Source organism: Pinus tabuliformis, chromosome 4_2, assembly GCF_031772625.1.
Source record: "Pinus tabuliformis cultivar Carrire ecotype Pingquan chromosome 4_2, CPIR1, whole genome shotgun sequence".
NCBI lineage: Eukaryota > Viridiplantae > Streptophyta > Pinopsida > Pinales > Pinaceae > Pinus > Pinus tabuliformis.
Window position 1 is genome coordinate 1,089,162,503 of NC_142304.1, and position 72,089 is coordinate 1,089,234,591.

Below are 72,089 nucleotides of genomic sequence, written 5' to 3' on the forward strand. Positions count from 1 at the left end.
GCGACCCATTTCTACACAGAAAACACATTTGTGTGGATTGAACCGAATTCGATAATGCCTACATCTCATAAAGATAGCTCGTAAATGAGTGATATGATCAGCTCTACGCGATGAATGGGCAGGTAAATCATCGAGATAAGGTTGCACAATGTTCTTGATGTCATGAAATGCGTATGAAATAGCCCTTTGAAAAGTTTCTCCAGCGTTCTTCAATCCAAAGGGTAATTTTCAATAAGCAAATGTCCCCCATGGGCAAATGAAAGCTGTTTTAGGTTGATCAGTAGGGAGTATGTTGATTTGATTGTAACCGGAAAAACCATCCGTAAAGGAGAACATTTCACTGCCGGCACAATCATCAATAATTTGATCAATATAGGGGGTTGGATAATTGTCTTTAGGACAAGCTCGATTAATATGCCTATAGTTGATACATACTCTTATCGTTCCTTGTTTTTTGTTGACAGGAACAATATTTGATACCCAATCGGTTAAAGGAATTGAATAAATGAAACCTGTGCGAAGTAATTTCTCAACTTCGTCTTTGATAGTAGTGACTTTTCTCGAATGTATCTGATGTAAGTGTTGCTGGACAGGTTTAGCATCCGAGTAAGTTTTAATTTCATGGACAACAATTGATGGATCGATTCCTGGCATTTCTTCATATGACCAGGAAAAAACTTCACAGAATTCTTGAAATAGGGCTTTATAAGTTTGGATTTCATCGTCCATACAAGAAGCACCTATATGAATGTTTTCAATAATTCCTGGCTTAACTAAAATGTCAATAGGAACCGTTCGAGAGATATTTTCCAAATTTAACTCAGAATCAGAATGTTGCAATGGATTCTGTGGTTCTTTGACATAGTCAGTAGTAAAAATAGAAGAAAAATAATTTTCAAAATGATCAATATTAGGTAAAAATGAAGATCGGTGATGAAGATCTTCCCATGGTAAATCATCAACAGACAAAAGTTCACGAATCTGCTCATCAGTATGAACAAGATTAGAAAGTGTTGTTGGAGCTGAGGTTGATATCAAAAGTGATTCCCCATGGACCACATTCATTGGATCAGTTTCAGTTGAATAGGAATCAAAAAATGACTGTACAGCCTGATATGCAATTTCAAAGGGACTCAAAGGCATCACGCCATCAAATGAATCCACCTCAGGATCGGAAGGTACGATCCAAGGATCATTAAAAGTAACAGTATTCGATGAAAACATGTGAATATTTGCAATAAAAGGTGAGACGTTAAGGGGAGGGAAGGAAAAAGCTCCCAGTAAACCAGAATCTTTAATCAAACCTACGCCAACATCCTTGTAAGGGATAGTCGTTTTACCGATGTGCTGAATACTATCTGTAGAGGCCGGGTCGGATGAAAAATAAGTCAGCTGGTCTATTGTAACGATCTTTCCGTTATGAGGAAACTTGATAGGCCAAAAGACCGATGAAACAATAACAGTCATAGCATAAGACCAACTGCGACCGAGGATAAGCTTGTAATCTAGAGGGGCATCAACCACTTCCACATCTAGATTTATGGTTTTTCCTTCGATCCCTATAGGTAAATACTGCAAAATACCAAAAGAATGGAACCCTCGGCCATCAAAAGCCTTTAGAATTATCGGAGACTGATTGAGTGTGGGAGAACCAGGTGATTTCCAACATTGGATCAACATAATACACGTAGGATCCCCTTCATCAATCACATTCTGAAAGCAAGGTCTGTTTTTGACTAAAACTGGAATCTGGAAACCCATTTGATGAGGTAGGCAGGGTGCAATATTCTCTAAATCGAAGATTATTAGGTTCGAATCTTGAATATCAACAACTCCTATAGCAGACAATAGTAATTTACGTTGTGTTGGGCACGATTGCAGCACTTCCAAAGCTGACATTGCTGAAGGGGAAATAGCTAAGTCTTCAACAATGTTGTAATTCTGAGCAGCTCGCACATGTGGATTGAAAGCTGATTTACGAAGTACACCTTTAGCAGGCGGTTTGATTACTAATTTAGGGCGGGGTTTCTCGACCTGTAGTGGATCAAAACGAAGAGGAGGTGTAGTTGATTTGTTTGAATTAGAAGATTCTGCTTCTTTACCACCAACAGGATTTTTACTACCATAATATTGCGATCGCATCACAATCCTAACATGAGACATCATCATAATGGGTTCTTCTGAGGCATTCGAGGAAGAACCAATCATCTTACTATCTTGAGTAGGAAAAGGATCCTTCAAGACAACAGGCGTTTGAGAACCTTTAATGAATTTCGAAACCTCTGCTCAATGTGGGCATTCTTTGGTAAAATGATCCTCGTTGCAAATGAAACAAGGATAGCGAGGTTTCCGTTTTTCATCAGTAGATTCATTTTTATCCGTTTTATCTTTTGAATTTTGTTTTTTTTTCTTCTTCCCCTTATTTTTATTACCGGATTTTGATTTGGTCGTAGATGATTCTATGACATGGATGTTGGCAGAAATTTCAGCGGAAGAATCTCCTTTCGGGGAATCAGGTAAAGTTATTATAGGAGAAGAATTCTTTGAAGATTTCTTCTTACTTTTAGTACTAACTGAACCAATCATACCATCAGCGGCATGAGACCCTGAAGGAGCTGCAGTTATTTGACTGTGTTTTGGAAGATCAGGGATTTTTTCATGTAAAGTACCTGACTGCATATAAACGAGGTCAAGGTACTGAGCCTGAGCAATGAATTGCTCTTCAGTGACAATTCCTCCCATAGCTACATCTTCAATGATTTTGGGTAAAAATTATTTAATGAACCATTCCACTAAAATTTGATCTGGAATGAAAACTTTCACTAAACGCCTTCTACATCGCCATTCATGAATGTGATCAGAAATATATGTGGATGTGGATTGTTTCAGTGAAGTTAACAGTTCTGTGCCATTTTCGTATCTGACAGGCAACTGAAAATGAGTTAAGAAAGCAGTGGCTAACTGATTGAAATTATTAAAAGAGCCTCGTGGTAACTCAATGTACCATTTGGCGGCAAGACCAATAAGAGTTCGTTGAAAAATACGCAATCAAATTGAATCATCAATTATTGAATTAGATGCACACCAGAGGTGATAAGTCATAATGTGATTTGACAAATCTTCTCCTGACTTACCCTCAAATTTCAGGATAACACTGGGCAACTTACTAGGCATTGGTGGCCAATACGGAAGATAGTAAATCAGATTATTTGTAAGGCGTGACAAATCAGGTAAATCCAAAGTTGCAATAAATGGTAACTGATGGTTAGGGTCGCGAAAGCCTTGAGTATTGAGAACAGTTCCAGGAGGAGGATATCCAGGATAACCTGGAATCGGATTTGCATTAGGAATGTTATAACCTCCTAGAAAACCAGGATTAACCGGACCAAACCAGGGTTGTTGAGGCGGTTGATAAGTATAGGTAGGATACGGTTGATACTGATAAACTGGGTTTTGTATAGTAGGACCAAATTGATACTATCCCTGGTACGGTTGATAGATGAATTGCGGTTGACTTGTGGCAATCGTACATGTACCAGCTTGTCCTGCAGGCATCTGTACCGAAGTCTGAACTGTAGGTCCTAATTGTGGCACAGAGACTTGAGGAATTTGCACTGATGCAGGGATAGTAGAAACCAGAGCTACAAATACTCCAAAAACAAGTGTCATAGGTTGAACAAAAGTTGCAGTAGTTGCAACAGTTTGAGGTGGGGTGCGAGGTGTGCTAGGTCCAGGTTGTTGAACTAAACTAGGTGTAGGGATTTGTACAGTAGGTTGGACAGGTTGTTGGGTTTGACTAAAAACCAAAGGCTGTCCAAGTTGGTTAGGTAACTGCACATTAGGTTGCATAGTTTTTTGAGTTTGAGACGGATTCCACACCATGTTCATTCTGGAGTATGGACCCATAAAAGGTTGTGCATATGGAGGACCATAACCTGGCTGAATGTAGGGCTGATAATTAAGCGGTACATCTCCATCTCCTTGTAAAAATGATTGATCAGAAGGCGGTTGGAAACCTTGAGTTGGGTACTGACCTTGAGGTTGATAACCCTGAGGCACGTACTGAAACTGGGGTTGACATTGGGGTATGTACTGAGTCTGGGGTTGACCTTGGGGTATGTATTGAGTCTGGGGTTGACCTTGGGGTATGTACTATCTTGAAGGTTGAAAACCTTGAGGTAGCCCTCTAGGTGGTAACTGACTACCTTGAGGTTGCTCCCCAGGTGGTAACTGACTACCTTGGGGTTGCCCCCCAGGCGGTAACTGACTACCCTGGGGTTGCCCCCCAGGTGGTAACTAACTACCTTAGGGTTTCCCCCCAGGTGGTAATTGACTACCTTGAGGTTGAGGATTTGGAATACTACCAGACATCATAAGGATTTTCTCTGCGTTTAATGTTTGAGTTCCATGACTACCAGATGATAACTCTTGTTCAGTCAGTCAAGGAGTTGCTCTTGACAAAGTACCAGAGAGTGACTGGTACCCCAAAGGAACAGAAAAAACCGCCGGATAAAAATGTTTCTGGTGATTGGGAAAACATAGATGACTGTCTTGACATGATCGATGAAGGATAATAACCTCTTGGTGTAGGATGGAAAGGAATTCGAGGTGGTGAAAAATTAAGACCTGGGTTTTCTAAAAAAATTGTCAATGATAAATACCAAGCATCACTCCTAAAAGGACTATAGAATATTGATTCACGCTCCCTAATATTTAAAGTCTGTTGGTTTTTGGGAAGAGTTACGTCTTCGTCTGGACTAACAAGTTCTTCAATATAAATGAGGTCGGAAGGAAGATTTTGAGTAATGATATTTCTTACCCCAGGTGAACCAGGATCACTAGAGGTTGGAGTAACAAGTCCTGAAGATGATTCCAAAATAGCAAGTTCAGTGTCAGGCTCAGAAATTTCAGGTTCTTCAGCTAATTCACTGGAAGGAGAAATACTACCAGTAACTTCAGAAAATGAAATTGGCACTTGAATATACTCTCCTGCTTGTAATTGATAATCAAGATGAAGAATTAAAGATGACTCTCCGGCTTCTGGTGATCCAACTCTACTGTCACTGGGTGATACGAGAGCTCACAGCCCTTCAAGTTGGCTTGGTGTATACTCAGGAGGTTTCCCTTGAAGTCTACAAGATTGTCTCAGTAATTCAGCCACGATTAAATATTAATTAATCACACGCAAACAAAGAAAATTTCAATAAAAACACCTAAAGTCTCTAAAGAAACAAATAGCTGAATCACACACCTAAAAAATATAAGAGTTCAAACCACACACAAACACTTCCTGTACTAAAAACACTAGTTGGTGATGAAATCCAACTTAGTAGAAGTTTAATACAGAAAGGGCGGTTGTAACAGTTACCCTGACAACTTGCTTAATGAAACAGACTGGCACAAGTTTCTTCACAAAACCATCTTGAGTGAAGAGAACCCCCTTGTTACAGGGAAAAGTGTCTATGCAGAGCTGCTAATCCCACTAAGGCTGGTAGCTACCTTAGAAACAAACAAAGTAAAACTACTTTCATTTTCCTTTATGAGAGATAGATGAGAGAAGAATAAAGGAGACCAACCTCTGTCTTGCGCTTGGTTCCCTTCTCGATTCCTCTCTCTTTCGATAGTTCTTTGCTACTTGCTTTCTTGTATACCCAGCTTCACAGAGTACCTGTAGAATCAAAGTAGCATAACACTATACGAGAACATGGATCTATTATCATAAACAATCTAGGATCAGATGTAAATTGACCATACAAATGCATAAAACATAAATCACACAAGAGTATGGAGGAAAACTTGAATAGCTTTATTGATAATTAAGAAAGAGCCAAGAGAGTTACAACCAATTGTTCTGACCCAACATCCTCCTCTCAGCAAGTAAGCCCTTCTTCACCTCATGAAAAGCTTAGATCACCCAACACTATGATGTTGCCTCAAGAAACCAACAACAATTCTTTACAAGATGCAAAATTCCAGCCTCTGGATCTCTAGGATGAGGGATCCATATATAGATGTCTGCAAGGGAGATGAGTCAGCTTGTGATTTTATTAGTGTCTTCCCTCTGATAGTTCTTGATTCCACTTGGAGATTGATGATCTCTTACTCATCCCTGGTCGAACTCAGATAGGCAAGTGTCACAGGAGAAGTTTCTGGAAGATTCCATGCTTCTCCACCTTGCGGATTGACCCTGCCATTTGTCCCTTCTCGCCCATCACACCCCATAGAAGGGATTTCTGAAATGCAACGCACCTACTGTGTGTATTTAGGTGGGATGCAACGCACTTTGCCTATGGAGCAGGTGAAATGGTCCAGTTTTGACCAGTTCTGAGTAGTTTTTCATGGATAACTTCTGGGAGATGCTGTAATCAGTTGACCTTATTCTTTTAGGGGTTGGAACAACACCTTTAGGGACTTAGGAGCCCTTGGTTTATGGACATTTTATGCTTGGGGTTGCAGTGCCCAAAAATGTCTATAACAGTTGCCCCCTAAAGCATGAGGTCGTTAATCTTTTGATGTCGGGTGAAATGCTTTATCATGAGGATCTGAAGTTCTTTCAAGCTGGAAGGAGACCTGTAATAAGATACAATACAATACATTATCTTCATAATTTTTTCATGATCTAGCTGAGGCGGGCATTCCCATGCTCAGCTTTATAGATTCATTTTTCATGTACATGAGATAGACAATCATCTAAGTGTAGACTGATGATTCTAGTAGAGCCATCATCCCTTAGATTGGATGATTATCTGTGCAGCAATGATGTACATTTGATGTCTTTATTTTCCTGAATATATATCGCAACCCGGATGGATGAAACTAGATTCAGGTTCTTCAATATCGTTCAGTCTTCACTTCAAAGTACAAGTCGATCCATGTGAGAGAAGTTCTGGAGTCGAACATGGAAAGACATCGTCTGATTACCAACCAATGATGTAAGTTGTTAACAGGCGCGAGAGGAATCACCGATAATGATAATGATCCTCAAGGTACTGCAGTACAATTCACGTGGTGTGAATAATGGACTTGCCGTCAAACACCACGTAAAATATTTCGGTCGAAGGCCATTGATGTAAACCTGTCGCCGGAAGTGAGAAACTTGCCATTGAGGCATGCAAGCTTCAAAGTACTGAAAGGGTTGTTCCTAGACCACCTTCTTGGATAATGAGCTGATGTCAACAAGAAGCGATCCGTCATAGGAGGGCATTAATGAATCCCACATCAATGACACGGAACGGAGCAAATGATTTTAATGGATGTGAAAACAATCTGGTGATATATGGTTCAGGGTGGCGGTCATGAAAGAATGGAGCGTAAATGTATTGCAGTGGGTGAGACACAGGTGAATTCTCTGAATGAATTCTCTTGAACATATTGGCAACACTGACATGATGGATCGGTAGCATTAACCCCAAATGTGGATGGTGTGATGGAACCATGTTGATGTGACCAGTGAATGAAACAACCCAACCCGACTTGGATGCGGAGTGAAAGTGTCATGTTCAAGAGCGACTTGCTACCAACAAAGCTTTTCAAGTTTTCTTCCCAATTTTTCCCCAGTCATTGTTGACCAGTACCTCTTTATTTTTGTCAAGCTTGAGGAGGATAACATATGCTTTTTCTATAATTTTCCCTTCGGGCAAACCCATCGCTATGTTTTAACGAGCCTAGCGATAGTGAAACTCGTTCTTGTCTGTTATGGACAAGTTTGCCACTATTAGGTTTTAATGAGTTTAATGAAAAAGATAACTCGGTCCTTTTTAATTTTAGAGAGTTTGAAAAGGGACGTAAAGGAAACTCCAAAAATCCTTTTTCATCATCTAATCCCTTAGGTCCGAAAAAGTATAAAACAATACAGAAGGGATGAATTTTCGGTACTTTTAACGAGGCGAACAAAACAAGCGCTCGATCTTTTTGTGTAATAATCCCTCAGGTCCAAAAAGATTAAAATCTAAAGGAGGGATAGCACTTCCAGTCACTTTAACGAGCTGGAGAGGCCAACGGCTCGGCAATCTTTTCATATTTTACGAGTCAGTTGAAAAGAGCTTAAAGGAGACTCGTTTTTGAGGAACGAGTGATAAATTCGGGTAGCAGCTGATTCTAGGTAAGGTTTGGAATTTTCCAATCACGGTAGTGTTACAAGGATGGCTAATAGGATCACTCTTCGCAGCTGTTCCTCAAAAGGGGTAAACAATCAAGTGGAGGTGAATGATTGGCCAATACAGAGTGGAGGTGATGATGAGAACACGACCAAGGCTTCAAAGGCTGAAGTACTACATTCACAATGGTTATTTACCGGAAATTGGTTCATTTTTTAATGAGCTTAAATGCTGGGGGAAACATTTGCTCATTTCTTATGTTTATTTTTTAACGAGCATGAAGTCCGCGTTAAAACTACTCAATCCAGTCATATAATAAGAATGTCTCATCTAAAAACGGCATTATTTCAAAGCTTTTCCCCGCATCATTTCTTTATGCAAGTTAGGAAACGACCAATCCTACGAGTTTAAAGGGTTAGAGGACCTACAAATTTAAAAAATAAATGGTCTCTCTTCACTTGCATGCCCCCAGGTATAAAATAGAGTTTCGAGATTACCCCTCAATTTGCAGACAAAACATTTGTTTTATCAGGAAAGGCTTACCTCTTTCAGGTTACCAAAGATTGTTCTATCCGTGTCACAAACAAAACACTTCTTCGGCGATGTCTACCGAAATAGACAAAGGCGAGTGGCGCAGACGCCTCCACCCACATAACTTTGATGAGGGAATCTTATTCCAGTCTAACCCCCTTTTCCAATTACGAGCGGGAGTGTCAGACTAGTCATATATCTCTCGCAGAAACCTACCCTATACCTGAAGTTTTCCTGCCGAAGCAGACTAGGGTGCATGCCCCCTGGGTTTCAGTCATGTCCACGAATCACTTGCACTCATCAAGAGGATGGACTGGGGATTGATGAGACATTCCTTGCGTGAAAAGACCATTGAGGGCGGGTGTATGACTATTTGCTATGTGTGAACCGGGAAATGAAAGCTGGTCTACGAGCTTGACCACTCTTCCTTCGTGTGGAAAACACATTACTCTAAAGAGTGATGAGACAATGGCTCCCATGCAATAAATATAGTCTCGTCCAAGGAGTAGACTATAATCCAGGAGTCCTTGGACTACCATTACGTTCAGGTGAACGATTTTCCCTCTCAATGTTATGGGCACATCGGGAAGGATCCCTGACGGTCGACTGGTTCCTTTGTCAAAGCCTGTTATATTTCTCATCTCAGGCAAAAGCGATGGCAAACCAAGCGCTTTCGAAGCAGTCGAGGAAAGGATACTCATAGAAGCCCCTTCATATATTATGGTACCGGCCATGACCATTCTATATATTTGAGTAATGATTCGAAATGGTACACTAGCTGGTAAACGGGGTCTGCCTAGTTGATTCCAGTTGAAGGAAATAACCAGGTTGCTTGGAGGTGGGACCGAATAGACGGCCGGATATGACTCTGATGAACTTCCTTCCTGCGGTAAAGGAACGGGTAGACTGCCCCCATGTTCTTCGGAGTCTATGATTACGAAAAGAATTTGGACGGTGTCATCCTTGTTCTCTTCGATGAGTGTATCATCTGAAGATGGAACCTCTAAAGGAAAGACCGGGTCAACTGCCACCTCGACCTTTTGACTTTCATCTGGCATGGATTCAGATGGTTTTTCTTCAGTGATAGTTACTTCGGCCGACCACAAGGGCGTGTCAGCCGGATTTTCAACTAGTGATGGACTTGGCAAGAGTTTCTTATATCCAGGAGGGAGCCGTAATGGTGAAACCGGACGGTCGTCCAAAACTCTTTTAGCCTCGTCTAAGAAGGGACAACGGTGGACGACGTGATCGCCTTCACACAGTTTACAAGGAAATTTGCATTTTTCTTTTTGTCCAGGGGCTTCACTTTCACTAGTTGACGATGTATTTTCAACATGATCATCAGAGGTTGATGACACCGAGTTGTGCAAACGAGGAGACCAGTCCCTTAAGATCCGAGGGATGCAAGGACAATCTCTATGATAGTGGTCTCCTTTGCAAATGACACATGGTGATTTAGGCCTGGTCAGTGCAGTGTGTAGATTTTCGCTAGACGACGCTTGGTTGCCCCTTTTCGTCTTTGGCTCTTTCTTCTTCTTCTCTCTCTTCTTCTTTTCCTTCTTTTTCTCAGGTACTTGATTTTTGGCTTTACCAGCATCATCAAGCGAAGAGGAAGGAGGAGAGGAAGAATTGGACGAAGTAGAGGGTTGGGGGGTAACTCTGGAATCGTTTAGTTGCTGACTCGATTGTTCAGGAATCGCAGTGTTCTGAATGACGGAGGTTGAGAAAAGCCATACAGGCAAGCCTATTGTCAATGCTGGAAGTGACAATGTGGCCATATGGGGTGCACTAACATCTCCCCAGGAGGAGAAGGGACTAGGATTTCCTCCAAGGGGAACTCCTTGGTTGGTGGACTCCATTTTTCTTCAACCTAAGACCAACATAGGAAAGGTGATAATTATTCCGTTTAAAATAAATTTTAGACGCTTTGACACAACTTGTTTTTTCAATTTTTAAGAGTCGAGAAAAAACAAAAGATGACTCTAGTCGCCTTCGATTTTTAATGAGCTGAAGTGACAAGTGCTCAGATGGACCTTTTCCGTTAAGGAGTCTGAAAAGGAATGAAAGGGACTGCTCTAGAAATCTAGGCAGAGGGATTACCAAACCAATTCCAAAACTGCAGAATACTTTTTACGGTACGGCAGTCAATCTTCCTGAATGTTGTGTTCAGTGCATTGCGATCGATAGGGCGGCAGACACGGCTTCCTATGGATAAAGGATTAAGCCTATTATGGTCTCCCAAAATATACTCGACGGTACGTGGGAGCACAAGTCCGTACTGGCACTTATCGTCTCAAAGTGGAGGAATCACCCAACCAACAGTGAAAACAACAGTTACCAGGCTTTACGACGCCAGAATATGTCTCTAGCCTAGACTTCTAGATGTTGTGCGTTAGGTTCCAAAGCGTTGTTAGATTCATTAAATTTATTTTATAGTTGATCTTGCTTAAGAAATTTTCCTTTCAGGTTCACCGCGTGATGTAGAGGTACAATTCCTAAAATGCAATCTAAGATGATAAACAGTCGTTTTATCTTCTTTGTGCAATGAAAATCATAGCTACTAAGGAAAGAGAGATGGCGTTCTTTCAACAAAGAGCAAAGAGCACACACTATATGCACTGTCCTAAATCAAACCAACAAACAGTATAAATGCAAATGCACATGCATGTATTTGTTTTCAGCCTTCTTAATGTGTAAATGATAAAAAGAAAGCTAATGCGCAAATCCGAATTATTTTCAAAGTGACAATTACTAACAAGTTTCTTTTCAAAACAAAATGAGGACAATGACAACACTTTGTGATTTGGAATTGAAAACTTGCTTTCGACACTAGAAAAACTATAATTCAGATCAAATACAATAGTAACAGGGTAATCGACTATCAAGAGAAATAAGACTCTCTCCTATGACTGAAAACGACAGTTGTGACACTCTCAAATCAAGAAACGGCAGTACAATTACATTAATTCTTTGTAAAGGAGAACTGAAAATGACTCAAAAAATATATAAAAAAATTTACAGTTCTTTGCATAATGGAGGCGGAATAACATCAAGGAAAGGGTTTCAAACAGAGGTGTACTGACTATAGGTAGAAAAACTCTTGAATAGATCTGAAAAGAGTGAACACAGAAACCAAAATTTAGGAACAATGCCTAGTCTGATCAGTGCACCTGTAACACAGTGAAACTAAAATGCAACGCACCTACTACACTCGGGAAGTGCGCTGAATTTGAGATTCACAGAACAGACAGTGCGCTGGACCAGGGACGAGACTTTGATTGGGTTCCGGGTCACAGTTTGCAGTTCAGTTCAGGGATTTTGGCCGAGCAAGTGGTAATCAGTAAATCAATCACAGGGGTAAATCTAATGAGGTTACTAGAGCCACCATAAGGGCAATTAGAGAGCTTGTAAATCAGTTGTTTAAATCATAAACAAAACCCAGAGATTGACTGAAGCAGCGTTGATCTACTTTACACTTGCATAGAAAATGCAGTTCAAAGGCTAGCTGGCTTGAATTTAGGCTCCGTCTGTAAGTTTATAAAGTAAACAAATGTAGATGAACAAACAATCTACTCGCTCCCCAGCGGAGTCGCCATTTTGTTACAAGGAAAAGTGTCTATGCAGAGCTGCTAATCCCACTAAGGTTGGTAGCTACCTTAGAAACAAACAAAGTAAAACTACTTTCGTTTTCCTTTATGAGAGATAGATGAGAGAAGAATAAAGGAGACCAACCTCTGTCTTGCGCTTGGTTCCTTGCTCGATTCCTCTCTCTTCCGATAGTCCTTTGCTACTTGCTTTCTTGTATACCCAGCTTCACAGAGTACCTGTAGAATCAAAGCAGCATAACACTATACGAGAACATGGATCTATTATCATAAACAATCTAGGATCAGATGTAAATTGACCATACAAATGCATAAAACATAAATCACACAAGAGTATGGAGGAAAACTTGAATAGCTTTATTGATAATCAAGAAAGAGCCAAGAGAGTTACAACCAATTGTTCTGACCCAGCATCATCCTCTCAGCAAGTAAGCCCTTCTTCACCTCATGAAAATCTTAGATCACCCAACACTATGATGTTGCCTCAAGAAACCAACAACAATTCTTCACAAGATGCAAAATTCCAGCCTCTGGATATTTGGGATGAGGGATCCATATATAGATGTCTGCAAGGGAGATGAGTCAGCTTGTGATTTGATTAGTGTCTTCCCTCTGATATTTCTTGATTCCACTTGGAGATTGATGATCTCTTACTCATCCCTGGTCAAACTCAGATAGATAAGTGTCACAGGAGAAGTTTCTGGAAGATTCCATGCTTCTCCACCTTGTGGATTGACCCTGCCATTTGTCCCTTCTCGCCCATCGCACCCCATAGAAGGGATTTTTGAAATGAAACGCACCTACTGTGTGTATTTAGGTGGGATGCAACGCACTTTTCCTATGGAGTAGGTGAAATGGTCCAGTTTTGACCAGTTCTGAGTAGTTTTTCATGGAGAACTTCTGGGAGATGCTGTAATCAGTTGACCTTGTTCTTTTAGGGGTTGGAACAACACCTTTAGGGACTTAGGAGCCCTTGGTTTATGGACATTTTATGCTTGGGGTTGCAGTGCCCAAAAATGTCTATAACACCCCTAGAGATTCTAAGTGACTCTAGTTGACGTTTCCTCCAGGTACAGTGAGATATTTCCTTCACCATCGCCTTAGGAAATAATCTTAAGTTTATGGAAACTAAGGTTACCAACAATAAAAAATACAACTAGGGGGACAGTCTACGATCCGATCTACGCGCAAGGGCAGAGTAACAAAGCTCAATCCCCTTGAAGGCTCCTTGACATGGTCAATCCGAGGTTTACCAACAAGTGACCCCAGTCTCCTCGACAATGGTTAATCCGAGGTTTACCATTTATAATACGCGCAAATATTCTATATTTCCCAATGAAATAGAATTGATTGTCTCAAAGGTTCAGACATGATCTCGTGATTAACTCCTTTAAGAGAAGCTTCCCAGAATATATGAATTACAATTGGATTTATTTCCTACCGCAATATGTATCTACTTGTTTGTTTTAACTATCTTGGAGAGTTAATTACTCCCTACTCCAAGATACTAGCCTAAGCTATATTGGTGATAAGAGCCCTAGAAATAGAAAAGATTACTAGATCAATTTTAATTAAGCATTGCTTTTATGGGTTGTTCTTTAAGTCGATAGGTATGGAAATGAAACTTTTATGGTGTGAAGACTCGACTCCAAACACACTAAAAAAATGCACCTAAAATGATAAGCAATTCGTTTTTCTTTTAATGAAATTCTAGCTAAATAAAGAGTTCAAGAATGCAATTCTTTAAGAAACAATTCTTTCTTTCAACATGTAAATGGAAAGAAAATCTTTTTGTTTTTTTAATAAGAACTCAAAATGAGACAAATAATTAATGCTCACAATAAATCCCTTTCCCTTTTTCAAAACTGGAAACTACAAAAAAAAAAATATTGCTTCAAAAGAGATCTACAAGTTCTAGAAAAACACTCAAAACTACAAAACTAATTTTGAGATCTGAAAACTTTAAAAATCTAATTGAATAAAAGCTTCAATTATTTTTTAGGACTTTTACTTAGTTGTTCAGTAAACTAAGGATTCATTTTCACAGAATAACAAACCAATCAAAAACATCCAGATATGTTTTCTTTCGTAAAAATGAAATTCAAAAATTATAACAAAGTTTGTTCAAAGATTTGCAACGAGAAAACTAAATCTATTTCTCACAAAGGATAGATTTCACAACCAAGTCAGACTCATCAAGAAGACGAAAAGACACCAGGGTGATCTAAGGTTTCTCAAGCTTCTGGTCTTTGAGTCACTACAGAGACAAAGTGAAAACCACTCCAAGCATGCAAAACTTCTAGAAAATCATTCAAAACAAAAATACTATCGGAACTCACTCACAAGAGATTTTTGACAGGAAAAATACAGATCTGGGTAGACACTAAAAATCCTAAATCAAACCTAAACTTAACTGGAAGAAGATATCTTAAGTTTTTCAAAAAAAATTTACAGGGTCCGCAGGCTCTAGAAGCAACAGGTGCGGTCCCACACTGTTTACTGAAGGAAAATGCGGAGATGTCTGCACATCCTATAAAGAGAAAGTGCGATCCCCAGAAAAAACTTCGAAAAAAACAAAAACCGCACCATTTACTGAAGGAAGATGTGGAGATGTCCGCACTTCCTGTAAATAGAAAGTGCAATCCCCAGAAAAACTTTGAAAAAAAAAATGCTTCTAGATTTTGAAAGCTACCCAAGCCAGTATACATCAATCAAAAACCAGAAAACAAAACAATTTTCTAAAGTCAAAACAAAGGAAAACCAAAAATCAAATACCCTTCCCAGTGAAGTCACCAATTTGTTGGCTGGATAAATTGATATTGTGGACAAGACCGATCTCCCTAGAATCAGAAGATAGTCTAGCAACAAACAGACAAACAAACCTATCTTTCTCTAGACATATGCGATTTATAAATAAATACTACAAAGTTGTTAAGATCCTACCTTAGATCCAGTGCTTTTTCGTAGTAGTCATCCTCTAGTCGTTCGAAAGAGTTACCTTTGAAGCCCTGCAATCACAAACAAGCAAACATTAAATAGCACCTGCGTAGAAAATATTATAAATCATGTTTATTATGGTGATCAAGGAATCCATAAAATAAACCATGAATCAACAGCTTATTGAGAAAAACAAATATATTTTTATTAACTTGGAATAGTAGAAGAACCTTACAAACTTTTCAGTGTTGATGTTGAACAAGCTCTTCCTGGAGTCCAAAATAGGAATTTCCTTTACTTTGACAAGTCTTGCACTCTTCCAAATGAGATACATAGAGGTATGTAATCTCTGTAGAAATTTTGAATAATAAACACATATTCAATAGAGATTATCTCGATTATACACTATTTCGGAATACATGCATAATAAATAAGCTCCTCTACGTTGATCAACAATTTAGCAGCATCAAAAACAATGAAACATCAATAGCATGCACACATTAACACAGTATGTAACCCGGGGAAAGCTTTCAGCTGAAAACCCCACACTATCTGTATATTAATTATTGAGAACATGTAACAATACATAGTACAATACTCCTCACAAGTATCTAACACTATCTCCACCTGTTACACACAAAACTAGCTCAGATCCGAACAAGTCACAGGTTCAAATCTCCTCCGCTACTTTGCCTGCCTCTATTGCACAATACCTGCTGAGAATCACTCACACTGGAAATCACGTGAGCACAGGCTATTCTACTGGGCATATACTATGCAATTCTCATTGGCATACTCAATACATTGCTTGTGCAAAGTCTCATGCACAACTATAGTCACAACTGATAGCAATCTCAACCTCTAACACCTGTCTCCACTGAGTTGTACATGCACTGAGTTAACTAATGTATTCTTCAGTTGCATTATGAGTTAATAATTAGTGAATTAATTTAATCAATTAATTCACATCACTCATCACTAGTCTATTTGCAGTTAGACTAATTACAAGTAGTTTAACAAAGTCAAACTGAACACAACTCCATCAACTCCACATCCAACTCCACAGAACTCACATGCATGAATTCTAACTGATGTCATGCATGCAATAGCTCAACTGAATCATAAAGAAAGCGTATTTCCTTCTGACAGCTGCATGTGCCACATCTGTAGCTCAAACTGAAGTGCTCCAAGAGGATAAGATAAAGTTTATAGTCTAAATATTATTATGAGACAATAATATTTGACTTTTCTATTTTTAACCTCGCAGTCTAAAAATAGACTTTGATCACTCCTGCTGTGAACTAGAAATAGAAGTCCATCTATTTTTCCCAACATGACCAATCATCCATAAATAGCATCCTGCAACTCATAGACCATGATCCATATGTCTAAAAATAGACATAGTCTAAAAATAGACTTTGCGCCATAATTTGCCTGCGGGCCCACTTAGTGAAGGTGACTCTTTTCCACTAAGCTCCATCATCTTGTTGCATTCTCAACACTCCCTCTCAACAAGATATGGATTATCAGCAACCCCTATCCTGCCTCAGTGGTATTCAAATTTGCTCCTGGTGAGCGCCTTCGTCAAGATATCAGCATCCTGATCCTCCGTTGGAATGTATGAAAGTAGCATGATTCTCTACTGCACACAATCTCTGATATGATGGTACTTGATGTCAATATGATTAGATATATCATGAAATACAGGATTATCTGAGAGTTTAATGCAACTCTGGTTATCACAGTAAATCACAGTAGGATCCAAGTGAGAACCGAACAAACCAACCAGAATCTTCCTCATCCATATAGCCTCGCATGCAACCAAAGTTGCTGCCATATACTCGGCCTCTGCTGAACTGAGTGCCACGAATCTCTGCTTCCTGCTGTACCAAGAAACTGCTGTCGACCCGATACTGAAGACCCCTCCTGATGTGCTCTTTCTGTCTGTTGGGCTCCCTGCCCAATCTACATCCATGAAGCCACATAGCTTCACCTCATCCTCCTGTCTGTACCACAATCCATATCCCGATGTGCCTCTCAAATAATGCAATACATGCTTGCCCGCTTTCCAGAAGAGCTTGGTAGGCTTAACCATAGCTTGTGAAAGATGGTTAACAACATAGCATATATCGGGTCGTGTATTGACCAGATACATAAGCGACCCCACCAACTGTCGATAAACAGTGGCATCCACTTCTTCTGCCGAAGTGGCATCCTCCTTCCTCCAACCTCCAGGAAGATGAGTATCAATAGGCTTGCAGCCATGCATGTTGAACTTCTCCAGTATCTCCCGAGCATACTTACCCTGAGAAACAAATAGTCCATCACTGCGCTGCCAAATTTCCAATCCCAGGAAATATTGAAGGAGGCCCAAGTCCTTCATCTCAAACTCCTTAGCAAGATCATCCTTGCGTGAAAGTATCAATAGCTCATCACCCATTAGAATCAAATCATCTACATAAAGTACAATGAGAAGCAACTTACCCTCCACCACAATCTGGTATAGGTTAGGATCCACCTCACTCTTGGAGAATCCAAGTTTGGTGAAATAAGTCTATCCGTGTGTACCAAGCACGTGGTGCTTGTTTCAACCCATACAACGCTCTCTTAAGCCTGCACACATGTGACTCGCTGCTGATGATCTCAAAACCTTCGGGCTGCTCAATGTACACCTCCTCCTCAATGACCCCGTTGAGGAACGTAGTCTTCACATCCATCCGATGAATGTGCCATCCCATCTGCACTGAGAGAGCAAGAATCGTCCGTATGGAAGAATACCTTGCGACAGGTGCAAAGGTCTCCTCATAATCGATCCCCTCTATCTGTGAAAAGCCTCGGGCAACAAATCTTGCCTTGTAATTCTCCACACTCCTGTCAGCTACCTGCTTAACTTTGTAGATCCATATCGAACCCACCTCTGATTTCCCTTCCGGTCCAGGAATAATCTCCCATGCACTATTTCTGAAAATTGAATCATACTCTTCCACCATGGCGTCTACCCATGCAGGATCCTCCACAACTTCCTCGAAAGAGGATGGCTCAGTCACGACACATTTGCTCACAAGAGCCATGTATCCAATGTACCAATCAGGTGACTGTCTCTACCTGCATTGGGTTGTAGGTGGTCCTACAACTTTCTCTGCATCTTGAGCCAGTTGTTCAGCTTCTGTCTAGCGCTTTCACCCTCTGATGGTTGGCACTACATGAGTGGTCTCTTCCACTCCATGAACCTCGTCCCGTGGCTGATCCACGTCCTGAAGCTCATCCTTAGGAACTAATAGCTCATCATCTGCATGCAAGTGTAGCTCCATCTCAAGCGAACACTTCATGGCTTTCTCCTCCTGAAATTTTATATCCCGTCACACAACAGTCTTCCCACTGTCTTGAAAATACACATGATAGTTGTGGGGCGTATCAGTGTACCCCACAAATATCTCAACCTCTGCGGTCGGCTCCAACTTCTTCTTGGCATCCTTCGTCACATGCATGTAAACATTAGCACCAAAAATCCTCAAATGAGAAAGATCAGGTTTCTTACCAGAATAATCCTCCTCGGGTGTACTCATGCCAAGTATCCTATGAGAACAACGGTTCTGCACATAAACTGCTGTATTGCATGCTTCCGCCCAAAAGTGAAGGGGTAGGCCCTGATCATGCAACATTGCCCGTGCAGCACCCACGATCGTTCTGTTCTTCCACTCAGCAACCCCATTCTGCTGTGGGTTATGGGGAGCTATGAGCTCTCTTCGAATGCCTTCTGCACTGCAGAAATCCTTGAACTCGCCAGAGATGTATTCACCATGATTATCGCTCCTAAGAGCCTTCACCTTCTTCCCCGACTCCTTCTCGACCAATGCTTTGAACTCACAGAACTTTGAGTATGTCTCGCTTTTCTTCTGCATGAAGAAGATCCAGCACTTACGAGAGAAATCATCAACAAAAATCACATAATACCTGTGTTTTGTTGTCGAAGCTACTAAGAAAGGTCCACACACGTCTGTGTGAATTCTCTCAAGGATCATCGTGGCGAAACTATCCTTTTCATGAAAGTTGGCTTTCACAAAATTTCCCAAGGTACACCCTTTGCACTAATATGACTGCGCAAGAGTGCCTTTAGGAAGCCTTGTAGTGATCTGTTGCAGTATCTTCAAGGCTCCATGGTGAAGGTGACCCAATCTCCTGTGCCACAACTCGCCATCATCCCGGCTCACCAATCCTTCTGCCTTGCATGCCATTGTTGCACATCCATCTACATGCAACTGATAAAGGTTCCTCACTCGAACCCCTATCTTCTGGGTTTCTCCAATTGTCTTGCTGTGCAGGAAAGCCTTTCCCTCGCTGAAAACAACATCATATCCCTTGTCTTATAACATCGCCACAGAGATAAGATTCTTCTTCAATCCTGGAACATGCATCACTTCCTTTAATATGAATGGTTTACCAGACTCCCTCTCAAATGAAATGGTACCAATACCGGTCGCACTGTATCTACCATCATTGCCCATCTCGATGCGCAATCCAAGATATTTGTCCTCCAGATCAGAAAACAAATCTCGATCTCCTGTCATGTGAAAAGATGCACCACTGTCCAAGAACCACACCGATCCCATTACACTTGAAACCAAGCATTTGATCAATGAAAAATCAAGCTCAAACTGCAAGGCTAGAGCCTCTCCTGCTGTAGATTCAGCAGCTTGCTTGTTCTTCTTCTTCTACGGGCAATTAGTGGCATAGTTTCCGTGTTGGTGACAATGAAAGCACTTCACCTTGGACATGTCCTGCTTGTTGCCTTTCGTACCAGACTAAGAAGCTTTCTTGCTCTTCCCCTTCTTTTCTTTGGCAGCCAAAGCACAATTTTCTTCATCAGGTCCAATTGATGAAGATCTGTCCCTTGTATTCCGCCTGATCTCCTCCTGCACAAGATCTGACCAAAGTCTCTCCCATCTTGGCAATTTATCCTGACCATTGACAGAGTCCTGATAGGAATGCCAACTCTTCGGAAGACCAAGGAGAGCCAAGCTCACCAAGTCCTCATCATCGACAGTCACCCCCACACTTCCCAGCTCATCTCTACACTGAGTGAACTTCGTGAGATACTTGGGCATACTGTCTCCCTTCTCACATTTGATGTTTATGAGTTTATCTTCAAGCGCCAGCTTCCTCTGATCGCTCTTACTTTGGAATAGATTTGTCAACGCTTTCCACATCAAGTATGAAGAAGCCTTACCATGCAGGCTGGACACAATGTGATCCTTCACGCCCTCTAACAGAATGCTTCGACACTTTGTTGTCTTCTTTTGCCAAGCATCAACCTGCACAGCATCAGTAGGCTTTGGGACATCAGCCTCTATGAAATCCTTCAGTCCATTATCATCCAACACTACCTCCATCCTGTCCTTCCATGCAATATAGTTCGAGCTGCCCTCAAGAGCATACTCCAATCCCAACCCGTTGAAAGACATTGCCACGTTGATACCAAGAATACACTGCTGCAAATTCGAACTCCACTAGCTCCAAACTCAACCGCCTCAGATCGAAGATTCGTGAGAACAAAGTGTTTCTCGTACAGAGATTGACTGTATGGGATTTTACCAGATATCTCACCTTCCAAAGGAAGGATGAATCCAGAGGCTACTTGGCCTGATTACAGACTCCACCTGAAGAAATAATATGCAAACACTTTATGAATAATAGATCTGATGATCAACAGCTACGATACCATGTATAAATTTTGAATAATAAACACATATTCAACAGATATTATCCCTATTATACACTATTGCAGAATACATGCATAATACATAAGCTCCTCTACGTTGATCAACAATTTAGCAGCATCAAAAACAATGAAACATCAATAGCATGCACACATTAACACAATATGTAACCCGGGGAAAGCTTATAGCTTGAAACCCCACACTATTTGTATATTAATGATTGAGAACATGTAACAATACATAGTACAATACTCCTCACAAGTATCCAGCACTATCTCCACCTATTACACACAAAACTAGCTCAGATCCGAACAAGTCACAGGTTCAAATCTCCTCCGCTGATTTGCCTGCCTCTATTGCACAATACCTGTTGAGAATCACTCACACTGGAAATCACGTGAGCACAGGCTATTCTACTGGGCATATACTATGCAATTCTCATTGGCATACTCAATACATTGCTTGTGCAAAGTCTCATGCACAACTATAGTCACAACTGATAGCAATCTCAACCTCTAACACTTGTCTCCACTGAACTTTACATGCACTGAGTTAACTGATGTATTCTTCAGTTGCATTATGAGTTAATAATTAGTGAATTAATTTAATCAATTAATTCACATCACTCATCACTAGTCTATTTGTAGTTAGACTAATTACAACTAGTTTAACAAAGTGAAACTGAACACAACTCCATCAACTCCGCATCCAACTCCACAGAACTCACATGCATGAGTTCTAACTGATGTCATGCATGTAACTCAACTGACTCATAAAGAAAGCGTATTTCCTTCTGACAGCTGCATGTGCCACATCTGTAGCTCAAACTGAAGTGCTCCAAGAGGATAAGATAAAGTTTATAGTCTAAATATTATTATGAGACAATAATATTTGACTTTTCTATTTTTAACCTGATAGTCTAAAAATATACTTTGATCACTCCTGCTGTGAACCAGAAATAGAAGTCCATCTATTTTTCCCAACATAACCAATCATCCATAAATAGCATCCTGCAACTCATAGACCATGATCCATATGTCTAAAAATAGACATAGTCTAAAAATAGACTTTGCGCCATAATTTGCCTGCGGGCCCACTTAGTGAAGGCGACTCCTTTCCACTAAGCTCCATAATATTGTTGCATTCTCAACAATCTCTCCTCTTAAAAACTCAACTAAAGAAGACTAAGTTCCAGCAGCATTTTACCTCAAAAATACTAAGCTTCTAACTCCCCAATAACCAGCTCAATGCTTCTTTTTATAGTGCAGAAGAGGAGGTTACTGGTCCACCTATGAAGGGATAGAATCCTCCTTCAAAGGAATAAGCTCCTCACATCAAGGGATTAGCTCCTTAAGGTATAGGATACATGAACCTTAAAAGAGCGAACTTGCCACCTCAAGATTCCTTCCAGAAGCTTCTAGAAATAACTGAAAGTGAGTTTTTTAGAGTATACTCATGCCTTTTTAACTTTTAAAGGGGTCCGCACCTTTAACACAAAGACAGTGCGGTCAGGTGCGCAGGAGACATGTCCATTAGGTGCGGGCCCGCAAGTAAGACAAAGAGAATGTGCAGAACCAAAGTTTTAAAAACTTTTGAGGGCTTTTCTCTTATTTTCCAGGCTTGATATGAGGAACTGATGTTTTAGACTTGTAGAGGAGGAAAGTATGAGTAGTAATGAACTCACACAAATAGCAGAATGTCAAGGTGACAATTTTTAGTGCAACAATTCTACCCCTACCCTGCCACATGTCCATCGCATCTCAGTAAAGCACCGCCACCTCTCACCTCATCTGAATTCCCCTTTCCATATCTAATGGATGATATTATTCCCCCCCCCACCATCTGAACTTTACCGTCGAGGGAGGGGGGTCTGAAATGGGGTGTAATGAAGCCCATACCCATATAAACATTTCACCATGTCGTGTTTTCATACCTCCTTTATCGAAACCATTAACCACCTCAAGCCCCTCGAAAACGGTTTTTCCCCACTGCACGAAACCACCATCTATCCATTACACTTCGCCAATCCCGTTTTGCCACCTCATCTATTCGTTTCTCCTGCCAGTCACATCCACTCCCTCAAAGTCAACCCGTTAAGTAATTTAATTACTTAACCATTAACCTAATGGACCTGCACCACCATTGACAGAAAGCTTGAAAAATATAAAATCCCTCCTTTTGCCCGTTCTTTAGTTACCAATATCATACTCTGCCTATACCTTTTTCTGTGACAGGTTTACCAATTCAAATCGTAACAATTTAATACCATCGAGGATCACACCAGTGAACTACCGTTCAAACCAGTGCCTCTATTTTCCTGTCTTCTCGAATCCGATTCCATTTTTGCACCCTGTAAACCTGCACAATCAAGATTTTATTAGTGTTCTCAGCCTAATCTGATCATGCCTCCTAAATATAAGGGATAGGAAGAACCTGTAAGTCTTATGATCCACCCTTCAATTGATTTTCATCATATACCTTTGGCAGATAGGGATTACAAAATCCATGAAATCCTATGTGAGTTTGAATTATTTGAAATGTATTATTGGCTTGAAGACAAATTCATTGATAAGTCTAATGATATTGGACTGTGGGAATCCAATTTTCCCCATTACATCTTTCCCCATACCCACAATTCCCTTGAATTCGTCAAGAAATGTCATGCTTGTTATCTACCCAGCCAAAGAGATGTTATTGCCCCTATAGGAGAAATTTTGTTCACCATAACTCCCCAATATATAGACCAAATGATGCAAGCTCCTATAACATAAATTGCCACTCCTTTCTCTCATGAAGCACTCATTGAATTATATCAGAAATTAGACTTTGCAAAAAGTTCCAAAACCCTTTAGCTTTACTTGACTGAAGATGCCCCATTACCCAAGAAAAATCCTCCCTATCCATCCTCCACTTTCCCTGAGAGAGACAAGCAGATCATTACAATCATCTCCTACCTCCTTGGTTATTACTCAGATTAGTGGGTAGTTGAGACCATTATTAGATTCCTTCCATTTTCTCCACAAATTCTAAGCCTTCCATCTTGTTCAACTTCAACCAATTCCTTGCAAATTCCGTCCATGAATAATTTGTCAAATTCCAAACTGAGGAAGTGTTTAAATATTCTTCTGTGTTAGTATATATGTTTCTGTATTTTCAGGGAGACAAGCTGAAGTTTTCATTACAAAAATTGGATGACGAGGGAAATCAGCAATCAGTCATCTTTTGGATTACACTAATAATGAAGGAGAAAAAGGATTACTCATACAAATAATTCATAGAAATGGTAGCAATCCAGAGCTAAGAATCAGTGAAGAAATAAATAAAAAATTGTAGTTATCAGACCAAGTCAGAACAGGAGATTGGTATCTTTACCAAAATCACACATAGCTAAGGATAATGGGTGTGAAATCGCTCCTTATAAACTGCCAAAATTCCTCCCAATGAGTATTTTTTCCCTAGAATACATCAGGCAAATGCTCAAAGATGAGATTCATTTTGTTTCTGCCAAGAAGAAATATCAATTCAAGATCAAAAAAAAAATAGGACCTTTCATTTGCAACAACAGGGAATCAAGGGAAGGAGCAGACATATTGCTGAAAGAAATGCAATTCAGCCTCAATTTTACATGGTCATTGTTGGAGAGGTAAATTCCCTCTATGGATAGAGGCGATCCCTACTAGCCCAGCAGGGGTCTAGCAACAATCACACAATGCTGCTACGCATGTTCCTAATTACAATTAAACAAGAGGTAAAGAGCACCTACTTGGATTCCTGCGCTGTCGTTTTGACGAAGAGATGTTGCCTTCGCTCCTCCGCTTCGGTTGGTCACAATCCTCCGCGATCTCTGCGAATAGATACCTGCACACACGAAGGGGAAACAAACACAAGCGTGAAATCTAGTAAAAGCAACCATACATCAGTCAGAAAAGATGTAATTCACATTTAACCATTGCATAGACAAATGAGAATGGAACAATAATAGCAGTCATCTATTATTAATCAGAATAGAGAAGAGTACAACCAAATGTTCTGACGTCGGTAACCTTCTCAGGAGGGGCCAGTCAGCATATATCTCAAGCATTCACCTTTGAGGATGATTCTCCCAAGACAAACAACTCTCTCTCTCACACAAATAGCACAAAACAACCTTCCCTAAGCAATCAATCACTTCCACACCTAGCACACCAAACCTATAGCAGCAATCTGAGCACTACAAGCTCTGTACAATCCAAGCTATTCCAAGCTAAGTCTAACTATGTCCAACTAGCCGCTCATGGTAATGGTGGAAGTATATATAGGAGAAGGAGCCTCCTAAAAGGGTGGAAGGATGAGCTTATCTTCAAGGGAAGTGGTTGCAAAGGGTCGAACAGACATGCCATAGAAGGGAGTCGACATTCACAAAGCTAACAACCAAGCCTGGAGTTATCTAGAAGGCTGGTTGTTTGAACAAATTCGCCCAAACTGGATTAGCACGGATTATGAGGCAACTGACGCGATGTCGCCGCGTTCACATAACTAGGACAGTCATGTCAACGCGGAAGAACACGGGAAGGGCGCGCTGGCTACCAGCGCGGAAAAGTGATGTCCTTCCGAGCTGGCAGCGCACGGAATACACTATGGAGCGCCAGTCATCGCGGGTATTTTTCAAACAGACGCGCTGATGCATAAAACTTTAGAAAAATGGGTTTTTGGGTTAGTTCAGAAGGTATGAACTTAGTGATTGGCACAGCAGGGTGACTGACAGGAAGGCAGTGACAAATTACTGTGTAACAGATGCCCCCTAAAGCATGAAGACCGAGAGAGTGGGAGGGGTGAAATGCTTTACAACACATGCCGAACCGGAACACCACCAGGAAGGACCGAAATATCTCTGATAATCAAGTACATGCAGTCTAGGCATGGGCGCAGCCATCCAAAAGACATGCGAAAAGGTCTGTGGAATGGACGCAGCCACCCAGCTAAAGAGACCATAATAATGATAAGGTATGGTCGCAGCCATCCATGAAGACTCAGGTATGGGCGTAGCCATCCATCAATGAGTCATGTAATGATCATCCACAAAATCGCAACCTGGACCATAACAGACAGGGATCCAGGGTCTTGCGCTCCGTCCCGATCCGAACAAAGTACAAGTTCAAGCATGTGAATACATGAGTTGAAGTCGAACATGCATGAACATCGTCTGATTACCAGTCAATGAGGAAAACTGTTAACAGACGCGAGAGGTACCACCAATAATGACAATGGCCCTCAAGGTACTATAGGTACAATCCGCGGCATGTGAATCAATGAGCTGGTGTCGAACATCCACGGAATCATTCGATCGGAGGTCAATGATGAAAACCTCTCGTCGAACACGAAGAACCTGCCATTGAGGCATGCAGACTCTAAGGCACCTGAAGGGAGTCTCTAAGTCACCTTCCTGGATAATGAGCTGAAGTCGACAGGAAGTGACCTTGATCGAAGGTGGGCCATAATGTTTCCCACATCATCGACGCGAGACAGAGGAAAGATGATTCGTGTGAGATAGCAGATGAGGTTGTATTATTGTAGAGGTCAACTTCTCTTGAACATATCGACGGCACTGTAGTGGGTTTGGCAGTATTTGACATCAAATGAGCAGAGGGTATAGAAATAATGGCAATGGGCAGATGAGAGGTCGAATAAGATAACCCAAACCCACGGAGGCCAGTGAAAAACAAGATGAGATGGTCCCACCCAGACACGAAGCAGAGGAGTGCCATGTTCAAGAGCGACATACTGCCGACACGACAATTGCAGTTCCATTTTCCCCACCATTTCTGGCAGGTACCCCGGTTATTTTTGGATGACAAGCTTGACGGGGATAGCATATGCTTGAAAAGTGTCATTTCGACAACGCCCGATGTCATCAAGTGTTTAACGAGCCTGACAAAGGAAAAACTCGGCGTCTTTTCTTATTTAGAGAGTCTGAAAAGACAGCAGAAAAGGAAACTCCAGGGGGGTCCTTTTTCGTACAGTTGTGTCTCTCGAGCCCGAAAAAGTATAAAACTATGCTCGAAAGAACCGCCCGATCATTACGATCGAGGAGTACTTTTCATGAGTAGTGATATCGATCTGAAAAAGTAAAAAAGTAATCGGTATCACGTCGTTTCGTAACCATTAACGAACCGGAAACGACAAGGGTCCGACAATCTTTTCGTTTTTACACGGTCGGAAAAGGGTTTAAAGACGACCGCCTCTTTTTACTTTTAACGAGTCAAGAGGGATAACTCGGCAATCTTTCCATCTTTAAACGGTCAGAAAAGAGCTGAAAGCAGACCTCCATTTTTATTCTCTTTAACGAGTCAAAAAGGGAAAAATACTCGGCAATCTTTTCATATTTTACGAGTCAGAAAAGAGCTTAAAGGTGACTCGTCTTAGAGGAACGAGTGGTATAAAGGGTAGCAACTGGTTCTGCCAATGGTGGAACTGCTCAAAACATGTAATGGTCAAGAGGCTGGCTAATAAAACCACTCATCGCTGCGGTTCCTCAGGAAAGGATAAACAACCAAGTGAGAGCATATGATCGGCCAAAGAGATGGCGATGATGGAATGAAAACAACCAAGGCTCATCTAGCAGAATTCGGCGGATAAAAATGGCAATCACGAGATGTAAATCGGGTATGGGTTCATTTTTACACAAGCTTGAACCATGGAGAACTCTGCTTGGATTCGGTTTCATGTTTACACAAGCTTGAAACGAAAAACTATGCTTGTTATAAGTTCGCATGCCCCCAGCATAATAACGCAAATCGAGGTACATGCCCCCCAAGCTTCATTGCGTGCAACACAGTGGATGGAATGAAGGTTCACTCTCGAGATCTAGGAAAGACTCGACTTGTATTTTACGAGATCTTAATCAAAAGACTCGATTTGGAAAGGGAGTTGGTTCATTTTTTAATGAGGTTGACACAGTAAAAGAACTATCCTCATAACCCTTGTTTCATTTTTTAACGAGCTTGACACAAGATCAGGAACTATGCTCCGGACTAAGCCTAGTTTCATTTTTTACGGAGCTTGACACCGGAAAGGAACTATGCTCCAACCAGACCCAATTTCATTTTTTAAGGAGCTTGACATAGGAAAGTGAACTATGCTCCGACCAGACCTAATTTCATTTTTTAGGGAGCTTGACATAGGAAAATGAAACTATGCTCCGGACTAGACCCAGTTTCATTTTTTAAGGAGCTTGACACCGGAAAAGAACTATGCTCCATCCAGACTTCATCATAATGAACGGGAAGTGGAGGCCCCCAAGAAAGTGGCTCCGGAGGGAAGGCCGACATCTTGGAAATCAGGACCTAATGCCCCCAGGACACTATGCATGATGGTGTCATCACTGGGTACGGGCACGGGGTAGGTGGCCACGTAGTTGATTTGCGGCGAGGCAGATGCAACTTGTGGATGAAAGCCAGGTGGGAAGGACGAGTGCGCCGGAGGGGCTTGTGGACGAACGAACGATAATTGATCGAACATCACGATTCTTCCATCGTGTGGAAAACAAACCACACGGAAAAGTGAAGAAACAAGGCCCCCCATGGCATACACATAATCACGACCAAGGAGAAGACTGAAGTCTAAAGAACCTTGGGTAACTGAGATGTCTATATAGACAGTCTTGCCCCCCAAAGTAATAGGAAACTTTGGAAGGATCCCTAATGGCTGATTTGTTCCTCCGTCAAACGTGGTGAGATGCGGTGCGACAGGTACAAGCGATGGGGAACCCAAAGCTCGCCAAGTAGTAACGGGCATAAGACTAACCGATGCTCCTTCGTCTAACACAGTGCCAGGCAGCGCCTTATTGCAAGCATAGGCGGTGACCCAGAAAGGCACATGGGACGGAAGGGGAGGGGCAGTCAAACGACTCCAATCAAAGGAGATGACCGAACTACTTGGTGGGGGAACCATATGGTTGCCCCCCTGCTCGGAAAGAACCGAATCTAAATTCTCCGGAGAGGTTTCAGGAGAACCTTTATCAAGATCAAGATAATCCGAGGAGACGAGAAGAACATGAGAATTTTGCTCTTCCGAAATAGAGTGGTTGAGAGGAGGTGAACTCGAATCAACACCCTTTCCGACCAACGGCGGGTCTAAAACAGGCTGGGAACAGCCAGGTTCGGGAAGAGGGGTCTGGACAAAAGGGGAATCTGAAGTGATCTCTTTGTGAACAGGGGCGCGATCTACAGCTGTAGAAAGACGTTGATAACCAGCGGGAAATGGATTCGGAGGAGCAGCAAGACTTTCCAACACAGCAGAGGCTTTATCCATGAGTGGACAAAGGTGAAGGGGATGTTTGCCTTCACAAAGTCGACAGGGGATTCGAAGCTTCCCTTTCTCCTTACCATTCCCAACTAATGAGGTAGCATCGCCATGATCATCAGTGGACGATGGAGGGCAGGCCGAATCGTGAGACCAAACTTCTAATACCCTGGGGATGCCAGGACAATCACGAAGCAGATGGTCCTCCCTGCATAATCGACAAGGAAACTTAACCTTCCGCGGAGGAGCAGAAGGCGACCCGACTTCAGGTGTACTGGAGTGGATAGATGGACTCGAGAGGAGGACTATGTGTGTAGGCTCTCCCTTAGGGGACTTCTTCTTCTTGGTCTTCCTCTTCTTCCTCTTAGCCACCTGGTTACTTACATCAAGAATTTCACCAGGCGAAGTACAAGAGGACGATGTAGAAGTAGGCGTCGAAGGGGAGAGATCCACCTTAGGATCAACATGATGTCGTTCAAGTGGAGGGACTGATGGACTAACAGCCGATACGGTAGGAACCAAAGAGGTTGAAAACAACCAAACAGGCAACCCAACAGTTAACCCTGGTAGGGATAACGTCGCCATATACGGAGCACCAACATTCCCAAGAGGAGGGAATTGTCCTGGATTCCCATCAGAGGGGGAACCTGGGTTAGTGAATCCCAGAAAATTTGCCATAGCAAACGAAAATGAAACCTACTCAAACTAACGCACACAAGATCTAACCAGGTGATGTTATCGTGGCCGAATTAATTTTTAGACACAAGAACCAAACTTGACCTTTTCATGTTTCAGGAGTCGAGAAAAGGACGAAAAGATGACTCCAGTCTCCTTCGAATGTTTAATGAGCACGAAGTGACAAGACGCTCACAGGCACCTTTTCATTTAGGGAGTCCGAAAAGGATCAAAAGTGACTGCTCTGGAGACTCTAGGTATAAGGTGTGCCAGACTTTTCGCAAAACCACAGAATACTTTTTAGGGTACGGGTGGTCAATCTTCGTGAATGCTGTGTTCACTGCATTGCGAATCGTAAGGCGGCAGACTCGGCTTCCTATGGATCAAGGATAAAAGCCTAGTGGGGTCTCCCTATATACGCGACGATACGTGGGAGCACAGTCTGTGTTAGACCACTATCGAGTCACAGAAGGAGGAATCACCCAACCGTAATGTGAAACAACAGTGACTATGTTTAAAGACGTCGGAACACGTCTCTAACCTAGACCTCTAGATGTTTGCGTTTAGTTCCAATGCGTTTTTAGATTCATTCGGTTCATTTTATAGTTGATCTTGAGATTAAGTTTCGATTTCAGGTCCTATCGTATGTTCTCTCACAATTATCTAGATGCAAACTACATGCCAAAGAGAATCATTTTGTTCGATGAATTCTAGCTATGGAAGGGTAAAGAGATTTCAATCAAACAAAACGAACACAATCAATCAAACAGCCTAATGCAACTAAAAGCGAGGAAAGGAAACTTTTTCTTTTGAAAATGCAAATCAATGAAACATTCTTTTCCTTTTCAATTTTTAAAAGCAAAACCACTAGTTTGATTTCTTTTCAATGACACAAAGCACCTAAATGAATTTGGAGGAACCGGAACACCAAGTAAACTACTTAATGAAAGCACACAAAGTTCCCAAAACACTCAACCAAAGCTTCCAAATCAAAGGAAAACAAAATTCCGCACGAGCTATGTGATCTAAGCTCTTGCAAGACAAGCAAGGACTGCAAGCAAGGCGGAAGCGAACAGAAACCACTCGGAAACACAATCCAAAACACTCCAACAATCACTGAACGAGTGTGAAAACAAATCTGAAATCAGCTGGTCAAACAAGCAAACAAGATTCCTACGGCAGGCTTGACACACACACGGCCTCTAGATGTCCTAGGGCTAGAGTGCGAAATCAATAGAGAAAAGCGAACACCCGAAGGATGAGAGCCACAACCAGTCAATTAGAGACTCAACACAATCCGGCAATTGCAAAAGTAATGATGGAAACACGAACCAAGCAGCGAAAGCAAAAGGGAAGGTATTTGCAAACTTAAAAACTGAGCAAAAACGAAACCCTATGGAACCAAGCTCCGCAATCAAGCAGTTCAGAGTTCAGACAGTGAAAAACAAGTCATCAGACAGGTGGAGAGAAGAAGGGAAAGTCACAGCAAGAGGTTCAGGAGGCCAATTTGGTCAAGAATGAGTTTTACAGGATCAGCGCGGGTAGCCTTCAGCAACTCGGCGCTGACAGGGGGAGGCCTGTAGCAACTTTGCGACGTCAACGCGGAAGAACAGGGATAAAGCGCGTTGTCTTAGAAAAACGAGGTCAGCGCGACTGTTAGACGTACAGGCGCGATGGAAAGAAAACCAAAGAACAGGGTCGCGATGTCAGCGCGACTGTTCGGAATTAAAATGCGCTGAGAGCAAAAAACAAGGAAGGCCAAAATAAAAACTTCCCAAACCAAAGGCAAGAGCCTTTTAACAATAAAGATGCTCCCAAGAAACACCCAGAAAGTTCATAAGCAAAAGAGACAATCCCAAAAACTCGAAAAGAGATCAATCAAAGCCAAACACAAAAGTGGACTCAAGAGACAAAAAGGCTGATCCCCAGCGGAGTCGCCAAATTGTTGGAGAGGTAAATCCCCTCTACGGATAGAGGCGATCCCTACTAGCCCAGCAGGGGTCTAGCAACAATCACACAATGCTGCTACGCATGTTCCTAATTACAATTAAACAAGAGGTAAAGAGCACCTACTTGGATTCTTGCGCTGTCGTTTTGACGAAGAGATGTTGCCTTCGCTCCTCCGCTTTGGCTGGTCACAGTCCTCCGCGATCTCCGCGAATAGATACCTGCACACACGAAGGGGAAACAAACACAAGCGTGAAATCTAGTAAAAGCAACCATACATCAGTCAGAAAAGATGTAATTCACATTTAACCATTGCATAGACAAATGAGAATGGAACAATAATAGCAGTCATCTATTATTAATCAGAATAGAGAAGAGTACAACCAAATGTTCTGACGTCGGTAACCTTCTCAGGAGGGGCCAGTCAGCATGTATCTCAAGCATTCACCTTTGAGGATGATTCTCCCAAGACAAACAACTCTCTCTCTCACACAAATAGCACAAAACAACCTTCCCTAAGCAATCAATCACTTCCACACCTAGCACACCAAACCTATAGCAGCAATCTGAGCACTACAAGCTCTGTACAATCCAAGCTATTCCAAGCTAAGTCTAACTATGTCCAACTAGCTGCTCATGGTAATGGTGGAAGTATATATAGGAGAAGGAGCCTCCTAAAAGGGTGGAAGGATGAGCTTATCTTCAAGGGAAGTGGTTGCAAAGGGTCGAACAGACATGCCATAGAAGGGAGTCGACATTCACAAAGCTAACAACCAAGCCTGGAGTTATCTGGAAGGCTGGTTGTTTGAACAAATTCGCCCAAACTGGATCAGCGCGGATTATGAGGCAACTGACGCGATGTCGCCGCGTTCACATAACTAGGACAGTCATGTCAGCGCGGAAGAACACGGGAAGGGCGCGCTGGCTACCAGCGCGGAAAAGTGATGTCCTTCCGAGCTGGCAGTGCACGGAATACACTATGGAGCGCCAGTCATCGCGGGTATTTTTCAAACAGACGCGCTGATGCATAAAACTTTAGAAAAATGGGTTTTTGGTTTAGTTCAGAAGGTATGAACTTAGTGATTGGCACAGCAGGGTGACTGACAGGAAGGCAGTGACAAATTACTGTGTAACAGTCATATGATCCATTTGTTAATCTAGGTTGTCATTTATGTCAATATAGAAGTGTTTGTGATGGCAAATTTTTTGATACATGATTGCCCATTGATGCCTCTTGATCATAATGCTCATAGTGATGAAAGTTTGATATATGATGATATGATGAGATGGAGGACCCAAGTGGATTGAATATATATATACAGACAAAATAGAAGCAATAGATCCATGAAGCAATAGGAGCAAGAAGCCAAAGAGTAAGATGAAGAGTTTATCGAAAGCCATCAAAGAAGCAAGTCATCAGAGCAAGAGAAGTAGGTTATCGCATATGCCCAAGGGTAAGTGTTATCAAAAGAACAAAGAGCAACAACGATAACAGAGGAGTAATGAAGAAAACATCGGAGGTGCCATATCAGAAGTATCACATGAAATATATGCCCAATAAGAACCGATAGGAAGAAAACAGTGGAGGAGCATAAACAGAGTTATTGGAGGTCACAGGAAGATAAGCCACAGGAGAAAAAACTATCGGAATAGCGGAAGAGTGAAGAGAAGTCACAGGAGCAACAGTTATGGGGGTAGGAAAGTACGGACTTCTTGATCATGGCTGAAGTCCTGCACTCAATCCTAGCCGTCGATCTCATAGTCAACCCTTAGATCACGGTCAACTGCGGGGGTTAAGGTTGTTTTTAATCCATGTGCCAGTCGAAGTCCCACAAACCATTGATTGTGATAAGGCTGTGGACCCGACGGATTTATTAACAATTGTTTAATGTAATATCGCATCCGCAGTATCGCAAGTTTCAAAGGATGTTAAAACCTCTAATTGCGATAGAGTTGTGGACCTAATGGATTCATTAAAAACAGTTCATTGAATATCGCATCTGCTCCATCGGAAGACAGAGCATGTGCACACTTGTAAAACCTCTGATTTTTTATGAAGTTGCGATTACGAGATTAAAGGAATGACTCCGATTCTCATGAAATTGCAATTGTGGGATTAAAGGTGATGACGTGGCATGTGGGACCTCCATGTGGAGAAGAAGGATAGTTCACAACTCGTGAACGTGAATTAGCATAAGAAAGGAAGCCAAAGGTCGAGCGAATGGTAGAAAGAAAGCCGAAGGTCGAGTGAGCGCAGAGGAAGCTGAAGGGCCAGTGGAAGACGAAGGTAAAAACATTCTATTGATTGGGTTAATCTTTAAAAAGGCTTAGACCTGTGATAAATTGATTGATGGAAGAAGTACAGAATGCAATTTTGAAGAGCTGTTCTGTGGAAGGAAATAAGGTCCCATCTGTCATTGATTGAAGGGAGCAGTAGATAACACCAACATTGAAGTGTTTGTGAGTTTGTTTCTTGGAAGTAAGATATCGTGACAATAAGAAGCAGTCACTCCATAGACAGTTACCGCAGCAGTAAGAACAGAGGGTTGAAAAAAAAAAACAAAGAATTGTTTTAATTGTGCAGACATTGAGGCTTAGCACAACTTATCAAAGATATCTTGTTGAAAAACATTAGCAGGTTTTGGAGACATTATTGGAGATCATGATGGCTATTTGAAATCATCATAAGGTAACTTTCCAGACTCTGTGTGGCAATATGAAGAATTTTGAAGACTCCTTCATATGAAGACAGGTTGTCATTGATCTAGCAGTGAAGCTGTAGATTGACAGAACATAGTGAAGAAGATTTTGAGAGCAGTGTAATACAATCAAAACATTTCTTGACAAAGCAAAACTATAGGCTCATAGCCCTTGGGGTTGGTGCCTAAGAATTAGAAGGATTGGTGTCCTTAGAGTTGGTGCTCCTAAACACAACGTTGGTGCCTTGAGAAGATAGGGTTGGAGCCCTAGAGGTTGATGCTTCACAAAAGACCAAGTTGGTGCTTGGAAATAGATTGGAGGCTTATATATATTGTACCTGATTTATTGTAAAGATTTTATTAATAAAATCATTTATTCATATTATTCATTTTGTGTTCTAAATATAAATGATTTAACTGGTAAAAATAACAATTGAAAATAAATAATGATTCACCCCCCCTCTCAATATTTCCAACAATTGGTATCAAAGCCAGCTTCTCCATATCAGCCTAACAACTAGAAGAAGGATTCTTAGTCACAATGAGAAATCAAGAAGTTTCAGGAAGACTTCCTCTGTTCGATGGCACAAATTTTGGTTTTTGGAAAAAAAGAATGTCCTACTACTTAATGTCCCTTGGACCTGAAGTTTGGCATTCGGTTTTAAATGAGTACACAGCTCCTTCCACTCTTCCAACAGATCAAGACGAAAGGAAAGCTTACATTGCAAATGCAAAAGCCTTAAATTCCATCACTAGTGGAATCACTGATTCTGAATTTACAAAAGTCATGAATTGTGACTCGGCTAAAGAAGTATGGGATAAGCTAGTTAGCTTATATGATGGGGACTCCAAAGTTAAGAAGGAAAAGCTTCAAACTCATAGAAGGCAATTTGAAAGTCTGAAAATGGATGATGAAGAAGATATTGCATCCTAATTTCTCTGAGTAGCTGAAGTGGTCAACTCTCTTAAAGGATTGGGAGAAAACATTGAAGAAAGCACTATTATTCAAAAGGCCTTAAGATCTCTCCCAGACAGATTTGACTCCAAAGTAAGTGCTATAGAAGAAATGAAGGACCTAGATACTCTCAAGATGGATGAACTTCATGGAATCCTCATTGCCTATGAGATGAGAAAAGGAAGCCTAAGTTCCAAAGATGCAGCATTCAATGCCTCAAAATCAAAAAAGGGGAAAGAATGGAATACCAGTAGTGATGACTCCGATTGTTGAATCCGAATTGGCGCAATTTGTACGAAGACTAAAAAAAGGATCTAAGCTAAAAGGTAAGTACCATCTTATTTGTTTCAAATGTGGAATAACAGGTCATTATGTTGTAAAATGTCCTCTTAAGCATGATAGTGATGGTGAGGAAAATTATAAAAGGATGGTATACAAAAAAAAGGGTTCAATAAGAAGAATTTCTTCTCTAAGCAAGACGAGTCTGATGAAGGTGAATTTGTAGTCATAAAAAATAAATCAACTAATCAGTTCCCTCACCGCAAAGGAGGTAATGATGAATTAGATGAAGAAAATGACCATGTTGGAAGCCAAGAAGTATTATTCATGGCATTCACAAATGATGACGATTCAGGTCTGGAAGGAAATTTAGATGAATTTTTAATGAGTGCCATTGAAGAAAATGAGAAATTACGAAATAAAATCATCTCTCTCAAGGTAGAAAACGAGGAAACAAAAGGAAGGGGAGACCTCTTGAAAAATAAGCTAAAAGAAAAAGAAGAAATTTGTGAAGAACGTGAAGCCGAAATTGTATCTCTGAGGAAGGACTTGGAGCAAGTCAAAAAGGGTTGGGAAAGCTCTCAAATATTTGACATTATCCTAAATAATCAAAAACCTCAACATGACAAATTTGGGATAGGTTTTAAATGAGAATCATCAAGTACTAAGAATAATGTGAAAAGCTATGCCGACATACTTTCCAGCAACCCAAAAGAAGAAATATTATTTCATCAAAGGCCCATCTCAAATCCAAAGAATGAAGAGAGAGTAACTCCAAGGAAGAATGTTGATTTAAATCATGGCTATTACAACAGGTACAAAACTATCTTTTTTGGACATTGTTTTTATTGTAAAAATTTTGGTCATCAAGCTAAACATTGCATGGCCCATAAGAATGAAACACCAAAATTGAAGGATCAAACAAACAAACCATATGGTCTCAAAGGGCAAGGAAAAATCAAGACCTACAACTCTTTTGATCCCTTGGCCAAATTTGATCCAATTTGCTCATTATGTAATGATAATGGACATAATGAACAAAATTGCCCCCTCAAAAGAAGAAAAGAAAAAAATGAGAATCTCATCATGGATAAATGTGGCCTAGCTCTATGTGCTCACAGTGACGAAAATCATTGGTTTGTCGATAGTGGGTGCTCCAGACATATGACAGGGGAGAAAAGGAAGTTTGTCTTATTGAACAAAAAGGAAGGAAATGCATCCTTTGGAAGTGGATCTGGCAAAATTGCTAGAAAAGGAACTGTTACCCTTATTAATGGAAAAGGAAAGGCTCAAAATGCTTTGCTAGTAAACGGGCTCAAACACAATCTCTTGAGTGTTAGCCAAATATGTGGTCAAGGAAATAATGTTGTCTTTAGCACTAAATATTGTGAAATAAGAAACTATTCCTCAGGGGAACTTGTGGCGAAAGGAGTTAGAACATCAGATAATGTCAACATTCTGAACAAAATTCAAGAAGATAAATGTTATTTAAGTCAAACAGATGAAAGTTGGCTATGTCACAAGCGACTTGGACATACAAGATTCGATAACTTGATCAATATCAGCAAGATTAATGTAGTACGAGACATCCCAAAGTTATTCAAGCCAAATCAAGGAGTATGTGGTCCATGTCAACATGGAAAGAAAACTAGAACTAGCCACAAGACCAAGGAGTTTTCTACATCAAAACCTTTGGAGATCATCCATGCTGATTTATGTGGACCAACTAGAACCTCGACACTCCAAGGAGAAAGGTACTTTGCTTTATTTGTTGATGAATATACTAGAATGATGTGGGTCATAAAATATAAATCCAAAGCATTTGAGTGTTTTAAGAATCTTAAAGCTCTTGTATAAAATGAAAAGGATTCTAAGATTAAATGTCTTAGAACAGACAGAGGGGGAGAATTCACATCAAAATAAGTTGATTAATTCAGTAAAGTACATGGAATTGAAAGAGAACTCTTTTCTGCTAGAACACCCAAGAAAAATGGGGTAGTTGAAAGAAGAAACCGAATAGTTCAAGAAATGACAAGAACAATGTTAATAACAGTTGACTTGCAGCCAAAGTTCTGGAGAGAAGCAGTCGGGACAACTGTTTATACCTTGAATCAAACTCAACTAAGACGAAATAATGAGAAGACTCCTTATGAATTATGGAAAAGAAGACCTGCTTCAGTAAAATACTTCAAGATTTTTGGAAGCAAGTGCTTCATAAAAATCAATGATGACTCACCAGGAAAATTTGATTCTCAGGTTGATGAAGGGATATTCCTTGGATATTCTACAAGGAGCAAAGCCTACAAGTGCTACAATAATCAACTACGGAAAATAGTGGAAAGCATTGATGTGAAGATTGATGAAGACCTTCCAAAAAAAGAAATTGAAGATCATGAAGTTGACCCTCTCATTGAAGAAGAACCTGAAAAAGAGGAAAAAGATCAAGGAAAACACAAGGAAAAAGAACCATCTCAAACCCCTTCAAAGATGAAGTTTCTCCAAAAACATCACCCAGAAGAGTAGATTATTGGCAATATAGATGAAGGGATGCAAACCCGAAGAAGGATGACGAGTACACCAAAGAAAAATGATTTTGCTCTCCTATCTATGATAGAACCAGAAACATTTACTCAAGCAAGTAAGGATCCTCATTGGATAAAAGCCATGGAAGAAGAAATGTCTCAAATCGAGAAGAATGAGACATGGGAGCTAGTACCTTGTCCAAAGGATAAAAATATAATTGGAACCAAGTGGGTGTTAAAAAAAAATGAATGAAGATGGACAAATCATCATAAATAAGGCAAGGCTTGTTTGTAAAGGTTATTCACAAATTGAAGGAATCCAATCTGAAGAAACCTTTGCACTAGTAGCTCGTGTGGAAGCTATAAGGATGTTCTTGGAATTATATTCTTCAAAAGGATTTAAAATCTATCAAATGGACGTAAAATCAGCATTTCTGAATGGGGAACTCAAGGAAGAAGTCTACATGGAGAAACCAGAAGGGTTTAATCTAGCAGAAGGAAAAGACTTTGATTTTAAGTTGAAAAAGGCATTATATGGGTTGAAACAATCTCCTAGAGCTTGGTACGCAAGATTGGATCACTATCTACAACAATAAGGCTCCAAGAAGGGTGTGGCAGGAAGTAATCTCTACATAAAGATGGATGAGGATAAGTTACTAGTCACTCTTGTCTATGTTGATGATCTGATTTTTGCTAATAATAATGATGAGATGAGCCATGAGTTTGCTCAAAATATGTCAAAAGAGTTCAAGATGTTGATGATAGGAGAGTTATTTTACTTCCTTGGACTACAAGTATCTCAAACCACGACAGATATGTTCATATCTCAAGCAAAATATCTTAAAGACATAGTTAAAATATATGGAATGGAAGACTGTGCACCCATGAGCACACCTATGACCACAAATTCTAGAAAAGATGATGGCTCTCCTTCGGTAGATGCAACTCACTACAGGTCAATAATTGGAGCCCTCCTATACTTAACTGCTACGAGACCTGACATTATGCAAGCAATAGGAATGGTGGGAAGATTTCAATCAACTCCTAAACAATCCCATTTGTTGGATGTAAAAAAATTTCTCAGATACTTGAAATGAACTCTTGATTTTGGTCTTTGGTACCCTAAGAGCTAAACTCTTACTGTGACTGCATACACCGATGCTGATTGGGCCGGAAGTGTTGATGATCGAAAAAGTACTAGTGGAAATGCATTCTTCCTGGGAGATTGTCTAGTATCTTGGCTCAACAAAAAACAAACATCCATATCGCTATCTACAGCTGAAGCCAAATATATAGTTGCTACAGATTGTTGTACTCAAATATTATGGATGAAGGAAGCTCTGAAAGATGTCAACATAGGTACAAATCAACCAATCACCATCTATTGTGATAACACAAGTGCTATCAATATTAGCAAAAATCTAGTGATGCACTCAAAGACCAAACATGTACCAATCAAGTATCATTTCCTTCATGAACAAGTAGCTGAACAAAACATCATCTTGGAATATATCAATACTAAGGAGAAAATAGTTGATATTTTCACAAAACCTCTTCCTCGAGAAGCACTTGAACATCTTCGCCAAAAGATGGGGGTTATTTCTCTAGCATCACATTAATTTGATTCATAAATATGTTGCATGACAGGGGGAGCAGTTTGACAGAGGGAGTCCTTCTGCACTCCTTTGTCATTGATGTCAAAGGGGGAGAGAAGAAGAATATTGCCATCAACGACAAAGAGGGAGATTGTTTATCTAGGTTGCCATTGATGTCAATATAAAAGTGTTTGTGATGGAAAATTCTTTGATACATGATTTCCCATTGATGCCCATTGATAATAATTCTCATAGCGATGAAAGTTTGATATATGATGATATGATGAGATGGAGGACCCAAGTGGATTGAATATATATATATACAGATAGAATAGAAGCAGTAGATCCGTGAAGAAACAGGAGCAAGAAGCTAAAGAGTAAGATGAAGAGTTTATCGAAAGCCATCAAAGAAGCAAGTAATCGGAGCAAGAGAAGCAAGTTATCACATAGGCCCAAGGGTAAGTGTTATCGAAATAAAAAATAGCAACAACGATAACGGAGGAGTAAAGAAGAAAACATAGGAGGAGCCATATCGGAAGTATCGCATGAAATATATGCCCAAGAAGAACTGATAGGAAGAAAATAGCAGAGGAGCATAAACAGAGTTATCGAAGGTCACAAGAAGATAAGCCACAGGAGCAACAGCTATAGGAAGAGCGGAAGAGTGAAGAGAAGTCACAGGAGCAACAACTATTGGAAGAGCGAGGGTAGGAAAGTACGGACTTCCTTGATCGTGGCTGAAGTCCTGCACTCAATCCTAGCCATCGATCTCATAGTCAACCCTTCTATCACGGTCAACTGTGAGGGTTAAGGCTATTTTTAATCCATGTGCCAGTCGAAGTCCCACAAACCGTCGATTGTGATAAGGTTGTGGACCCGATGGATTTCTTAACAACTATTTAATGTAATATCGCATCTGTAGTATCGCAAGTTTCAAAGGGATGTTAAAACATCTGATTGCAATAGAGTTGTGGACCCGATGGATTCATTAAAAATAGTTCATTGAATATCGCATCTGGTCCATCGGAAGACAGAGCATGTGCACACTTGTAAAACCTCCGATTTTTTATGAAGTTGCGATTACGGGATTAAATGAATGACGCTGATTCTCATGAAATTGCGATTGCGGGATTAAATGAATGACTCTGATTCTCATGAAATTGTGATTGTGGGATTAAAGGTGATGACTTGGCATGTGGGACCTCCATGTGGAGAAGAAGGACAATTCACAACTCGTGAACATGAATTGGCATAAGAAAGGAAGCCAAAGGTTGAGTGAACAGTAGAAAGAAAGCCAAAGGTCGAGTGAGCACAGAGGAAGCCAAAGGGCTAGCAGAAGATGAAGGTAAAAACATTATGTTGATTGGGTTAATCTTTAAAAAGGCTCAGACCTGTGATAAATTGATTGATGGAAGAAGTACAAAACACAATTTTGAAGAACAGTTCTGTGAAAGGAAATAAAGTTTCATCTGTCATCATTTGAAGGTTGCAGTAGACAGCACCACCATTGAAGTGTTTGTGAGTTTGTTTCTTGGAAGTAAGATATCGCGACAATAAGAAGCAGTCACTCCTGAAATAGTTACCACAATAGTAAGAATAGAGGGTTGAAAAAAAAATAGAGAATTGTTTTTATTGTGCAGACATTAAGGCTTAGCGCAACTTATCAAAGATATCTTGTTGAAAAACATCAGCAGATCTTGGAGACATTATTGGAGATCAAGATGGCTATTTGAAATCATCATAATATAACTTTCCAGACTCTATGTGGGCAATATGAAGAATTTTGAAGACTCCTTCATATGAAGACAGGTTGTCATTGATGTAGTAGTGAAGCTGTAGATTGACAGAACATAGTGAAGAAGATTTTGAGAGCAGTGTAATACAATCAAAACATTTCTTGACAAAGCAATGCTATAGGGTTGGAGCCCTTGGGGTTGGTGCCTTAGAATTGGAAGGATTGGTTTCCTTGGATTTGGTGCTCCTAAACACAAGTTTGGTGCCTTGAGAAGATAGGGTTGGAGCCTCACAAAAGACCAAGTTGGTGCTTGGAAACATATTGGAGCCTTATATATATTGTACCTGATTTATTGTAAAGATTATATTAATAAAATCATTTATTCCTATTGTTCATTTTGTGTTCTAAATATAAATGATTTAACTGGTAAAAATAACAATTGAAAAGAAATACTAATTCACCCCCCCTCCCCCCCTCAGTATTTCCAACACCATTAGGTGTCACCTCCAAGTTAAGGGTAGAAAATAAATCTACAGCTTATCTTCATACATTCAGACCATAGATTGAGAGATACAAGAACTAGATAGAATGGACTGAAAACACTCTACAAGAGGCAGAGGAAAAATTGGTGTCAACTTCAACATTACAGACTCATGTCACACAGGAGAAAGCAGGAAAAAGAACCAGAGAAGAAGAGTCACCTCCAGTGATTGATACTCCCAGCAAAGACTTCAAAATCATATACAAGAAGAGGAATAAGCTCAATCCCAAAGTAAACCTAAGTAAGGATTTAGATCAAGAAGATATTATCACCACCAAAGAGACACCTACTTCCTCACAAGTAGGTGATCATACTACACTTTCTCCTACCACCTCGACAGCTTCACAGGATCAGTAGCAAGTTATGCAAACCAGTCCATCTACCATAGAGAAGAAAGAAAAGAGAATATTTGATACATTCAAATAAATTAAATTGAGAAATGAAGCTTTGAATATCAATACATATAATCAGTTCTGGAAGCAAACTTCCAGTTCTTAAAGTAGATTGTTGTTAGCCTTTGACTTTGAGAAAGGCAAAATGCAGATGGCTTTTCTCCAAGCACAGATCCCATAGCCCAAGGCAACATCATCTTACAAAAAGACTTCATTTGAATTTGATATAAAAGACATACATCCCATTGATCAAATGGAGATTCACAGACAAACTGGTCAAATGATTTCAACTACACTCACTAACACTGTTATGAGTTTGTCCAAATTGTAGGTTTCTTTAGCTAATGTTCAGTCACAATTCAAGATGGAGAAAGTCTCCTCACTTGCTAAAGAAACAAGAATCAAAGCTTTGTAGGACTTGGTAATCAAGGTAGGATATGATCCTTAAAATATAAATATTATAGAAGAGATCATAAGAAAGAAGAATGTTGACATAGTAGCATTGAGAAAACAGTTGAAATTACCAGCCACAGAAGATCCTCTAGCCAAAACATTGAAGAAACAGAGTCACAAAAGACAGAAATGATGAAGCTTATCATGGAGCAGAATGCACAGTTTAAACAAATGGAAACAAAGATGGAAAAAATAATCAAGAAAAGGAGAACGCTTCAAGAATTTCTATTTTCCCTTTGGAATCTATACTTCTTACAGTAATTCCTACATCAACATCTTCTACAACAAACACATGGAATACTGTACATCAGATGGATAGCGCAGTGGAGAATATGTATATACATACATAATAAATTAAAATTTTACAGTCTCATGTTAATGTTTTGCAAGGCTAGAAGGCAAGGATTGAAACTTCCATGCAGCAGAGCTACAGAGAGCTCATAAGCAAATAGAAATATTATACAAGTCCATAAGCGAATCCTCCATTGGCCACACACTAGGTCAAGTTAAGAAAATTATATGGACCAATATTATTGAAGCCATGGATGAAATATAGCCATGTATTCATATTATATTTGAGCAAAAAGAGTTGATTGAGAGATCTAATGAGGCCATTTTCACTATAAACAATGAGTTGGGAGATATGCCTGCCAAAACCAACAACATCATCAAGTTTATAAATTCCAAAAATAGATATGAATTGGATGATTTGGGAGTATATGACAGGATAGAGACAATTTTGGAAGTGAAGAAAGTTCTTACAAAGAAAAATTTAATTGTGTAGCTCAAAGAAAAATGTCACAGTTTGGAAATAGCAGTCAACATATTTTTTAGCAAAATAAAGTCATTAACAAAGAGGGGACTGCCTTCTTTATTTGTAATTAATGACAAACTGATAACCAGGGAATATTATACGAGGAAGATTAAATACATTGCAAGGGACTATTATAGACATTTTTGGGCACTACAACCCCAAGCATGAAATGTCCATAAGCCAAGGGCTCCTAAGTCCCTAAAAGTGTTGTTCTAACCCCTAAAGGAACAAGGTCAACTAATTACAGCTTCTCCCAGAAGTTCTCCATGAAAAACTGCTCAGAACTGGTCAAAACAGGATCATTTCAGCTGCTCCATAGGAAAAGTGCATTGCATCTCACCTAAACACACTGTGTGGGCGCATTGCATTTCAAAAAGCCCTTCTATGGGGTGCGATGGGTGAGAAGGGACAAATGGCAGTGTCATTCCGCGAGGTGGAGAGGCATGGAAACTTCCAGAAACTTCTCCTGTGACACTTACCTCCCTGAATTCGACCAAGGATGAGTAAGAGATCAATCTCCAAGTGGAAGCAAGAACTATCAAAGCGAAGACACTAATCAAATCACAAGCTGACTCATCTCCCTTACAGATATCTATATATGGATCCCTCATCCCAGAGATCCAGAGGCTAGAATTTTGCATATTGTAAGGAATTGTTGTTGGTTTCTTGAGACAACATCAGATTGTTGGGTGATCTAAGCTTTGTATGAGGTGAAGAGGGGCTTCCTTGCTGAGGGGATGATGCTGGGTCAGAACAACTGGTTGTAACTCCCTTGGCTCTTTCTTGTTTATCAATAAAAGCTATTCAAGTTTTCCTCCATACTCTTGTGTCATTTATGTTTTCTACATTTGTATGGTCAATTTACATATGATCCTAAATTGTTTATGATTATAGATCCATGTTCTTGTATAGTGCTATGCTACTGTGATCTTACAGGTACTCTGTGAAGCTGGGCGTGCAAGGGAACAAGTAGCGAAAGTCTATCAAGAGAGAGAAGAATCGAACTAGGAGATTAGCGCAAGACAGAGGTTGGTCTTCTTTGTTCTTCTCTCATCTATACTTCATAAAGGAAAAACGAAAGTAGCTTTACTTTGTTTGTTTTTAAGGTAGCTATCACACCTTAGTGGGATAAGCAGTTCTGTGTAGACACTTTTCCCTGTAACAAAATGGCGACTCCGCTGGGGAAGAATTAGTTTATTTGTTTATCTTCCTTGTTGTCTATTTTATAAACTTACAGACGGGGCCTGAAGTCGAGCCAGGTAGCTTTCGAACTGCATTTTCTATGCAAATGAAAAGTAGATAAATGCTGCTTCAGTCAATCTTCGGGATTTGTTTATAAATTAAACAACTAATTTACAAACTCCCTGATTGCCCCTTGTGATAGCTCTTAGATCCTCCTTAGATCTACCCCTGATTGTTGCATTACTGATTACCATTTGCTCGGCCAAAACCCATGAACGGAACTGCAAACTCTGACCCGGAACCCAAGCAAAGTCTCGTCTCTGGCCCAGCACAGGTACTGTTCTGTGAATCTGAAATTTAGCGCACTTCCCAAGTGTAGTAGGTGCGCTGCATTTCAAATTCCCTGTGTTACAGGTGCGCTGATCAGACTAGGCATTTTTCAGTTTTGGTTTCTGTGATTCATTCTTTCCAGTTCTATTCATGAATTTTGCTACCTGTGATTAATATATCTCTGTTTGGAACCCCTTTTCCTTGCTGTTATTCCGCCTCCTTTGTACAAAAGAACTATAAATGTTTTTGTGTATTTGTTGAGTCATTTTCAGTTCTCCTTTGCAAAAGTAACGTAATCGTACTGTCGTCCTTTGATTTGAAAGCGTCGCAAGTGTCGTTTTCAGTCATAGGAAAGAGTTTGGATGCTTTAGATAGTTGATTATCCTGTTACTACTGTATTTGGTCTGAATTTGTAATTTTCCTAGTGTCGAAAGCAAGTATTCATTTCCAAATCGTAAAGTGTTGTGATTGTCTCCATTTTTGATTTCGAAAAGAAACTTGTTGATAATTGTCGCTTGAAAAGTAATTCAGATTTGTGCAGTAGCTTTCTTTTCTCCATTCACATACTAAGAAAGCCGAAAACAAATACATGCATGTGCATTTGCATTTAGACTGTCTGATTGGTTTGATTTAGGAAATTTCATTTAGAGTGTGCTCTTTGCTCTTTGTGAAATAATATTGTCTCTCTTTCCTTAGTAGCTAGGATTTTCATTGCACAAAGAAGATAAAAGATTGTTTATCATCTTAGATTGCATTTTAGGAATTACACATCTACATCTCGCGGTGAACCTGAAAGGCAAAATTCATAAGCAAGATCAACTATAAAATAAATTCAATGAATCTAACAACGCTTTGGAACCTAACGCACAACATTTAGAAGTCTAGGCTAGAGACGTATTCCGGCGTCGTAAAGCCTGGTAACTATTGTTCTCACTGATGGTTGGGTGATTCCTCCACTTTGAGATGATAAGTGCCAGTACGGACTTGTGCTCCCACATATTGTCGAGTATATTTTGGGAGACCACAATAGGCTTAATCCTTTATCTATAGGAAGCCATGTCTGCCGCCCTATCGATCGCAATGCATTGAACACAGTGTTCGGGAAGATTGACTGCCGTACCGTAAAAAGTATTCTGCAGTTTTGCGATTGGTTTGGTAATCCCTCTACCTAGATTTCTAGAGCAGTCCCTTTCGTTCCTTTTCAGACTCCTTAACGGAAAAGGTCCATCTAAGCACTTGTCCCTTTAGGCTCATTAAAAATCGAAGGCGACTAGAGTCATATTTTGTTTTTTCTTGACTCTTAAAGATTGAAAAAACAAGTTGTGTCAAAGCGTCTAAAATTCATCTAATTCAGAAACATACTTCCCCTTTATTTTTAGTTGATCGAGTAATCTACAATCGTGGAAGAAATTCAATTAAAACCCCGTCATTCGTGGAGGTTTACGAGTCAACCGTCTTTGTCTCCAGAATCGAAGCTTGTACGGACAAAGTGAACTTGTTTAACCAGTTCCAAATCTTCTGTTAAAGTTAGAACAAGTGTTCCAACAACATCATAGATTCTGGTTACTCCAAACATTTCTGGTATCCCTGCCTTTACAGAAGAAGTTCAGCAGCCACAGAAGGACAGTGGTACTGATCCTAGTCTGAGGGTAAACACTTGTATCACTGAACCCGTTCCATCTACAACCGGTTCGGAGAGTGTTGCCCCCCAAACATCTGTCGCTGCAGATTCCATACCTTCTTCGGCACCAGAAATATTCTACGGACCTGATGGTCTACCCCTTCCACCTGGTCTGATTGCTATAAAAGAGATTGTGGAAGATCCTCCATCTAGTACTCCATCGCAATTTGGAGTCGGGATCACTCTTTATCCTTCTTCATCAGAAGTTAGTCTACCGCCAGCGGAAGCTCCTGTAGAAACGCTAGGTAATCTTTTGGATAGACTAGAAATGTCTGAACAACCGTCAACATCTAGGACTGTGTCGTCTAACACAGCGACGGCAGAACTCCCTGCTATCACTCCAACGATGTTCGCCGGTATACCATCTGTCCCAACTAGCTCCCAATCGCTAGAAGGAGCCCACTCAGGGGCCATTTGACGGTATGGTTTGTTCCTGTTTGTTCATCCGGAATAATATCTGGAAACTCTTATGTTGAGTCTTAACAAATTGATCCATTTGGAGGTCAATTTGGGCAATCCGGCCCTCAAGGGAAAACCATTCCCTTAAGTATCGGATTACCACCGTATGGGGGGCAGTATGCCCTTTCATTATCCCCTCCGGGAGGACAGCCATACGGGAGTTCACAACAAAATTCGGGTTATGCTGGAATTACTTCAAGCGGTTGGGTACTGACACTACCTCAACAACCAAGAGTTGTATATTCGATGCAACAATGCTTACCTATGTCAAGTATACCAACTACACCAGCTATTGTGATGGTGTCGCACGTTCAAGCGCTGCCTGTTGTATGGCAACCTCGAGTTTCTCAGGTTGTAATGCAACAACCCCTTAACCCTACAACTCAACCATAATCGCCGACTAGTGGAATGACACAGGTTCAAATGGGTACAATTACCCCTCATCGTGGTCAAACAGTTAGTATCGGGCAACAGCACATGGCTTCACAACCATGGCTAGTGCAATACCAACAACCGCAGTTCCAACAAGTATACCAAGGTTCTGAACAACAAATCTTTGCGAATAGTGGGCAACCGTATATTCAAAACGGTCAAAATCAACCATTTTACAATGGTCATGCCCACCAACCTTACCAAAGTTACCAGCATCAAATGCATTATGCTGGTATGCAAAGACCAACTGCTCAGGCAATCCCATCTTATCCTGGGTATGCTTCACCTAACATGAATAAATAGTTACCCTTCGTGGCAACTTTAGAGTTACCTGATTTAAATCAGTTAACAAACGATCTAATCGCTTACGCCCCTTGGTGGCCAGCGATTCCACATAAACTTCCATCAGATATTCCTAAATTTAATGGAAATCCGGGTGAAGATCCATCGAATCATGTGATGACCTTTCATCTGTGGTGTTCATCAAACACCCTAAACAATGATTTGATTAGGCTTCACCTTTTTCAGAGGATGTTAACTGGTCCAGCAGCAAAATGGTATATCGAATTGCCTAGAGCTTCATTCAATAACTTCAGTACCCTAGCCACAACCTTTTTAACCCATTTTCAGTTACCGATAAGTTACGAAACAGGAACGGAACTTCTTACCAACTTCAAACAAACGACGACCACTCACATATCTGATCATATACATGAGTGGCGACATCGTCGTAGAATGGTGAAAACGTATGTTCCCGATCAGCTCTTAGCTGAATGGTTTATCAAGTCATTACTGCCTTCCATCACGGAAGATGTGGCAAAAGGGGGGGTCGTCACCGAAGAGCAGGTTATCGCTCGTGCACAATATTTGGACTTGATTTACACTCAGTCTGGCATGCTCTACGATAAAATACCTGACGCTCCTAGACCAGAATTCTCAGTTCCTCCTCCTCCTAAATCAAACGATGACTCTCATGCCGGCGATGGCGTGATTGGTGCAACAGACACGAAATTGACAAAGACTACATCTAAAAAGGCCCGTAAGATTTCCGATCAAAATGCAAATGAGGAACTTCTTGCCTCGGAAGTAAATGTCGTATCGACAGATAAAGGCAAAGAAACCAAGCAACCAGGGGGCAAGAAGAAAGGCAAAGGGAAGAAGAAGAAATAGGAAGAATCATCACCTGAAAAATCTTCTGCAAACCCTCCTGGAAATAGGAAACCAAAAATTCCATGTTTTATATGCGATGAGGATCATCAGACCACAGATTGTCCACACAGAACTGAGCTTAAAAAATTCTTCAAGAATTCAAAAACCTCAGCAGTATTAACTGATCCGTTTCCAAATCTAGGAACAAATCTGGTTGACAGTGAAGATGCTTCCCGGTGTCAAGTGCAAATGTTGTCGGTTTCCAAACAGCAAAATGATGCTTTGATATCGACAAGAAACAAAGATTATGGGAATCCACAGCTGTGGAACAACAAGGATAAAGATCAACCTAGTAGTTTGACAACGACTTCGACAGAAGTTGCGCCACCCGTCATTCCCGAGTTGACAATAAAACCGCCAAAGGGAGTAGTACACAAGTCGACGTTTAATCCCCGCGCTAGAGCGGCACAGCATTATAATATAGTGGAAGATTTGGCCCAATCGCCATCCGCTATGTCGACTCTTGAGGTACTAGAAAATTGCCCATCCCAAAAGCAGGCTTTATTATCAGCCATTGGTGGGATAGACCCAAAGGATTCCAATCTTGTATCCTTTGATCATAAAGGATACGATCCTTAGTTACCAGCTCAACTAGCTTTCCTCGTTCAAGTGAAAGCCCTCAACAAAACTATTCATCGGACAATTATTGATGAGGGGGAATCTACATGTATTATGTCGATGAGTTGCTGGAAAACTTTAGGATCTCCAACCTTGTCGCGATCTTCGACGACATTAAAAGCATTTGACGGACGAACATATACCCCATATGGTATTCTAAGTAACTTGAAGGTTGAACTAGGAGGGAAAACAGTAGAAATAGATGTTGAGGTAATCGATGGAAATTTCGATTACAACATCCTACTGGGAAGACCAAAGATATATGCCATGGCTGCTATTGTGTCGACCTATTTTAGGAAGATTGCATTTCCCTTTCAAGGAGGGATTACAATCGTCGATCAACAAAACTTCCTCCCCAATGGTTCTCAAGTTACGGGAAGCATTCCAATGATCCATGGAAGCCCCCATTCACTTCAAAATATCGGAGTAGGCCTACTAAAAGATCCTATATTAATGGGAACTTTCGCCCTTCCACCTCCAATCAATCTGGCGGAAGTAGTGTCGGTAGGAACCTGCAACATGATGTCTTCTAAAAAGATCTCAGAAAATGATATCGACATGGATCATGCGCAGGTTTTGCCTCCAAGCCCAACAGAAATATTGTAGCAACCAATGTTCCTAGCATGGGAGGCAAACCCAAATCAACGCTCATCAAGCGTTTGGATAGATAGGTTTGAGGAATATGGTACCCCTTCAGATCCTTGGTCGCGAGTGCATGTCACCGACGAAGGAATTGTTCAATCAATGGTAGTTGAAGGGGCACCATGGGATGATTACCACCATCGTTCCCTTCTTCCGGATTGTGAAGAAAATACTCCTGATGACCTTTATCATCCTTCAGTTTTTTATTTCCTATCAAATACTGTAAACACGGTGGATTCCGAGCGAAACTTGTCCAACATTGAAGAGACTATCGCCATAAATATCTCGACCAAAACAGATGTTGTAGAGAATATTTATGTTGGCAAATGTTGTTCTCCTTCAGAACTGGAAATATATAACGCTCTTTTTCGCGAATTTAGAGATGTCTTTGCTTGGTCATATAGTGAAATGCCAGGCATTGACTCGAGTATCGTTGAACACGAAATCAAGATGTATCCAAATGTCAAACCAGTACGACAATGACTACGGCAGGTGCACCCCAAGAAAGCCGCTGCCATTAAGGCAGAAGTTGAAAAACTTCTCCATGCTGGTTTCATTTACCCGATTCCTCTAACCGATTGGGTATCGAATATTGTCCCTGTTATGAAAAAACAAGAAACAATTAAAGTGTGCGTCGATTATAGGGATGTAAATCAAGCTTGTCCAAAAGACAGCTACCCTACACCCTTCATCGACCAGATAATTGATGAATGCACCGGATGCGAAATATTTTCATTCGTGGATGGATTCTCCGGGTATAATCAAATAAATATCCGCCCACAGGACCAGTCAAAGACTGCATTTATTTGTCCGTGGGGCACATTCGCATATCGAAAATTACCCTTTGGTTTAAAGAACGCAGGGGAAACATTTCAGAGGGCAATGAATTATGCCTTTCATGACATCAAAAACATCGTTCAACCATACCTCGACGACCTTCCGACTCATTCGCGAGAGCGGACTGATCATCCGCAACATTTAAGAGAAATATTTCTACATTGCCGACACTACAAAATACGACTCAATCCACACAAATGTGTATTTTGTGTCAGTTTTGGTCGTTTACTTGGCTTTGTAGTCTCGAAATATGGGATTCGTCTCAACCCATGTAACCTTCAGGGAATCATAAATTTGCCTCCACCTTCAAATTTGCTTCAGATTCAGAAACTCTAAGGGAAAGCAAACTTTCTGAGAAGGTTCATTCCAAATTACGCCGAACTTGCTAAAGGTTATACGCGTCTTTTGAAAAAGGAAGTACCCTTTGTCTGGGATCAGGTTGCGCAAGCTTCCTTTGATGCTTTAAAAGAATCCCTAATGAAAGCATCATTAATGTACGCTCCTGATTATCAAAAAGACTTTAACATGTATCCGGCTGTAGCGGATACAACCATTGCAATGGTTTTAGTTCAAGAAGACAACGGAATTGAAAATCCTATATATTATTTAAGTAAGAACTTAAATGACACAGAAAGCAGATATTCTTATGTTGAAAAGCTAGCGCTCACAGCTGTTCAAGCGATACAGAGATTTCGACACCATGTCCTCTTTCGAAAAACTACCATTCTATCAGATTGCAGCCCCATGACCTATATATTGTCGCGACAGTTGTTGGGGGGCAGATATTCAAAATGGATAGCAATTCTACAAGAGTTTGATCTGGAATTTGTAAAATCCAAGTCAAAGAAAGCTCTGGTTTTCATGGAATTATTATGCGATCTCCCATCGTCATCCAACGATGAAACATCCGAAGAAACAATCGTGGACGAAAATTTGTTTTTGATATCTTCAAGCAATCTATGGTATGGGGATATAATCATTTATCTCCAAACCCAAAAATATAGGCCAAAAACCTCTCGCTCCGAACAAAAATGTATTCGATACCAAGCAAAAGACTACATGATCGTCGGTGATACACTTTACCGTCGTGGTATCGATACGGTTCTAAGAAGGTGCCTCACCCATGAGGAGGCCGAAAAAGTCCTGAATGATTGCCATTCAGGCACGTGTGGGGGGCATCAACCCGGTTATGCTACAGCGCAAAAAATTTTACGAGCAGGATACTTCTGGCCAACAATGTTCAAAGATTGCATAACCGCAGTCATAAGTTGCCATGCTTGTCAAATTTTCGATAGCAAAACCAGAAGACCACCCGCACCTCTGCAGCCAATAGTTTTTGTCGGGCCATTCGCCAAATGGGGCATCGATTTCATGACATGTAACCCCACCTCGACTGGGGCGCATGGGTATATAATAGTCGCAGTCGACTATTTTACCAAATGGGTCGACGCGATGCCTACATTAGATAATACTGGTGAAACAGCTACCCTCTTCTTTTTCAATTATGTAGTCGCCAAATTCGGCGTCCCACAAGCTATAGTCACAGATCATGGATCACATTTTCGCAATCACATGATGGTCGAATTAGTTGCCAAACTAGGGTTGTCTCATGACAGCTCTACTCCATATTACCCGCAAGCCAACGGACAAGTTGAAGCAATCAACAAGGTCCTGAAGCGCATGCTACAAAGGATGATTGGAGTTCACAAAAGAAGTTGGCACCTAATCCTGTACTCAGCCTTGTGGGCTAACCGAACATCGGTAAGGAATGCTACCGGGTTTACACCTTTCCAACTGGTATATGGCCTCGAAGCAGTCTTACCAATCCAGTGTGAAATCTCGTCCCTCAAACTCGCAATTGACCTTCTCCCCGGAACTTCAGAAGAGGAGGTTCCTTTCTTGGAACTAATACAATTGGATGAAACCCTTCGTGATGCCGCTTTGGCTAACGAAGCCCATAAGAAACGAGTCAAAGCCCAGTTCGACAAGAATGTCAAACCCCGTGTCTTCTCAGAAGGTGACTTGGTCTTGCTTTATGACCAAGAATCCGATAAATTTGGGGCAGGTAAATTCAAGTCTTTATGGATGGGCCCCTATATTGTTAAGCGAGTGTTAGCAAAATGAGCCTACGAGTTAATGGATTATGACAGAATTCCACTGGCACAACCTCGTAACGGGTTGTACCTCAAGCGTTACTATGCGTGATTCAGTATAGTAACCTGTATGCTTTTGTTATGTTTTTGTTTTCACTAAAGTGTTTGTTTTGGTCAAGTAATCCACTTTTTACATTTATTGCAGATGTCAAACCTATTGGATTCATGTGTTGGATATGCCGACGGAGCGAGTCGTAGTTCACGGAACCTATCTTTCGCGGCCTGGGCCATTTTTTATCCAAGCAGCGAGTTAGTAAGTTTCAGAGGGGTATGTATTGGTCGATCAACGAATAACATTGCTGAATATAGCGCGTTGATAGAACTTCTCTTTGATGCCATCACACATGGTATACACCGACTGATTGTCAGGCTAGACTCACAACTCATCATACTACAACTCACTGGTATCTACTCTGTCCGAAATCCAGCTATTTATTGCATGTTCCTAAGGGTTAAGATTTTGGAAAGACAATTTGATTTTATTCAATATCAGCATATTTCTAAAACCTTAAACACATTAACTGACTCATTGGCAAATTATGTGTTAGATAGACATTTGCAACATTTATAAAAAGAAGCATACCATCAATATTTGCATTTGGATCATATAACTTAACCAAAATAAAGCTTCGAAAATAAAATATATATATATATATATATAACTGTTTATGGTTTACACATAATGTTCTGTAACCAAGACAAAATTGGTCAAATGACTAAAAACTCAAAATGCTAGGGGGCACCCTAGTCTAATGATGCTCGTGATAGCAAGTCACAGCCTGTGCGATCATGCGTAGGAGCTGAGTCCATCGTCTTGGCACACCAGTAGTATGCTGCTACAACCTCAAGGGCAGCTCATCAATCCTCACATCTGGAATACCAAGAGTGAGGCCCTCAACATGTTCCTGTAATGCTGTGAGAGTCTCGGCCACATCGAGGTCGCGAAGGATAACCCTTCCAACAACCTCTCCTGCTAGGGCGGCAGCTGGCACTCTCAGGCGTACTACTGGCCGAACGGGACCAACATCTACATGAACACATGAGTTTAGTTAAGTCTTGATAGAATAAAGCACGAGGACATTATAAAAGAAAAATGATAAATAAGGATATGGTCAAAGAATTTACCAATGGTGCCCCACTGTTCGCCAGCCGACAGTACTAAATCTGGATCACCCGAGAAGTCCATATCGGCATATGGATACTCAGAATAAACCATCTCCTGACGATCAAACCACCCAAAGAAGATATCAGAAAAGGAAATCTAAGGCTGACCAGCATGCCTAGACATATGGTTGACCCATCTCTGCATACGTGGTTCAGTAGGTGAAGGTAAACCGAGTGCAATATACTGCGGCTGCATCAGTGGTATCTTTTCCAAGGCAAAGGTGGTCAAGATAGAACCATAACCAAAGTTCTTCAACCTCCCACTCTTCACCTTGGTCAATTGTTCTTTCATCACAAGAAGTACTGCGTCGCACCAGTTGAACACCTTCGGTTGGAGACATTTCAAGGCATACTGTATATAAGATCGGTTGGCTACATGAAGAGCCGCACCACTAGCCATCCTACCAAAAGTGAAAAGAATAGTCTTGACAGACCTGTCAGAGACATCACGAATGATGATCTTGCCGTCCTTACTCAGCTGAGATCCCTCTCTGCAATACCGGCGAACATAATCTCTCACAGATTCACCTCCTCGGGCCGAACCTAATAAAGAGATGGGGGCACCCCGCCTCGACAAGCCGGTCAAGAAATAGATGTCCACTACAGTCAAGGGGATGGATTTGCCCCTAATCTGGAACACCTAGTTGGTAGGATCCCAAGCATTGAGAAAATACTGCAGCAAGTTGATCTGTTGTCTCATGCTAGAAATGCGGAAAAACTTCAGCAATGCCACAGTTCCGCAATGCGTTTACTGTAACTGGATCATGTAAAGCAAGCATGTCCTCTTCTTCATGCTCATTTTCTCGCCATGTAATAGTCATCTTGCTCCAAAGATCTCTGAAAACAAACAAGAGAAGAGTTAGATCCTGATTTTGGTAAGAAACAGGCAAAATTTCCATCAAAAATTGTGCATAAAATTCCTTCCTTGCGCCCATCGCACCTACAGTAGTGCTCTGGGTGCATTGCATGTCAGATGGCCAGTAGACAGGCCAACATCCAATGCACCTTTCGATACACAAAGGGTGCGCTGAAGCCAGGGCGAGTTTTTCAAACCCCAGAGGCTCAGAAAAACCAGGAATCAAGCTCAGAATGCAAAATGGAAAGCATGAAATGAAAGAGCTCAAGTTTAGCTCCTACCTAGTCCAGACGGCGCCGAGAATCATCCACAGAATCTCCCGAAATCAGCTGATGAAAATCAAGGGGGGAAAGCACCTCCAAAGCTCCAACAAACCAAAGTTCAAATGAAATGGTAAAATGAGAGGTAAAAGCACTTTTACATTACTTTTTATGTAGTTTGAAGTAAAATATTAGTGTTCTAACTCATTTTTCAAACATATATTGTTCATTTCTGACTAGTTTGATGAAGCAATTGAAAATGCAGTACAATCTTTGAAAGAACAAAGCTATTTATGGTAAAGTCAAGAAGTGACCGTTGTATCGAGTAGTTTTAGCGCATAGTTCAAGCTCGTTAAAAAATAAACATAAGCCATGAGCAAATGTTTCCCCCCGCGTTTAAGCTCATTAAAAAATGAATTATTTCTCGGTAAATAACCATCGTGAATGTAGTACTTCAACCTTTAAAAGCCTTGGTCATGTTCTCATCATCACCTCCACTCTGTATTGGCCAATCATTCACCTCCATTTGATTGTTTACCCCTTTTGAGGAACAGCTGCGAAGAGTGATCTCACTAGCCATCCTTGTAACACTACCGTGATTGGAACATTCCAAACCTTACCTGGAATCAGCTGCTACCCAATTTTATCACTCGTTCCTCAAAAGACGAGTCTCATTTAAGCTCTTTTCAACTGAATCGTAAAATATGAAAAGATTGCCGAGCCATTGGCCTCTCCAGCTCATTAAAAATACTAGAAGTGCTATCCCTCCTCTAAATTTTAATCTTTTTGGACCTAAGGGATTATTACACAAAAAGATCGAGTGCTTGTTTTGTTCGGCTCGTTAAAGTATCGAAAATTCATCCCTTCTATATTGTTTTATACTTTTTCGGACTTAAGGGATTAGATGACGAAAAAGGAATTTTGGAGTTTCCTTTACGTTCCTTTTCAGACTCTCTAAAATTGAAAAGGACCGAGTTATCTTTGTCGTTAAACTCGTTAAAACTTAATAGCGACAAACTTGTCCATAGCAGACAAGAACGAGTTTCACTATCGCTAGGCTCGTTAAAACATAGCGATGGGTTTGCCCGAAGGGCAAATTATAGAACGAGCATATGTTATCCTCCTCAAGCTTGACAAAAATAAAGAGGTACTGGTCAGCAATGACTGGGGAAAAATTGGGAAGAAAACTTGAAGAAACTTTGTTGGTAGCAAGTCACTCTTGAACATGACACTTTCGCTCCGCATCCAAGTCGGGTTGGGTTGTTTCATTCACCGGTCACATCACCATGGTCCCATCACACCATCCACATTTGGGGTAATGCTACCAATCCATCATGTCAGTGTCATCGATATGTTCAAGAGAATTCATTCAGAGAATCCACCTGTGTCTCACCCGCTACAATACATTTACACTCCATTCTTTCATGACCGCCACCCTGAACCGTATGTCATTAGATCGTTTTCGCCTCCATTAAAATCATTTGCTCCGTTCTGTGTCATTGATGTGGAATTCATGAAGGCCCTCCTATGACAGATCGATTCTTGTTGACATCAGCTCATTATCCAAGAAATCGATCTAGGAACACCCTGTTCAGTAGTTTGAAGCTTGCATGCCTCCATGGCAAGTTTCTCACTTCTGGCAACAGGTTTACATCAATGGCTTTCAACCGAAAGATTTTGTGTGGTGTTCGACACCAAGTCCTTTATTCACACCACGTGAATTGTACTGCAGTACCTTGAGGGCCATTATCATTATCAGTGATTCCTCTCGTGCCTGTTAATAGCTTACATCATTGTCTAGTAATCAGGCGATGTCTTTCCGTGTTCGACTCCAGAACATCTCTCACATGGATAGACTTGTACTTCGAGTGAAGATTGAACGAGATTGAAGACCCTGGATCTAGTTTCATCCATCCGGGCTACGATATATATTCAGGGAAATAAAGACATCAAATGTACATCATTGCTGCACAGATAATCATCCAATCAAAGGGATGATGACTCTACCAAAATCATCAGTCTACACTCAGACGATTGTCTGTCCTATGTACATGAAAATGAATTTATAAAGTTGAGCATGGGAATGCCCGCCTTAGCTAGATCATGAAAATGTTATGAAGATAATGTATTGTATTGTATCTTATTACAGGTCTCCTCCCAGCTTGAAAGAACTTCGGATCCTCATAATAAAGCATTTCACTCGACATCGAAAGATTAATGACCTCATGCTTTAGGGGGCAACTGTTATAGAAATTTTTGGGCACTACAACCCCAAGCATGAAATGTCCATAAACCAAGGGCTCATAAGTCCCTAAAAGTGTTGTTCTAACCCCTAAAGGAACAAGGTCAACTGATTACAGCTTCTCCCAGAAGTTCTCCATGAAAAACTGCTTAGAACTGGTCAAAACAAGATCATTTCAGCTGCTCCATAGGCAAAGTGCATTGCATCTCACCTAAACACACTGTGTGGGTGCATTTCATTTCAAAAGTCCCTTCTATGGGGTGCGATGGGAGAGAAGTGACAAATGGCAATGTCATTCCGCGAGGTGGAGAGGCATGGAAACTTCCAGAAACTTCTCCTGTGACACTTTCCTCGCTGAATTCGACCAAGGATGAGTAAGAGATCATCAATCTCCAAGTGGAAGCAATAACTATCAGAGGGAAGACACTAATCAAATCACAAGCTTACTCATCTCCCTTACAGATATCTATATATGGATCCCTCATCCCAGAGATCCAGAGGTTGGAATTTTGCATATTGTAAGGAATTGTTGTTGGTTTCTTGAGACAACATCAGATTGTTGGGTGATCTAAGCTTTGTATGAGGTGAAGAGGGGCTTCCTTGCTGAGGGGATGATGCTGGGTCAGAACAACTGGTTGTAACTCCCTTGGCTCTTTCTTTTTTATCAATAAAATCTATTCAAGTTTTCCTCCATACTCTTGTGTCATTTATGTTTTCTGCATTTGTATGGTCAATTTACATCTGATCCTAAATTGTTTATGATTATAGATCCATTTTCTTGTATAGTGCTATGATACTGTGATCTTACAGGTACTCTGTGAAGCTGGGCGTGCAAGGGAACAAGTAGCGAAATTCTATCAAGAGAGAGAAGAATCGAACTAGGAGATTAGCGCAAGACAGAGGTTGGTCTTCTTTGTTCTTCTCTCATCTATACTTCATAAAGGAAAAATGAAAGTAGCTTTACTTTGTTTGTTTCTAAGGTAGCTATCACACCTTAGTGGGATAAGCAGTTTTTTGTAGACACTTTTCCCTGTAACAGGGACACTACTAAATTTTCCAACGTTAAAGGTGCTATGATAGGGAGAGATTTTTTCAAAGTTATGAACAATTATATTTTCATTCAGCATGAGATAAAGCATATTTTCGTGGTAAAGCACACATTTTCTCGATATACCGAGGTAGATGATATCTATCGTAAGGCAACAAAAATCACCATCCCGGATGAGGAGCAATGGGATAAATTGTGCGAATTTCAAGAGTAAAGGAAAAAGATCAGCTACACCAATGCAACACCCAAATCGTGCCAACTCAGCAATTGTTCTCTATGAAAATGGTGTCAGACGTCCATATCACTTCACCAAATTCACCCCTTTTGGTCACATTAGTCAATTCTGTTATTTTGTAATTAATAATAGATTCCATGTTGATACGGCATTCATTGTAATCCTTTTGGAAAATTAGTTTAAATAGTTCATTCATTCGAAGTATTGATGTTTAGTCCCTGATCATTGTATTTTTTTCTTATTGAGCATTGTACTTCTTCCACGATGTTGGAGCATCATTAATACAAATACTTTCACATGATTCTTGTGTTGCAATTTACTGGTGATGTTTTTCCTATTGTAATATTTGTTTCCATTGTTTTTCTCTACATCATAATAATATTAAAATATAATTGTAAAACAGGAAATGTGAAAAATAAGATTTGTTAATTGAACACCTTATTCAAACTGTTTTTACAATTTGTGTGTTTTTCTTCTGAAGTCTGATTGAAAATTTCTTAAATTATTTTCGATCATTACTAAAATCACCACTTCTTCATTTCATAATTCACTTTAAAGATCCAGTAAACGCAACTAGCTTGCCTTGTGATTACTCTTTTAAACATACTGATGCAATATCCAGCTTTATTTGAATCCATAGCCTAATGGAAATAAAATAATTTAATCATATCAACCAACCAAAACACTAAACCAAATTCAAACAAATAAACAATCAATCATAATTATAACTAGCCTAAGATCATCTTAAAAAACAAAGTTAAATCATAAAGAGATATCCCTCTCTGGAGCTGGGAGGGCTAGATCCCAACTTCAAAAGTGGTTTGATGTTGTCATCTATAGTTATTCTCCCAATCTTAAAAGTATAGAACGATAACACCAACTAGGATCTTCCTCATCCAGATGGCCTCACATGCTACTTGACTCACAACCATGTACTCAGCCTCTGCCGAACTAAGTGCAATCGATTTTTGTTTCCTGTTGTACCAAGAAATTGTCACTAACCCAATACTAAAGATCCCTCATGATGTCCTCTTCTAGTCGGATGGAATCCCTACCCAAACTGGATCGGTGAAGCCTCGAAGCTTCACTCCCTCTGTCTATTTGTACCATAATCCGTACTTAGAAGTGCCCCTGAGGTATCTCAACACTTTCTTTTCCACCTTCCAATATAGCTTGGTAGGCCTAACCATCATTTGAATAATTGTTTAACTACATAGAACATATTTGGTAATGTGTTCACCAAGTACATGAGTGAACCCACAAGCTTCTTGTAAATAGTAGCTTCCACTACTCCCCTTGAAGTAGCATCCTCCTTCCTCCAGTTACCTGCTAGAGGAGTGTCCATGGGTTTGCTTCTCTCCATGCAGAATCTCTTGAGTATCTCTTTAGCATACTTTCCCTGAGACACAAACAACTCCCCATCTCCCTACCATACCTCCATGCCAAGAAAGTAATGCATGAGCCCCATGTCCTTCATCTCAAAATCTCTTGGAAGGTCCTCCTTGCAAGACTTGATCAACAGATCATCACCTGTTAGTATGATATCATCAACATAAAGTACGATGATCAACAATTTACCTTCCACCACTATGTGGCACAAGTTCACATCTGCTTCACTCTTCGTGAAGATTAATTCGGTGAAGTAGCTACCTATCCTGGTGTACCAAGCATGGGGTGCTTGCTTCATCCCATACAATGCTCTCTTGAGCTGACACACATGCGACTCATGGTCAAAGGTCTCAAAATCTTAAGGCTGCTCTATGTACACATCTTCCTCAATCATGCCAATTAAGGAAGGTTGTCTTCACATCCATCTGATGTATCTTCGAACCCATCTATGTTGATAGTGACAATATAAATCTGAGTGATGAGTACCTTGCAATAGGAGAAAAGGTCACATCATATTCAATCCCCACTACTTGTGAAAAGCCATGAGCCACAGATCTAGCCTTATGCTTCTCCACACTACCATCTACATCTTGCTTTACCTTGTAAAACGAAAGGGAGCTCACCATTGACTTGTCCTCCAGCATCTAGACCACATCCAAAACACTATTACGAACTTTGGAGTCATACACCTCCACCATGGCATCAACCTAAACCGACTGATGCACTGCTTCCTTAAAGGAAGATGGCTCTGTCACAACACATTTGCCCATAAGAGCCAGGTATCCATTGTACTTCTTAGGTGACCTCCTCTACCTGTACTTAGAAGTGGGTGCTCCCACATTCTCCCGTGCATCATCCAACAACCTGTTAGCCTCTCTGGTGCACTTTCTTCCCTCTCTGGAAGACTCTACCTGAGTGGATGTCTCCACTCCCGAATCCTCTGCACGTGGCTGCTCCACATAAATATGAGGCTCCTCAACCTTAGGAGCTAAAATATCCTCATCCGCATGTAGCTCAAGCTCCCTCTCAAGGGAAGCTCATATGGCCTTCTCCTCATCAAATCTGACATCCCTGAGAACCACTATCATCCTACTGGTCAACAAGTACACATGATAGTTTTGAGGTGTATCTGTTAAAATTGGCAACGAGGGAAAAACTTCATGTGGGTCATCTTATTCATGGCTGATAATATTTTTATTAGATTCCTCTCATCGAGAGGTGTAGGATTGATATAAAGATCATCCGATTCCGATAAGTATTCATGGAGATATGAATTTATTTTGATTATGGAATTATTATCAAGCCAACCTACATCTTATGTAGGCTTAGAAGCCCAACAGCCGCATCTATTCACCCACCAACGTTGTGTATAAATATAAGAGGACTTTTCCTCATTTGAACTTACTCATCTCATCACATCTCTCTCTCTCTATACTACGTAGAAATGAGTCTCTTCTCTACTGCGCTGAAATGGGTCTCTCTCTCACACATGTGAAGCCGGAAGCTGTTGAATTTGAAGCTGTAATTGCAGAAGTAAAGATTGAATTGTGTGGCCTAGAAGATCTCCTCATCTGAACTATGTTGTAGATTCATCTGAACCTCCTCTAAAAGCTGCAACTTTTGGTGGTGGAATGAAGTCAATCTGACGAACAGTTTGCAAGATATTGACTGCCCTAGTTTGAAGCCGGAAACTACTGAAACTGAAGTTGCAACTGCAGAAGTAAAGATTGACTTGCGTGGCCTAGAAGATCTCCTCATCTGAACCTCCTTTGGAAGCTGAAACTTTTGGTGGTGGAATGAAGTCAATCCGACGGTCGGTTTGTGAGATATGGTCTGCCCTAGTTTGATAATGAAGCAGCTAATGCTAATGTTGCTGATCTAGGGTTTGCTACTGCTGATATGAATCAGATTTATTGTACTATTTCTCTCTGCTGAATTATTGAAGATAAAAGAAGATTTGATCAAAGGGTTTCCCCACATATTGTGGGGTTTGTCCCTGGCTAGCCGCCACATCTTGTGTCTCTTGTCTTAGCTTTTTTTTCTGTCGATCGTTTAATGTTCTATCTGCACTTTACTTTATGTATATGTGATTGCTAATCGGTGGAATATAATAAGAAAAAGAAGTAAACTGTTATAAGCATAGAACATTCCATAACTTAACATGGTATCAGAGCTGAGGTGAAGACAAAGCTCAAGCAAGAGAAAGAGCAATCATCAAAGAGAATATTGGCAAGGCTATCTTAAAAGAACTATGGGGTCCTCAACACTCTTTTCTGTTGAAGACAAGCTCTGTGAGAAAGCTGACTATCACAGATGGAAGATGTCTATCGATCTAACCCTTGAGAATCAAGGAGTGTTGGATCATTTGAGAGGCAATATTGTTGAGCCTCAATCAAATGCATCTGCTACTGCCTGGAACAAATGAAAAAATGGAGAAGTCAAAACAATAGGAGATCATCCGGGACTCTATCGACAAGCACTTGGTGGAATACATCTCTGAACTGGACACCTCCAAGGAAATCTACGATAGACTGGTGAGTTTATTTAAATTTAAAGTTTTGTTTCTTAGAAATAAACTGAGGGAAATCAAGAAGGGTAAAGATGAAAGTATGCAAGCATACTTCTTAAGAATCACCGAGATCAAGAACGATCCCCTATCTATTGGGGAAACTATTACTGACAGAGAAATGGCACTCACAACTCTTGGAGGATTTCCATTTGAATGGTATGTGTTCAGGACTACCCTTTTGAACTATAATGTAATTCCTGGTTTCGAGGAATTAATGGCTAGATGCATTCAAGAAGAAACAAGGGTAGAAGAGCAGGAAATGCCCTTGCCTAAAGGTCCTCCTGCTGCTTTTTCTTCTCATGCTAAGAAAAGAAATAATTCTGGGTCTAAATCAAAAAGAAAGGCTGGATTTAAGGTGGAAGAAAAGGATGATGTTTCATTTGCAATAAAGCAGGTCACTATGCAAGGGAATGCTTTGATAGAAAGGACTCTCACCGTGACGATGATCAAAATCCCTCTCATGGTAATCGAACAAATGGAAAATTCAACAACAAAGGCAAAAGGAATGCGGGAAATCAAGGAAGAGGCAAACCATTCAAGAAGGCTGGAAATTCCAGGTATGAATCCAACACTGTTGACAATAAGCATGCTGAATATTATCTACCAGCTGCTCTATCTACCTCTGCTCCTTCGGACTCAATGGGAATTTGGCTCATTGATAGTGGTGCCTCAAGACACTTCACTGGTTACAAAGAAGTAGTCTATAATATGGTAGAGAAAGAAACTAACCTGGAAATTGTCCTTGGAGATGACATGAAATACCCAGTGAAAGGTGTAGGCAATGTTTCTCTTAAACTGAATTAAGGTAATACGATTCACTTACAAGATGTATTATATGTACCTGATCTCAAAAAGAACCTGGTATCCATCTCGGCAATGGAAGACAAAGGCTATAAGGTAACCTTCAGCGATGGTAAGGTACGCATATGGAAAAATAATGTTAAAGATGCTTTCACTCTTGGGTTTCGAGTTGATTCTTTATATCAAGTCGGTGGAAGTCCGCTAGGTGTCATGTCTTGTGACACAACTCTTTAGTCCGAACTTTGGCATTGGAGGTTTGCCCACCTTCATTACAAAGCTCTACCCGATGTAAGACAGATGGTAACAGGGATGCCCGAATTCCAAGTAGAGGTGTATGTCCGAGATGTGCCAAAGGAAAGCTCAAAAGGGGACCATTCCCCTCAAGTCAAAGCAAGACCTCCAATATATTACAATTTGTTTACTTAGGCATACCTGAGGTTGGCATTAAGAGGGAGACTACTACACCACATACTCCTGAGTAGAATGGTGTGGTGGGAAGGAAGAACCACACGATGATGGAAGCTGTCCAGGCCATGCTACATGATCGAAGACTTCCAAAGTTTCTATGGGCTGAAACTACAATCACCGCTGTATATGTACAAAATCGATGCCCTCATCAATTATTGGGTTCCTAAACTCCTGAAGAAATGTTCACCACCAGTCAAAGGGAAGACGTGATTAGTCATGATGTCACCTTTGACAAAGATATGGCTCTCAGCAAGGTGGACAATCCGCTGACTTTGAGTAGCTCTCAAGAAGCCGACACCAGGGAACCGAAAGAAAAGGATGATGAATCAATGCCTGATGTAGAAGAACCCATGGATCTGATTGATCCTCATCCACATGAGCCTTCCTCTTCTAGGAAGAGGCCTTCATGGCGTAGGGGGATACTTGATGATGCTGAAGGACATGTTGCACCCTGAGGAACCTTCCATCAAAGTAAGAAACTTAACAGGTATCAGGGATACCTGACCATCATGAGCACGATCATAAAAAATGAACCTTCATCATTCTCAGATGTCATCAAGCATTAACTATGGAAGGATGTTATGACCATAGAATATGAGTCTATTATGGAGAATTATGTCTGGGAAGTAGTTCCCAAACCCTGGACAAGACAATTGTTACTTCAAAATGGCTTTACAAGATAAAGCATGTAGCAAATGGAAGTATGGAAAAATATAAGGTTCATTTTGTTGCTCATGGTTTATCCCGGAAGGGAGGTATAGACTATGATATTTGCACCTATTGCCAGATATACAACCATCCACTTGATCATAGCCCTTGTGGCTTCACAAGGATGGAACCTACATCAGATGGATGTTAAGACCGCATTTATGCATGGTTCTATCAAAGAAGAGGTCTATGTGGAGCAACCAGAAGGATTTGAGATTTATGATTGAAAATCTCATGTATGCAGGTTGAAGAAGGATCTCTATGGGCTGAAGCAAGCACCCCGAGCATGGTATGAGAGGATCGAAAGCTACTTGATGAAGCTGGGATTCACTAGGAGTGAAGCTGATCCTAAGGTTGAAGATGACAAGCCTCTCATACTGGTGTTGTATGTGGATGACCTCTTTCTAACAGGTGCAAACCCTCTCATTCACAAAGGTAAGAGGGAGATGGCTTTTGAATTTGAAATGAAGGACCAAGGACTTGAAGTGTGGCAGAAGCCAAGGGAAATTTTCCTATCTCAAGGAAAATATGTGGTAAATATATTGGAAAGATTCGGTATGATGGACTACAATCCTGTGACTACCTCGAGGATCTTAACTTTTAGAAGTTATATGGTAGTGATGTCGGACCAAACTTGGGAAATGCCTCTGAGTTTCAAAAACTCATTCGCATTGATGTTCTTGGTGAACCTCCGTCCGAACATATGTTTTGCAGTTAGCATTGTGAGCTCATATTTGGTTGACCCTCACTGGATTGATGCCAGGAATCTTCTGAGATGTCTTCAGGACACAATCTCTCATGGATTAAGATACACTGCCGGAGATGTGAGACTACTTGGATATACTGATGTTGATTGGGCAGGCAGTGTGGTGGACCGTAAGAGCACTTCTGAGTACTGTTTCACCTTGGGATCTGCTTCGATATCCTGGATGAGCAGGAAGCAGAAGTCGGTGGCTTTGAGCACCGCCGAAGCAGGATATATTGTTGCTAGCATAACCTCATGTGAGGTAGTCTGGTTGCGAAAGCTCTTCAGTGAGTTGTTTGGATTTACATTGGATACCACTGTGATTCTCTGTAACAACCAGAGGTGGGATTCGATTATTGAGGAATCCCGTATTTGTCAATTGCTCCAGCAGACAGACATCATCTGGGATACGGTAAGTCGATGAGCAAGGAAGCTCCATCAATTAAGATGATGTACAGGTTGATACACCTTGTCAAAGCCCCGAGGAAAGATCTAATCTATGATTGTCCCAAACGACTTGGAGTCGGCAAGAAACCCTTGTACAAGGGTCCTGCATGTTGCATACATTGAGCTCTAGGAGCTCTAAGGGCTTGCGGTTCCTACTGGAGCAACATATGACCACAGGGTGACTCACCCTCCCCTGATGGTGCACACTGGAACAAGATGATTCGCTCTCTTGTGGGACAAGATGATTCGCTCTCTTGTGGAACAGGATGATTCGCTCTCCTATGTAGCAGGATGATTAGTTCTCCTGTGAGGCCTGGATTGATGTGTTCTCCATGGCAGCCTGGATTGATGTGTTCTCCACGGCGATTGTAGCAGGATTGATGTGTTCTCCTGTGAGGACAGGATTGATTAGTTCTCCTATCGAGGCATCCTACCCATGCAGTTTGGGACTCATGGGAAGTACCTCTCATCTGATCAATGAGCAGGGAAATGAAGTTAGGGACCATAGTAGTACCGATGGACGCATCGTTGTATCTACCGTACTCCCTACGCTAGGATGACCTCCATTGATTTGGGATCAATGATACTGGTATGGGACCAGTGGTAGGAGTTGTACCATACTATGACACTGACTTCGGGTCGGTTGAGACTGGTCTAGGACCAGTGGTACATACTCCGAGACTGACTTCGTGTCAGTGCAGTACTGGTCTGGGACCAGTGAGAGTGGTACATACTATGACGCTAACTTTGGGTCGGTTGAGACTGGTCTGGGACCAGTGGTACACTCTCTGAGACTGCGATACTGGTCTGGGACCAGTGGTAGGAGTTGTACCATACTATGACGCTGACTTCGGGTCAGTTGAGACTAGTCTGGGACCAGTGGTACATACTCTGAGACTGACTTCATGTCAGTGCAGTACTGGTCTGGCACCAGTGAGAGTGGTACATGCTATGACGCTGACTTCGGGTCAGTTGAGACTGGTCTGGGACCAGTAGTACACTCTCTGAGGCTACGATACTGGTCTGGGACCAGTGGTAGGAGTGGTACTTACTATGAAGCTAACTTTGGGTCGGCTGAGACTGGTCTGGGACCAGTGGTACGCACTCTGAGATTGACTTTGAGTCAGTGGAGGATGATACTGGTCTAGGACCAGTGGAGCTGTACTCACTATGATGCTGACTTCGGGTTGGTTGAGACTGGTCTGGGACCAGTGGTACATACTCTGAGACTGATTTTGAGTCAGTATGATACATCCTCGATCATTTCTTCTTCTTCATAATTCGGACAAAAGCAGAGCAGAACAAAACAATGCAAGAGGAGAGCAGAACAGAGCAAAACAATACAGATCAGTGCAGGGCAGAACAAGTCAAAGCAGAATAGGCAGAATTGAGCAAAGCAGGGCAAGGGTCAGACTATATAGGGCAGTGCATTTGATGGATGAATAGTCACGACTGATAGACAGATTGCAGATGAAATTCTCCATGGTTGAGAGGGAGTGTTAAAATTGGCAACCAGGGCAAAACTTCATGTGGGTCATCTTATTCATGGCTGATAATATTTTTATTAGATTCTCTCATCGAGAGGTGTAGGATTGATATAAAGATCATCCGATTCCGATAATTATTCATGGAGATATGAATTTATTTTGATTATGGAATTATTATCAAGCCAACCTACATCTTATGTAGGCTCAGAAGCCCAACAGTCGCATCTATTCACCCACCAACGTTGTGTATAAATATAAGAGGACTTTTCCTCATTTGAACTCACTCATCTCATCACATATCTCTCTCTCTACTTTGCATAAATGAGTCTCTTCTCTACTGTGTTGAAATGGGTCTCTCTCTCACACATGTGAAGCCGGAAGCTGTTGAATTTGAAGTTGTAACTGCAGAAGTAAAGATTGACTTACGTGGCCTAGAAGATCTCCTCATTTGAACTACGCTGTAGATTCATCTGAACCTCCTCTAAAAGCTGCAACTTTTGGTGGTGGAATGAAGTCAGTCCGACGAACGGTTTGCAAGATATCGACTGCCCTAGTTTGAAGCCGGAAACTGCTGAAACTGAAGTTGCAACTGCATAAGTAAAGATTGACTTGCGTGGCCTAGAAGATCTCCTCATCTGAACTACATTGTAGGTTCATCTTAACCTCCTCTAGAAGCCGAAACTTTTGGTGGTGGAATGAAGTCAATCCGACGGTCGGTTTGTGAGGTATGGTCTGCCCTAGTTTGATAATGAAGTCGCTAATGCTGATGCTGCTGATCTAGGGTTTGCTACTGCTGATATGAATCAGATCTATTGTACTATTTCTCTCTGCTGAATTATTGAAGATAAAAGAAGATTTGATCAAAGGGTTTCCCCACACATTGTGGGGTTTGTCCCTGGCTAGCCGCCACATCTTGTGTCTCTTGTCTTGGCTTGTTTTCTATCGATCGTTTAATGTTCTATCTGCACTTTACTTTATGTACATGTGATTGCTAATCGGTGGAATATAATAAGAAAAAGAAGTAAATTGTTATAAGCATAGAACATACCATAACTTAATAGTATCAGTGTACCCCACAAATATCCCCAACTTTGTTGTCATCTCAAGATTCTTCTGTGCATCTTTGGTCACATGGAAATATACAGATGACCCAAAAATCCTGAAGTGACCAAGATCTGGCCTCTTACTGGAATAAGCGTCCTTTGGTGTCTTCATCTCAAATATCCGATGTGGGCTATGGTTCTAAACATAAACTGATGTGTTGCATGCCTCATCCCACACGTGTAGTGGTAGGCCCTAATAATGAAACATCACCCTTGCTACCCCTAATATGCTTCTATTCTTCCTCTTGGCCACCCTATTCTGCTAAGGGTTATGGGGTGTCTTCAACTCCCATTTAATCCCTTCCACTGCACAAAATTTCTTAGACTCATTTGAGACATACTCACCACCATTATCACTCTGTAGAGCTTTAAACTTCTTGCTCGACTCTTTCTCCACCAATGCTTTAAACTCACAAAACTTTGTGAAAGTTTTATACTTTTTTGCATGAAAAATATCCAACATTTACGAGAATAGTAATCAACAAATATAACATAATACCTGTGTTTGGTCATGGATGTTGTCGATAATGGTCCACACACATATGAATGGACTGGCTCTAGAATAGCCTCTACTGGACTATCTTTGTTGTGAAAGGAAGTGTTGGTGTATTTTCCCAAAGTACACCCTTGCATGTATTACCTTGCTCAAGCATACCTTTGGGAAGACCGGTAGATATCTGCTGCAATATCTTCAAAGCCCCATGAATGCAAGTGGCCCAATTGCCTATGCCACAACTCGCTAACGTCTCAGGTTTACACCCTTTCTGATTTTTTTTCAAAGCAGCACACTCCTCTACCTCCAGCTTATAGAGATTCTTCACTCGAATACCTATCTTCTTTACTTGACCCGTGACTATGTGTCAAAGGAACGCCTTTCCTTTCGAGAAGATCACATCATAGCCTCTATCCTCAAGCATGGAAATGGGTACCAAGTTATTCTTCAACCTGGGCACATACATAACATTCTTCAAGGTGAGTGGAGCCCCATGGTCCGTCTGAAAAGTAATTGTGCCCAATCCAATAACACTATAATTCCTCGTCACCCATCTCGATATGCATTTGGAGAGCTTTCTCCTCTAGGTCACTTAATAACTCTTTGTCACCAGTCATGTGGAATGAAGATCCACTGCCTAAATACCATACACTTCCCATCATTAATGACACCATGCATGTAATGAGGGAAATTCAAATTCGAATTGAGAGGCCAAAGCCTCACCCGTCGCTCCTCTTGAGGACTTCTTCTTGGACTTCTTGAGTGGACAATTTGTATCAAAATTGCCCAAATCATGACAATGAAAGCACTTAACTTTCGTCATGTCTTTCTTCTTACCTCCATGATAAGAATATGATTTGTAATGGGAATCTTTCCCTTTCCCCTTCTTCACCTAAATCTCTAAGGCACAGTTCTCTTCATCATCAGTCATTGATGAAGAGCCATCCCTGGGTTCCTCCTGATCTCCTCCGACATCAAATATGACCACAGTCATTCCCAATATGATAGCTTCTCTCAATCATTGGCAAAGTCTTGATAACTATGCCAACTCTTTGGAAGCCCTAGAAGAGAAAGACTCACCATATCATCCTCGACAACCATGATTCCAACACTTCCAAGTTCATCACAACACTGAGTAAACTTGGTCAATTATTTTGGAATCGTCTCACCTTTCTCCATTTTGATTTTTCGAAGTTTGTCCTTCAGTGCCAATTTCCTTTGGTCACTATTGTTCTGATACAATTTCGTCAATGTTTTCCACATAACATACAGAGTTTCCTTGCCATGGAGACTCGAGACAATGTGATCTCGAACTCCCTCAAGGATTATCCACCTCGCCTTCGCCACACACTTATTCTATTTGGCCAAATTTTGCGCATCCGACGATGCTAGCTTAGGAATTTCTTGATCAATGAATTTCTTCAAGCTACTATCCTTTAGCACAACCTCCATTTTATCCCTCCAGGCTATAAAATTTGAGCTACCTTCCAAGGCATGCTTGAGCCACAAACCATAGAACGCCATCTGTTGATCCTGAAATATGTATTGCAAATTTGAATTTCACCTGTAACTCAAAACTCAAAACTTCGAAATCTCCTCTAGTATATTGTCTTCAGATCTGATACCATGTAGAAAATCCTGTAAATTCACAAGCTCATGCAATTTACAAAGTACAGGACAAGAATCTACTTCTACTTTCAACCAACGAAATCCAATAGATCGATGAAAACAATATGAAGAAGAAGAAGATAAATCAATGGAACATAACACAAGATGTATATGGGGAAAGTCACTTCTCAAAACCCCGCTATCTGTATTGGATATATCATAAATATGAATGAATATACAAAGATTGTTCTCACTAGAACAATTCCTCACAAGTATGCTCAACTCTCTCAGCTCACAAGCTAGCTATTGGCCAACACTTAGCCAATTCTGTAGCTCTCTAAGCCCCTAATATCTTGCATAATTCCTAGGATGAATAACCCATATTTAAAGGAAATTCATGCTTCCAAAACTACGCAATCCAAACATAGGATCAATCTCTGATGCATGCATGATATTTACACTCTAGTAAATAATACAACTGATAGTACATTGTCCTTGCACTCTAGTCTCAACTGGGTCTTTCTCAGAATCAACATGCATGAGTTTCTCATGAGGGAATCTTCAGTTAACTAGAGTAGCATAGGTGGATGCACTAGTGCACCAACTGACTGTTAGTCCTCTATTAGTTCCTCAAACAGTTCGGAACTAATTTAACTAAACTTAACTTAGTAAACTGAGTGATCTAACTTCCAACTCAATTTAAACTCATACTAGACCCCTAAAACTTAGGGAGAACATATACATGATGGCAGAAAGACTTAAATAGTTAATTAAACTTAATTAACTATTTACAAGTTTCTATGAGAATATAATTCAATTTTAATTCTCAGTTTAATTCAAGGACAAATTAAATTGGAATTTCTTGTTGTCATTTATCAACACGCAGAGTTTTCTTGGAGCACCCTTGGAGGATTGTGGCATACTTGGGATTTGGAGTAAGAAGGAAAAGGGAAAGCAGGAAATCGCAAGAGGACATCGGGATCAACATAATGGGTTTTTCTTGCAAGTAATGCGTTGCATGTATGATTTCCTTGCTAGTTTTGGCATGCATGGCACATGCATGTGGTTTCTTGGTTATGATCTATCATTAGCATGGAGGATTTCCTAGATTGACAATGAATTTTCTTATCCTTTCCATTTCATGGATAGC